The 60948-nt window shown below is 59.2% G+C and overlaps 1 protein-coding gene across 2 annotated transcripts; it reads left to right on the top strand.

The window, feature by feature from the left end:
- Positions 1-3084: 3084 nt before the first annotated feature.
- Positions 3085-24464, top strand: SDC1 (syndecan 1). 2 transcript variants are annotated; one of them, XM_054728149.1, is made up of 5 exons: positions 3085-3424; positions 19609-19690; positions 20608-21098; positions 22131-22266; positions 22406-24464. In XM_054728149.1, the coding sequence occupies exons 1-5, from the start codon at positions 3359-3361 to the stop codon at positions 22573-22575; spliced, it is 945 nt and encodes a 314-aa protein (XP_054584124.1). In that variant the 5' UTR covers positions 3085-3358; the 3' UTR covers positions 22576-24464. The 2 variants fall into 2 exon arrangements, with proteins under 2 accessions (XP_054584124.1, XP_054584125.1); XM_054728150.1 differs by lacking the exon at positions 3085-3424 and adding an exon at positions 6624-6671.
- The last annotated feature ends 36484 nt before the right edge of the window (positions 24465-60948 follow it).

The following is a 60948-nucleotide window of genomic DNA, read 5'->3' as shown; positions in this document are numbered from 1 at the left end:
GTGCAAATACCTGTTCATTCCCTGCTTTTAATTCTTTGGGGTATATGCCCAGAAGTGGAATTGCTAGGTCATGTGATAATTCCATTTTTTGTGTGTTTTGTATCATCTTGAAGCAGAATGCCCTCACATGCATCTCATACTCTTTTTTTTTTTTAATACATTTTATTGATTTTTTACAGGGAGGAAGAGAGAGGGATAGAGAGTTAGAAACATCGATGAGAGAGAAACATCGATCAGCTGCCTCCTGCACACCTCCTACTGGGGATGTGCCCACAACCAAGGTACATGCCCTTGACCGGAATCGAACCCAGGACCCTTCAGTCCGCAGGCCGACGCTCTATCCACTGAGCCAAACCGGTCAGGGCACATCTCATACTCTTTAAGAAGTCCAAGTACTGAATGGCCGTGGCAATGGTTTCCCCATATCCAAGAAGGTTAATCTCCACCCACACTGGTACTGAAGATCTGCTTCCTAGCGATGGCTTCATGAAGGCATGGGACCCACTTCAGGCCAGTGAGGTGGGAAAAGAAGTGTGTGTGTGTGTGTGTGTGTGTGTGTGTGTGTGTGTATGGGGGTGACCTTCAGGGAACTATTTCCTTATTCCTAAGGAAAACACTAGGAGAAGGTGGCCTTGTTTGTGGACATGACTCTGCTAGCTGCGATGCCTGGAAACAATGCCCCATCTTGCCACCACTCTGAGGATGGAGCAACACGGGGGGGCAGAGCTGAAGGGTGGCAGGGCCTTCCGTCCAGTGCTGAGGCGGTTTGGGTTGTACAGTGGATAATGCAGGGACAGGTACATGCAATGATTGTCCTATTTTTAACAATGTGTGTTTTTATTGATTTTAGAGAGAGGAAGGGAGAGGGATACAGACACAGAAACACTGACGAGAGAGAATCATTGATCACTGCATGCCCCCCACTGGGGATGGAGCCCTCAACCGGGGCATATGCCCTGACTGGGAATCAAACCATGACCTCCTGGTTTAATGGGTCAATGCTCAACCACTGAGCCACACTGGCCGGGCGCAATAACTGCCCTATTACTCAAACAGTTTGAATGGGAGCTGTTCCTTGAGGTTGAAAGCATCTTCACTGATTCAGAAAATAACTTCCAATTTAAAACATTAGATAAGGTATATGTTCTCATAAGCATTTAGGAATACATAATAAACTTAAATGCTCTCCTCGCTGCCCCACCCCGTTTTCCTCCCCTAGGAAAATGTCCTTTTATAGCACATTCATGTAGTCTGTGCACACGACACGTAGGATTTTAAGACAGTGTTGTGCTGCCCGCACTGAGGGCGGCGGGGGGCGCGTGGCTTCCGCGCGATGTGTTGGATGATCACAGCAGGCCAGGGGTCAGCTGGGTCCAGGCGAGCCCTGACCCTCTGCTTCCCGTCTCTGTATATGTGTCATTCTTGGGGCCCCGCCTCTTCCTAATTGGCCCAAAGGAATACACATGGATCTGGGGCAAATCTATTCTGAAAGAAACAATAAACTGGTCATTTCTACAATACAAAAAACACGCCATCACACCCTCCTGACTCCAGTTTTGTTTATTTTGTGCGGTCGAGAAAGACCAGATTCCAAACTGACCAATATTTCCTCCACATTGGGTTAAAAAGACAAGAGAGCTAACCAGACTGGAGCGGGCCCCTGGGGACACTCAGAGCTTTCTGTCAATAGGACTTTCTCCCCCAGCAGGACTCCCCGAGCTGCGGAGGGGCCCAGCCTGCTGCCGCCCTGATGCCGGATGACCTGAGAAACGGAGGCACCTGGGACTCGCATCAGGTCCCAAGAACCCTGATGAGGATCTATCATCCCCCATGGACACAGAGGGGAAGCTGAGACCCCAAAAGGGAGAGCTGCCTGAGGCCCAACAGGTTTTCAGGAGCAGGGGCAAAACAGGGCGGAGTGCTGTTTGGGGGGCCTGGCTGTTAGTGCTCAGATGGAGGAGCCTGGCTTGAGAGGGGGATGCAGGACGCTGCTGGGAGGGTGGGGAGAATCCAGGGACTCCGGCCAGTTGTCCCCAACCGCATAACCCAGAACCCAGGAATGTTTACTCCTAAAGAGAAACACTGGAGAGAGACTGCCTGAGCGGCCCAGAAGCCTCAGGAGCCGGCGGTTCCCAGTCCGGGCTGCAGAGGCTGCCTGGAGGGCTGGGTGGGGAAGATACCGTCTGTGGCCTCCAGGTTCAGGTCCGGAGGTCATTTGGCACCACTTCTCCTCACAGATTGCAGGCAGGGCGGCTCTGCCGCTTCTCTCCAGGCCCTTTGCCCTCCGCCCGCAGGCCTTCCCTGGCCTTCTGCACGGAGGTGCCGGAGGGGTGATGCAAACTCTCTGCCCAGCTCAGGGAACCAGGAAGGCCAGGAGCTCCACAGGTGCCTCTGCAGCAGGCCAGAGGCGATCCCCTGGACACCAAGCCGTTTATTTCTCCTTTTAGCTCCGAGGAGCACGAGAGAGGGCACTGTCTTCATAGAAAGAGATGAAAACTCCTTTTTTCCCCCCTTTCTCACTACCCCTCCTGAGCTTCCAACGTGTTCAGTGCAGGCAGAACGCAAGCACCTGCGGGAACTGCGCTGGGGAGGGAGGGCGCGGGGAGCCCCCCGGCGGTCGGAGAGGTGCGGGAGGGACCCCTCGGTTGAAGGCCCCCCTCACTCGGGATCCAGCACCGCGGCCCGAAGTGCTCCCTCCGGGACCTGGGGGCCCAGCACACCTGGAGGGCGCTCCGTGTCCGCCCAGAGGGCGCTGCAGACCGGCGCCCGCAGTCGCGGTCCAACTAGCTCCCTCCCGCCCCCTCCCGGACGGCGCCCCAGTGCCCTGGGCCGGGGCGGAAGGGGGTGAGCTCGGGTCCCCGCCACCCGAGAGCAGCGGAGCTGAGACGCCGGAACCACTGCCCGCTGGGCCCACGCGTGGCTCGGGAGCCCGGCAAAGGCTCTACCCCAGCGGTGCGGGAGGGGGCGGGGCCCGGCTCCGGGGGTGGGGCGGTCCAAGGGGCCGGGCTGGGTGGCTCAGGGGGCGGGGTCCGGGGGTGGGGACTGGGGCTGGCCCGGAGACCTGGCGAGCTGGGGGTGGGGGTCTAGTTTTCTGCAGCGGCTCCGGGCCTGTGGGTTTATTCTAAGGCGGAGCTCGGCGGGAGAGGGGCGGGCGCGAGCCGAGCTGAGTCGGGAGGAATCCGAGCCGAGAGAGCGGACTGCAGCCGGCGGCCCCGCACGCCTCGCCCCGGACAGCCGCACGCGGGGCATCGCCCGAGGGAGCCGAGCGCAGCGCACTCGGCGGAGCCGGCCCGAGCCCCGCGCAGCCCGCGCCGCCCCGACCCGCGCAGCCCGCCGCGCCCCCGCCGGCCCGGGCAGCATGAGGCGCGCGGCGCTCTGGCTCTCGCTGTGCGCGCTGGCGCTGCGCCTGCAGCCGGTCCTCCCGGTGAGTGCGGCCGCGGCCGGGCTGGGGGGCGGCGGGAAGCCGGGCTGGCAGACCCGCCGAGGCCGGCGGCGGCACGTGGAGGGGGAGGGGAACCTTGGACTTAGCTTCTTCCCGCGCTAGCCCGGCGACGGTGAACCCCGAGACCCGGGCTCCCGCCCCAGTCGCCTCCGCCGTCGGTGGGCGCCGGGTGGGTTCCGCCGCTCCGGGTTCGGGGCTGGAGCGCCCCGCGGAACGCAGCCTGCACCGGCCCCCCGGCCCCCGCTCCGTTTGTAAAACAGGCGCCGGAGCCCGCCAGCCCGCGGCGGCACCCGGGGTCACCGGCTCCCAGCCCGTCCCCCCAGGCGCCGCGGTGGCCGGGCAGCCCACCGGTGACCCGGGAGGATGCAGGGACCGCGGCCACACGCCCCTCCCGCAGACCCTAATTCAAACCGGACCCGCCGAGACCGGGCGCCGGCCCCCTGGGCGGAGGCAAGTTCGGGCGCAGCGGAGCCCCGCGGGAGCCGGCGGGCGCGTTGGCCCAGGAGCGGGGGCCGGGCTGCGGGCCGCTTGCCGTCGGCCGTCGGCGGGGAGCCGGGCCGAGCCGGCCGCCGAGGTTCCGGGAAGTTGGCCCCGAAGCGCCGGGGAGCCGCGGGGACCAACTTCTGGGCCGAAGTTGTGCCGCCCGCGAGGGGCGCGCGCCCGCGCTGGGGACGGCGGGGTGGCGCACGGCTTCCGAGCGAGGGGACCCGGCGCGGCCCTTCCCCTCCCCCGGCCCGGCTTTGTGCTGGGGCCGCGCGCTGGGAGGGAAGGCGGGTCCCTCGGCCCGCCCCGTGGAGCTGGGCAAAGAGGGACGGATGTGGAGCCCGAGGCTGGGGAGGCCTTCGGCTAGGACTCCAGCATCCACCCTTGACGAGGGGTGGGTCTCCCCGAGAGAGGAGCCTGGCCGACAAAGAGGATCCCGAGGGTCCCCAGAAAGTGGTCTCCCGCCCTGGCCGCCGGCCGCTCGCCCGCCTTCCCCAATCGGGGGCGCTTTGTTCTCGGCCCCTGAATCCCTTTCCTGGGAACCGCCCCGCAGCGCCGGCCCTGCCGGGGGCTGGGACCCCGGCCGCCGCCAAGGTGTCAGCGCCGGCTGCCTCTGCCCGCGGCCACCCCCAGCCCGCACCGGGGGCGCCGGGCCGGGCCGGCCATCCCTCCGGGATGCAGAGGGCGGGGAGGTGCGGAGCGAGGGGCGCTTCCCCTTCCGGAAGTGGCCGCCTCTCGCCACCACATCTGGATGGCTCGACTTCCCGGCTCGGGCGCAGGGAGGCACGTGGGCTGGGAAGGAGCATCGGCGGGGGTGGGCCCGTCACTTGGGGAACGTGGGATCTGGACTCGTCCCGGCCACGCTGCCCTCTGTAAGGTCCTGGCCCCGAGAGTCACAGCCCCCAGTTAGGGAGAGCTTTGGGCATGTTCCGGGGCCTGGTCCAGGTGAGGTGCTCTCCGGGCGCATTTGGGCAGTGCCCTCCTGCTTCCCAGGTGACTGTTGTGCTTGGGAGCATTTGGAACTCCAGGCGAAGGTCCCTGATGCCTCCTGACTTACTGATGGGCTGTGTGTGTGTGTGTGTGTGTGTGTGTGTGGTGGTGGGGGGGTACCCTATTTGGGGAGCCATGGCGACAGATAGGATTTCTGCGCAGGGTCTTCAGTGCTGCCCCGGCTTTCAGGTTTAAGAATTTGACGTCTGTCTTCTCCTTGGCCGGCCTCTGTGGGCCTCAGTTTTCCTCCTGAATCGCAGTGGCCATTCTGGAGGAGAGAGTGGGGGTGCTGGGCTGACCTCCCGGGCCCACCTGGCCTTACCTGGCTGCTCCACTGTCTCCAGGCCCGAGGTGGGGCCTCAGCAGGGATGCTGAGGTGGGGTTCTCCACCTTTTTTTTCAGCCAGAATGGGGGGGCGGAGGCCGTGGTGGCTTTGACTGCCTTGGGCGAGGCTGGTGTGTCTGGGCGCTTGGATCCCAGAGTGACCGTTAACAGGGAAGCAGGTGGGGTTTGAGATTCTCTGGGGACCACGGTGCTCAGAGTTCTCCTGTGTGGGGAAGGGGCAGAGACTGCAGTGTGGGGCTTTTTTTTTTTTTTTTTCTTGCCTAGAAACGTTGACACATTATGGAGACACAGGGCCCAGGGGCTAGTTGAGTCTCAAGGGGGAAAGGAGGGAGGGAGGGAGGCCCCTTAGAGCTGAGGTGGTGGAACTGAGACCTGAGACTGAAAGCCCTAAGCTTTGAGGGAAGGCTGTGGCTTGGAGCTCAGGTCTTTCTCTCTCTTTTAACTAAAGTTTAGTTTGTGATCTCTTGCCCAGCCCTGCCCTCTTCCTCTCCAGGTTTGGGTAAAAGGGGGTGTCTAAGCTGCCATGAAACGCCTTCGCAGAGCTCACCTCTCCCCGTTTCCTGAGAGAAATGAGGCGGCGGGGTTTGCCTAACAGGGGAGACGATGTCCATAGGTCACACAGATAGATCTGTGTCTCGGGGTTCACTTGGGTCCCCGTGGGAAGCAGGTCAGAACTCCCCTGGGGCCTGGTGAGGCAGGGTGCGCTGCCTGGGCACCTGCCTTTGAATGGGCCAGGGGAGGCTGCTCCGAGCCACTCCCGAGAGAAGGGAACAGGTTTGTCTCAAAAGGTTTCTGTGGTCTTTTGTTTCTGCCACGCAAGGAAAATGGCTTGTTCTGGAATGGTTATTTGCTGTTTTTTCTCTCGTTCCCTCTTCTCTTTCTTGAAAGGCATAAAATTCCTTTTTGCCTTAATTATGGGGGCTAGTAGAGACACTTCCCCACGGCCGGGCCGAGTGGGTGGGGTGGGGGCGGTGCTCACAGCTTCTGCCAGGCTCGCAGCCTTCCAGAGGTGATGTCACTCCTGGCTTCGGCTCCAGGGCGAGGGTGGAGCCGGTGTAAGTCTCTACCTGTGGCTCATGGTGGGTTCCAATAAAACCTCATTAACCCAGATCGGCGGGGAGGGGGTGGGAGGGGAGAGGGGCCTGGAAAGAATTAGTGAGAAGCTTGAATTTTGGAGTCTTTCATAGAGGAATCTTTTTCTCTTGCAGCAGAATTTGGGGTTCTGAAATCCCTTGGGACTGAAGTATACAGGGCTTTCTCGGGGAGCTAAGAAGCCATGGGACCTTCAAGAGTGTTCTTGCTTTGAGCAGGGCTTCCTGGACTATTTACTTCCCTTCCTCTGCTAACAGAAGAACGCTAGCCATCATGGACCCTCTGGATGCTAGGGTCCTCACTGTTGCCACTGCATCAGGTGATCTTACGTCTCCTGGGCTCATGGAGCTCCGAAGAAGAGTGCTTGGCCCCTGTGCCCGGGTGCCCCCAGGTTGCCACATTTTGTCCCCCAACTCTTCCATCTCTATCTGGGAGCAGCCGAAAATGACATGGGTGTGTTTAAGTGTAGTTAGCCACTCTTTCGTTCCGTTCTGATTGGCACTTTTCTCCATTCTGAGAAACGAGTCTGCTGGGTTAAGAGTTAATTCTAAGACCAGAGTTTTCAGCTGGGAGTAAGGGTTTCACCTCTGAGTGATGTTCATGATCTGAGACACGTGGGCCTTGTGCCTTCGGGGACCTCCGCTGGGACCTCTGCCGTGTTCCTGCTAGTGCCCAGAATGACAGAGAGGCTGTCAAGGGAGTCTTTCTTTCTTTCTCTTATATATATATATATATTTTTTTTTTATTGATTTTTAGAGAGGAAGGGAGAAGGAGAGAGAGAGAAACATCAATGATGGGAGAGAATCATTGATCGGCTGCCTCCTGCACACCCTACCGGTGATCAAGCCCACAACCCGGGCATGTGCCCTTGACTGGAATCGAACCCGGGACCCTTCAGTCCGAAGGCCAATGCTCTATCCACTGAGTCAAACCAGCTAGGGCTGAAGGGAGTTTGTCCAGGGCTCCCTGGTGAGCAGATAGGAATGGCCTCTGGGTGGGAGCACCTAATGACCCATGCTCCTCTGCCTGGCTTGCGTTGTAAGTGACTTGCCAGTGACAGGTAGCCTGGACCCAGCGAGGCTCACTGGCCGTAAACCCTGACTGGCCAAGGCCTCGTTCGTAGCGTGGGCCCCGGCTCCCTCCGCTCAGCGTGTTGGTCTGGACTGTCGTGCGCCGTCTTTGCACACCTTACTGTTTGGCAGGCCACACACAGCTTTGGGCAGAGCGGAGCCCCAGGACCGAGTCTCAACTCTGCCCCTAATTTACCACGTAATCTTGGGTGAGTCACTTCTCTTCCAAATCTTGATGTCCCGTGAAAAGCGGGTAACATACCTGTTCTCCCTGTCCTCATTCTGTCATTTGCGTGTTCATTTCATAATGGATTCGTGAAAGCGTTTGGTAATGAAAGTGCCCGGGGAAAGTTAGCTGTCGATATAGTTATCCTTAACTGAGTACCTGCCATAGAGTGCTCAGGGCTTTCCCGACCTTATTTCATCTTCACCCCAAACCTTCATACTCTCTGTCATTGCCCCATTTTGTGGGTGAAGCCCGTAGAGCCGAGCCCCTCCAAGGGGCAGAACCAGGATTGTGTGTGTGTGTGTGTGTGTGTGTGTGTGTGTGTGTGTGTACACGTGAATGTGCATGGCATGAATAAATTGATGGGCTGTCAAGTCTTCCCCACGGAGCCCACTGCATCCTGCACAGCCCTCATGGGTGTTTGCGGTTCCATCCTGAAGAACCATATGTGTGCGTGTTTTGAATGGAGGGGTCGTTGCAGTGGCCTGAACAGTGCTGTGGGCAATCCTAGGATTTAGGTAATTTACTGGGTTTGGGTTGGGTTCCTTTGATGGTCACTTAGGGACAGGCAAGAGCTCCTCCCAGGAAGTTTAGGTCAGGAGACAGGGGGACCCATGAGAGGCGGGTGGGGAGTGTGCACCCGAGGCCCAGTGGGTTGGGGGGCATACAGTTCCCTTGTTCGGATGGTACCCTCAGTCTTGAACCCAGACAGCAGCCAGCCTGCACTGTCTTTCCTCTTGGGCAGGGGGGTGGGGGCACATTTGCAGAATAAGCCCGAGAGCCACGCACCATGGCACAGCTGGGTTACCAGAATCCAGGGCTCCTGGCTCCGGTGCGGGCGTCCCCCGCCTGCCCCCCTGCACTCCAGGTCCCCCGGCTGGAGCAGCCACACACACGAGGACTTGGCCATTAATGACGTCTAGCCCCAGAACCCTGGTCCTTTTACAGAACAAACTATTTTCTGATTTCCTCCTTCTTTTCAACAACCAATTTTGGAGTCTTGGGTTGAAAGTCCCCCCCCCCCCCCCCACTCTCCCCCAGGGCCTGCCTACGTGTGTCTAGAGAGAAGGCATGGGATTAGGGAGTCTGGAAAGAGAGCTTTTGGCGCCGGCTCCTGCACCTGGAACAGGCTCAGCGCCCTGTCATTTCCCTCCAGCTGATCCAGCAGGGGCTGGGCTCCGGGCGGAGTGCGCACCCTGGAACCTCTCTTCGGAGTGGCCTTGCGAAGGGAGGGCAGGCGTGAAGCTGTCCCTTGACGCAGGAGGCTCGTTTGGGGCGCAGGCTGTAGAGCTTGAGGTCGCAAGTCACTTAAGCAACTGTACCTTCCAGCTCTGAGGGACCAGCGAGCCTCCCCTTGGCCCCAGGAAGGGCTAGCTGTGCCTGCGCTGTTCCCGCCGCCTCCTGTCCTCAGGAAGCTCCGTGGGGTGGGAGCTGGCACTACAAGGTCTGCTGCATTCCCAGGCCCGAGCCAGGGGCCCCGGATCCGCTCCTCTGGGCTCGGTGCTGTGGGGTCCAGAGCCAGGGTGGTGTGGGGGGGGGGGCCTAGGCTTCCTCTGGGAGGTGTCCTGCTGCCTGCCAGGCTGTGCAGGTTTGGGGACCGAAAGTGTTGGGACACCGGCCCTCCGAGGAAGAAGAGTGCAGTCGGCAGGCGCGGGCTTGGGCCCGGCGGGTCCGGAGAGGGGGGGCTGGTGGCAGGACCTTCTCCTGGACTCGCTTGTCTGCCCAGCCATGCTTCCTGTTGACCCGGGAACTCCTAGGCTTTCCGAGGCCCCCCTCTCCTGCCTCGGGAACCCCGTGAGGATCTCTCCTGGCGTTTATGGCTCTGTGGGCTGCCTAATTATATGTAGAGGCTGCTCTTCCGCTGGCCTTCAGCCCTGGGAAAAACGCTTCCCACTGACTCACCTGGGGGTGCAGCCCCACGGGGCCCTCGTGTGTGTGTGTGGGGGGGGGGGTGTCTGTGTGTGCACTCAGGGGTGGGATGGTGGGGCAGGCCCGCAGCACGGGTTGCAGCTAAGGCTGGGCTTGGCCTGGACAGTCCTGACTCGGTTTCCCCCCAGGCTCTCCTGATGATAGGCTGCCGTCCAGAGCTTTTCGGGAAACCTGGTTGTCACCCACCTGCCTGCCACTTCCTCCTCAGAAGCCAGGAGGCTGTGTTCCTCGCCCCCTCCCTTTCTGGCCGCCGTCTCCCTTTGGAGCGGCAGCTCGGACCCTCCTCCACCCCTGGCTGTAGGAGTCTGCGGCATTATTCCCGCCGGAAAGGGCAGCCAGGGCTCCTGGCCGTCCTCGTCCCAGGTTGGCCCTGGCCGTGTGCCTCAGTTTCCCCACCTGCTCAAGGGGCCTCCCTTCCCTTCGCCCGCTCTGACAGCCCTGTGGCTGCAGAGAGACCTTGTTCTGGGAAGGAGGAGGTGGCCCTGGGGGACGGGGGTGGGCTCAGGGGAGCACCAGCTACCTGAGGGGCGCCTGTGGGGTGCAGTGAGGGCAAGCTGCGTGGAAGAGGTGGACTTGGCGCTCAGTGTGGGAACCTCGGGTGGACGAGGCCCTGGGCGAGGTCAGGCTGGGGGTGGGGGTCAGGGAGTATTATCTGCACACACCCAGGCACCCTGGCCGCTGCCCCAGGGCCACTCATTAGCAGGAACGGAAGCCACGGTGGGCAGGTTGGGGCAGTGGGGAAGGCAGGTCTGTTTATCGCTCCGCTCATCAGCTGAGTCACGGTGCCAGGCCCACGGGCCTTTTGCAGAGACTCACCCAGCCAGCCTTGACCATGAGCCCATTGTGTGCTGGCCATGGGGTGGGGGCACCACAGGAAGGCAGACGAGGGCTTGGGGGCCTGGCTTCCAGCCCCGGCCCTCTTTACTGCTGAGTGACTTTGTGCATGGGCCTCAGTGAGCCCGTCTGTGAAATGGGGAGAGGGGGCTGAGAGGTGAGGTCATGCATTGAGTGTTCATAAGTCTCGTGGCCATGTGACAGGACTGGGGGGTGTCTGGGCAAAGCCTGCCTGCTGTCCCGGAGAGTTCTGTCTCGAGCGTGGGGGTCGTGAGCCCTACCTGGCCTGACCAGATCTAAAAGCCCTGGGCAGATGTTGGAGGGGTCCTTGCCTGGTCCAGGCGTCCATGTAAGAGAGGGTGGCTATTATGGGGACCAGACAGGAGCGTCGGTCTGTGCAGATAGGCCAGCCCTGCTCTGGGACCACGCGGTGTGGGGAACTGTCCCCCCGCAGTGATGTTGAATTCACCACCTTTCCTACTGAGGAGACCGGGTTCTGGGACCTGGCCAGGGTGGATGGGACCTGGGGACATGGGGAGGGACCTCTGGAGGGCCGAGGGGAGCTGGGCCACCCCAGCATCTGGCCTGTGCTGGGCACCAGGGGGCCTCGGGGGCTGGAGGACCTGGACTTCCGTTTCCACGCCCCGGCACCTCAGGGCCGCGGAAGCCGGGGGCCTCGCCTGACCCGTTTGGGGACTTGGCTGTGTCAGTGCCATGGTGGGTGCACAGGGCGGCACCGGCTCTTCCCTCCCGCAGCTTCTCCGCATCCCTGCTGCCCGGGAAACTACTCGGGGCCTTGGTGTCCCGTCTCCAGGGAGTGTCCTGGACGGATGTGTGGTCAGGTTTGGGCTCGCGGGGCCCCGGGCTGCGGGGGTTTGAGGAGCCTCTGACGTCACTTCAAAGAGAACCGCTGGGGTGCGGTGCTGCCGGCCCTGGTGACCGCATCGCCTCAGGATGGGGCATGGGGAGGGTCTGGGCAGCAAGGCCTGCTGGGCTGAGGGCCAGGCTAGGAGGTCCGGCCACTTGGCTGAGCGAGGTCTTCGGCACTGCCCCCCGCCTCCCCTTCCCATCCCCCGCAGGCACCCTGGGGTGGGGGGACGGGGGCTCGGGGGATGGGTCTAGGTGCCGTTCTCCTGGGATAGGCCTGGTTGTTATAAAGTCCTGGGAAGGCTTAAGCCAGGAAGCCGGCCCGAGGCCTGGCAGCACTGGCTGAGGCATCCTGGGCTCCGGGAATTGTGTGAGGAGCAGAGAGCCCCTTCCTGCCCTTTCCCTCTGCCCCCTGAGGAACAGGAACCTTCTGCTAGACCCCCATCTAGGGGTCTGCCTTCCTCTGGGGTAGGGCCTGGGGTCCTGAAGCCTTGGGGCTGGGCAGGCAGGATGGGACCCAGAACTGGCTGGCTAGTCGGCCTTGATTAGTCCCACCTGGTGGTGCTGGGAGCGGGGTGCGGGGAAGGCTGGGGAGAGCACAGGGCATGGGGTCTGGCCCACCCAGATCGAGGTGCTGGGAGCGGGGTGCGGGGAAGGCTGGGGAGAGCACAGGGCATGGGGTCTGGCCCACCCAGGTCAATAGCAGGCTCCATCACTTCCTCCCTGTGTAACCAGGCATGTGTCTGCATCTGCCACTAAGCCTCGGTTTCCTCATCTGTACGCTGGGGTTTCTCATGTTCTGTGTGACTCAGAGGGGCTTTTGAAAGGACTCAGTGAAATAACATACGTGGCATGATTTGTAGTCCCTTCCTGGGCTCAGAAGGGCAAGTCTGGGGGAGAGCTTTGGGGCTAAGGCTCCCTGGAGAGAGCCCCCCACCCAGTGGCCATGACCTGGGCCTGTAGTCACCCCGTGTGAATGGCCGCCTGGTCTTACCCCGTGTGCTGACGTCACAGGGCCTGCAAACCTGGCTCCTGGCAGGCAGACTTTGCTCCCCTCTGTCTGACCTCTGCCAGGGGCTGGCTCCTGACCCGGGGAGGGGTGCGTGGGCTGGCAGGTGGTGGGAGGAGGCCCGTGGAACCCAGACAGCAGGGCACCTGGGTGGGGGGGGGGGGTCAGGCCTGCTGAGCAGGGCGCCCGGCTGTGCGGGACAGTGGCTGGTGCCCAGAACTGCAGACTGAGGGTTTCCCCACCCTTCGGACCCCCCTTCCTTCGGCACTTTTCTAGGAAATTCTGCCTTCTGTCACTCAGGCCAGAGAGCACCAGCTCCGCTCTGCCATGGGACCCCCTCAAGGACACGCTGCCCTTCCTGTGTGCCTGTCAGGGCTCCCAGCAGCCTCCGTGTGCTGACCGCTCTGAACTGCGCCTTATGCCAGAGGCAGGTCCCAGACTAGCCCGTCACTGGTCCGTGTGCGGGAGACACGCCAAGGACGTCTGCGGCCCAGCGCCGGGGCGAAGGGAATTCACTGAGCCCTTCTTTTCTGGGTATGGAGCTGGCTGGCGCGCATTCTGACCCAGGTTGGAAAACGTGCTCTTGGCTCCTCCCGCTTCCCTTTAGCAGTCCTTTCCCACCCTCCACAGTCCTGCTCACCCCCAGCACCCCCGTTCCAGAACAGCCCCCTCCCCCCAAAAGCTGGTTTCCGCTCTCCCGTGGGTGACTGGCACCCCTTAGCCTTCCCAGCGGCGTTTTTACTCTAAAGGGGACACGGTGGGGACATCTGGGTGACAGAGCGCGCCTCCCTCCCCCGTGCGCACAGCTGGGGCGCTGCTGGCTGCAGGTGTGTCAGAAGCTGCACGTTCCTGCCTCCAGTGAAACCGAAGAACGCTTTATTTAGCCAGCGCAGGGGAGGCTGTCTCTACAAGCCCCTGTGCCCGAGGTGACAGGCCCCCCGGGCCTGGAGGAGTCTGGAAATTAATCAGCTGGGGAGCAGTTTCAGGGGCCCTCATGGGGGGGAGGTGGGGTGTGCGTCTGGAGGATCCTGCACTGAGCTTCCGGCCTTGGCTGTCTCGTTAGGACAGCCAGCGCCGGGGAGGGCCGAGGCTCCGGAGGCCTGGTGCTCCCTCTGTCCGTCCTCGTGGGCCGCCAATTCCCATCGCCGGGGTCACCTTGAGTTGGGACCTCTCCAGCAATCTGCCTGGGCCATAGCCCCCTTTGGGGAGCTGAGATCGATGACTCCGAGTCACTGTGATCAAGAGCCCCCCCATCCCCGCATCCCCCACCTCACCCTCCTGAGCGACCATGTTTGTGGTGTGCCACCCTCGGGTGCCCCTCGAGGGCAAGCCAGCCTTGGTTCCCCAGACACAGGCTCGGGACGAGTTGCCCCCTAGACACCCCTCGGCTGAGCACCTGGTCCAGTGGGCAGCCCGGCAGGGTCTTTCCCAGGTCAGCCCGTACGTTGGGAGCAGGGCCCAGGCGAGAGCCCGGTTTTCCCGGAACGTGGGCCGGTCACTTTCCCTGCCCCTCCTTGTCTGGCTCGCAGGGCAGCCCCCGCCTGGGCCGGGCCGGGCGGCCTTGCTCAACACCGAGCGGAATCTTTCCAAGCGGCCCGGGCTCTGGCAGGCGGGGAAAGCAGAGGAACTGGTCTCCCGGCTCCGGCCCCGCACGCAGCCCTCAGCGGGGCCTGTTCTCAGACAAGTCCCTTCATGAGGGCCGGAGGCTGCACCCTTCCTGTGGAGGGGGGCCTGGGGTGCTGGCGGCAGCTCTGACCTGGTTTGGGCATCAGGGCTGGCCCTGGCTGCCAGGATCCCCTCTCAGCACATCCCTGGCCTCTCGGGGTGCCCCAGGCCAGCTGCCTGAGGCAGGGGAAAGGGCTCTGCGACCTTGACCTTGGGTTTCCCGTCTGTAAACCCTGGCATTCCGTGCCACGAGAAGCGTTACTGCAGAGGGGTCTCTAAAGCTAAAGATGGATGCAGCCCTGCGCCCCTGCCCTGCCCTGGAATTCCCCAGAGCATCGAGGTCTGTGTCCAGGTGGCAGTGTGGGGACCGTGGAGGTGGGGTTGTGTGTGTGTGTGGGGGGTAGGGGTAGGAATAGGGGTCCGTGCTCCCCAGCTCCACGGTGAGGGCAGCTATGGCCAACAGACCCCTGAGCCCCCGTAAGACACTCCTCCCAGTGGAAGTGCTCAGGGGGGTTGGGGGCTTTTGGGGGCCCTAGGGAAGCGCTGTCTCAGGGTGAAGGTGGGAGCCTGCCTGCTCCCCAGACCCCTCCCACCCGGGCCAGTCCCATCACCCCCTCTGCAGGCCCCAGCTTGACTTGGTTCTGGTGGAGAGACACCGAGCTGATAAATAACTGCCTGTCAGGCCAGAAATGCCGGCGCTGCCCTGAGGCACGGCGCCCCCCCCCTCCTAGGAGTGTGGGCAGGGGCAGGTTTAAGGGTCTGGAGGCCACAGCCAGACCTCTGTGCCCCCTCAGTGGCCTGGCTTGCCTCCTGGCAGCTCCCAAGTCAGGAAAGAAGCCTTGGGAGAGGAAGCGATGGACCCACTCCCATCGGGCCGTCCTGGGCCCTGGGCCCCGGGCCTGTCCCGCCCTCTCCCACCTACCCCGGCCTGGCTCTTTGTGACCAACTGGTCACCCACAGCTCTCTGGCCTCAAGGACAGGATTTGGGGCCCCTGCGCCCAGATGCCAGCCTGTCAGAGCCCTAGGGCAGTTTAGGGTTTTCCAACCAGGGTCCAAAGCGAGGGAGGGAGCCGCTGAGGTCACCCAGCAAAGCAGCCGAGAGCTGGCCTCAGCCTGGGGCAGCCGCGGGTGAGGGCCCTGTCCCCGCTGGCGGCCCTGGCTCTGGTCCTGTCCCAGAGGCCCTTGCTCCCCTTCCCAGCCCTGTTCACCGCCTGGAACACCTGAGGGGGGACGGGGAGAAGAGAAGGGAGGAGGAGGCAGAGGAAGAAGAAAAGGTGGCCGGGTTCGGCCCAGCCCAGCAGCATGGAGGCCCGGCCTGGCATCAGGACCGAGGCTTCTTCGTTTCCTGCTTCTTGAGCTGCTGGGAATAGGGGTCGGTGCCCCCCAGCTCCACAGCGAGGGCAGCTACGGCCAACAGACCCCTGAGCCCTCGTCCACTGGGTGCTGCCGAGGCTGCCTGTGTTTGTGACACGGGCTGAGCGGGTCTTATCCTCGCCCGCCTGCCTGGGGGTTTCAAGGCCTGGCCCTGGCGTCCCCTGTAGGGTGGCTCTCTGTGCCCAGCCTCTGCAGCCCCCTTTTCCGGAGGCCGCCTGGCTCTGGGCCCTGGGAGATCACCAGGACCCGGCCATCTCTCACCCGCCTTTCTCCCCAAAGCCCCTGGGTGATGCTCCCACAGGTGTGGAATTTGAGGGCCCGTGACATCTCAAAGCCAGACCTCCTCACACAGCATCGGAAGGCTGAGAAGCAACTCGGTCGTATGGGCTCGGTGGTGCTTTTTAAAGGGCCTGTGGTTTATCCACCACTGAGTCAAGCAGCAGGTGACACGTTAGTGACTCAGGGTGTGGGCTGGAAACCACAGGGCTTGGGACCTGATGGCTGCAGTTGATAGGGTGGTGTGGGGGTCGGGGAGCGGTCACCCCAGAGTTAGAAGCGCCTTACTTGAACCTCTGAGATGCCCACTTGGTGCCCTGCCTTGCGACCCTGCCAAGGAGCTTTCATGCCCAGGGTGCTCTGGAGGAGAACCCAGCCCCAGGGCCCCTCGGCTGGCCTGGGCAAGGGCTCCCCTCGGCTGGAGGTCCCCCGGGAGGGTGGCCCTCTGTGTGGCTGGTGTGGGTGAGCACTGCCAGGACTTGGCCTGCAGCTGCCTCTCGAAGCTTCTTTGCCAGCCTTCTAGCCACAGACTCGCGACTTGCTCTCGGGAGCGGCTGGCCGCTGAGTGACGAAGACTCAGCCCTTGGCAGCCGTGACCCCGTGCTTGTCCATGCCATCCCTCTCCGCCCCTGGGATTTGGGCTGGCACCTTTGTCACCCCCCTGCCTCTGGGGCAGGGGCAGGGGCAGGGATTCTTACTCAGTGACGCTCTCTGGAGCCAACGGCCGTGTTGAAAAGCTTAGGCAAGTTTCTCTTCAGACAGATGGGCCAGCTGGGCAGGTGCTTCCTGGGGCCGGGGAGGGGCAGGGATGGCAGGTGCGGAGGAGAGCAGGTGCTCCGGAGACGGCAGCCTCGGACACGGCCTGCTTTCAGACCCTTTCCTGTCTCCGCGACCCCCAGCCCCACCGCAGCCAAGCCTGGCCTCGCCCTCTCTGGCGGGTGGGCCTCCGGGGGTCTGTGCTGAGGGTGGGGAAGGAGCAAACTGAGTACCGTATTTTCCGGCGTATAAGACGACTGGGCGTATAGAAGATTTTCCTGGGTTAAAAAGTCGTCTTATACGCCGGAAAATACGGTATGTGGCGGTTCCGACCTTGATTTACCACCAGGGTTTGATTTTTGTATGAAAAGCTGAATTTCCTGGGATTTAGAGATGTGCAAGGGCCCCATGAAAGGTATGGCTGGCCTGCCTTCCTTCCCGTCCCAGGTGGGTGCCAAGCTGGGCCAACCTGTCCCCGAGGAGCCCCAGGTCCCGGCCAAGCGGTCTCTTGGGAGGACCAGTGTCAGAGGCAGGGTCCCACACGAGGCCACACATTCTTAGCACAGAGGATTGCTGAGTGAAACCAAAGTCTCACCCCAGGCAGCTGGCAGCTGGCAGCTGGCGATCCAAGTTCAAACTCAGCAGTTTCTGCTGATTTCCTCCCCGGGGAGCTGAGGCCATCCCGGAGGCGGCATCAAGGGGCAGGGGACTGAGGAGGCCACATAGCCCTTCCCCGCTGAGGGCTGGGAGACCCGGCCCTGCAGGGAGAGGCTGCCCTGGGGCCTGGGAGCTGGTTTCAGTGGAGAAAGTGTTTGCTTAAGAGCTTGTTGTGTAAACAAGATCCACGGAGGGATAAGCTGAGCCGAGCTGAGGAGACAAATTGTTTTCAGGGACGGGGCAGATCCGAAGTCTTATCTGGTCATGAGAGGCCCTCTTGGGAAACTGCGAACCTGTTGTGGCTTCTCTGTGTAGGTGAGAGGCTGCGCCTCCCTGGCATTTGCCTGGGTCCCGGGTGGTGCCTCCAAGGCGGGCAGGGTAGGGTGCCCAGGGTGTTGAGTTCTCTGCAGGCCTAGTTCCGACATCTGTGAACTGGGGCCTGGCCCACGGCTTCTGCGGGAAGACTCGGTCTCTTTACAGCGTGGGGGAGGCTGGTCTGGACGGAGCCCCGGCCCTGTCCCACGTCCAGCTTCCTCTCCGAGGGAGGGAGGCGGGTTCTGGGCATTGGCTCATCCCCAGGGCCTTCTCAGGACAGCGGAGGGCCTGCGGGTGGGCAGAGGCCTTGGGCAAAGGTGAACAGGGTCTCAGTGGGTGGGTCCCCTGAATGCTTGCCTCCCACCCCCAGCTGCCCAGTAGGGAGCAGTCTGCCCTGGGCCTGGATGGGAGTTTGTTGGGGTGGGGGGTCCTCACTCTGGACAGGCTTACGGGGACAGGCTTGGGGGGAGGGGCTCTGCGGAGGCGGGACCGGTGTTGGAAGCCTCACTGGGGACAGTAGAGACTGGAGATGGGGTCGGGGGTGCAGGGGGCGGTCAGGGACGCTGCTCATTGTAGATGGGCTGTGACAGCTCAGGTCTTTCTGGGGCCAGAGCCCTTGTCTTGGGAGGGTTGGGGAGGGACAGTGTGGGTCTTGCACTTTCAAAGGAAGCGCCGTGGTATTTCTAGCCCAGCGGTTTCTACACGTGTCTGACGCTTCCCCTGATGGGAAGCCCCCGCCTGGTCCAGCTCCGCCCCAGGCAGCCTGAGGAGGCCGCACGGCTTGTCTGTCCCTCCCTGCTCGGCTCCACTCAAGAGTGAGGCCGTGAGGCCATGTGGCTGTGTGGCCGTGTGGCCGTGGCCAGGACCTGGCGAGCAGGCCAGTTAGTTCCCTGGAGCCCAGCCTCGGTGGTGGCTGCCTTCTGACAAATCTGCACAGAACCTCCTGTGAACCGGCGCCCTCCTGCCCCCTCTTCTCCTGAAACGCTACCCCCCTCCATCTCACCTCTTCCCAGACAGGCCCCCCGGCCCCCCGCCCCGAGCTGGGTTCCGGCAGCCACCCTGGTTGGCAGGGCGCCTGCAGCCGGCCAGGCTCTGTGAGGTTCTTCACGGGCATAGCCTCACTGGATTTCTGCGATAATCCTGGAATGGAGATATGACTCTCGCCCCGTTTTACAGATGGGGAGACTGAGGCTGTACGAGGGGTTAGTCATGTCCCCAGGGCCACCCCGCCAGCAGTGGCAAAGGCCAAGGGTTCTCTCAACCCGACCTGTGTTGCCCCTTTTGGGTTCTGGCTCGGATGCTGGGTCCTTTCAAAACAGACTGCACGGCAGGGTTGTTTGGGTCAAAGTCTGGCCCTCCCTTCCCCACCTGCTCTCCTGGAGCCCGCGTTACTGCACATGCCCCCTCGGCCGTGCGTGGAGCGTCCCGCCTCCATCTGGCCTGCTCCCCGGTCCTGCTGTGGGGCCCCTGCCTCAGGACCACTGACACCTACAGCCTCTGGGCCCGGCGGGCAGCATGCCTGGGACGGCTGTTCCCCCACAGGCCCATTCCCGGTGCCTCCTGAGAGCAGGGCCCCTCTAGATCAGCCTCCCCTGCTCCCAAGAGGGCCTCGACCCAGGCCTGCCTGTGGCTGGGACGGCAGCTCAGCTGTGGGAAGGAGCATCGCGGCCACACCTGCCTCGGCACAGACAACTCAGCCCGTGCCCTCTCTGCCCCCCGCCCGCCACGTGGGGCCCTCCGTGTCCGTATCCTGGTCCCCAGCACGCCGGGGGCTGCCTTTCTGGAGCCAGGGCATTGTGTCCTTGTTCCTGGGGGGTCCCTGAAAGCCCCCGTCTTGGACCCCGAAGCTTCCTGGCCAGTGGCCCCAAGAGCTGTTCTCAGTGTGGGCTGGGCCGGTGGGATCCCGTGGGAGCCACAGCCCGTGTTCCAGGAACAGCGTCCTCTGTCTGCTCTCTGAGGCTTGGCTCTTTCACCAGACAGAGCTTCGTGGACCGAGGGCCTGGTCCCCTCTCGTGTGCTTCTGCACCCCCAACACCTGACACAGGACGGTGTTGTCCTAGCATTAGGAGGTGTGTGTGTCGGGGGGTGCAAAGCCTGCCCAGCGCTGAGAGTCCAGAGACACCCTCCAAGGCTCCTCCCTGTGCTGTGTGTGAGCAGCCCAGGGCCTGGATGGGCGATGGTTGGGGTGGGGGGTCAGGCCTTGTGGGGACAGGCTAGGGGCGACGGGCTCAGCACCCGGGCAAGCCTCCACTCAGACTCTTTTCTGATCCCTTTCCAGCAAATTGTGGCTACAAATGTGCCCCCCGAAGATCAGGATGGCTCTGGCGACGACTCTGACAACTTCTCCGGCTCGGGTGCAGGTGAGCAGCAGGAGGCCCTCACTCCAAGGCGGCAGCAGGCTGTGGGCCAGGACGGTGGCCAGGCAGCCCCCCTGGCTGGGCCCGAGTGGGGATGCCGGGGAAGAAGGATGGGGCTCGAGTTGCCAGGAGAAAACGTGTATTGGCGAGGAGGGACGGTGGTGGGTTCTGGAGACAGACGTGGGCTCCTCCTCTCCTCTCGACTCACTGGGCAACCTTTGGAAGCTTGTTTGACGTCTCCGAGCCTCTGTTTCCTTATCTGTCAAATGGGAAGAATGTCTGGACTCCATAAGGCCGTTGGGAACTAGCTGTGAGGCAGCACAGAGCCTGGTGGGGTGTGTATCTTTATAAACGTTCCCCTGCCTCCCCACGTCCCCTCTCCCTGGGGAAATGGAGTCCCTGAGCTAGAGGGGGTCAGGGAGGCCTCCCAGAGGAGGTGCTTTTGAGCTGGACCTCAGAAGAGAGCTGAGGCCATCCGTGGGGCAAGTGGCCTGGGCGGGGGCCCGGGGCTGGGAGATAGGGCAGAAGCCTCTGCTCTGCGGGAGCTGGGCCTTTCTGCGGAGAGAGCAGGTGTAACGGAGGGGCCTGCACGGGGACCCAGGGCCCTGGGACACCCCAGCCAGGGAGCGGGCTGCGGCCAGTGCGGGAAGGTTTCTGCCCAGGTGGCCTTAGTGTCTCTTGGCTCCGAGACCAGGCCGTCCCGAGGCACAGGCAGCAGACAGAGGCAGCTCTTTTCACTCCCCAGAGTCAAGTGCAGCGTCAGCTCGCTCGACCCCAGGGGCAGAGCTCCTCGGGAGGAAGAGCTGGCTGTGCTAGCCGGGGCCCCGGACCCACCCCGGGGGTCCTCACAGCCGGAGCTTGGCCGGCTTGGATGTACTGCGGCCTCCCCCACCCCAACCAGCTCTGCTTTGGCCCTGCAGGCGCTCTGCCAGATTTCACCGTGTCACAGACGACCTCCTTCACCTGGAAGGACATGGGGCTCCTGACGGTCATGCCCACGGCTCCAGAGCCCACCGGCGCCGATACCATGGCCGCCTCCACCTCCATCCTGCCCGTCGGAGCGGGAGACCAGGAGCGAGACACAGCGCTCCTGGCCAACCTGGAACCTGGCTTTCCCAACCAGGAAAAGACCACGCACCCACCCAGCGAGACCACCCCACACCCCACCACCCACCGGGCATCGACAACCAGAGCCACCACTGCCCAGGCACCTGTCACCTTGCATTCCTTCAGGGACATGCAGCCCGACCACCATAAGACCTCGGCCCCCGAAGGCCTGGGCCCGCTCGACCCTCACCCTGCCGACCCTCACACGACCGTCACGGAGGAGAGAGGTCCTTCGGTCACCGAGAGGACTGCCGAGGCTGGGACTGCCACCCAGTTCCCAAAAGGAGAGGGCTCTGGGGAGGAGGTGAGTGCCGGCCCCTGCGGGCTCTGTGCTTCCCGGGACGGTGGGTGCCCAGTGGGCTTGGCGGCCCCTTTTGACTGGTTGAGCACAGGGCTTGGGGCGGGGACAGTGGTTGGTTGCCTGGCATACCCAGCACCCTGTGCCCTGAGCACGTCCCATTCCCCACCGTGAAGGCAAGGTCATGAGGTCCCACCTTCCCTCGCCCCACGGCTGGACCCGGAGCGGGACAGACTAAAGCAATGAGACCAGAGTGGCAGAGCCCTCCCAGACCACCAGGCTCCCCAGGCTCACACAAGGCCCCTGCTGCGGTGCGCCCTTCTACCGGGGTTTATGCTGGGCCGTCGGGGGCGTGGCGATTTTACACGAACGCAGTGGTTCTCAACCTTCCCAATGCCGCGACCCTTTAATACGGTTCCTCATGTGGTGGTGACCCCCAACCATAAAGTTATTTTCGTTGCTACTTCATAACTGTCATGTTGCTACTGTTAATGAAGCGTGATGTAATTATCTGTGTTTTCCGATGGTCTTAGACTCTACAGCAGCGGTCTTAGACTCTACAGCAGCGGTCCGATGGTCTTAGGCTCTACAGCAGCAGTTCTCAACCTGTGGGTCCCGACCCACAGGTTGAGAACCGCTAGCAGGGTCGCCTAAGACCATCAGAAAACACAGATATTTACATTACGATTCATTAACAGTAGCAACATGACAGTTATGAAGTAGCAACGAAAATAATTTTATGGTTGGGGGTCACCACAACATGAGGAACTGTGTTAAAGGGTCGTGGCATTAGGAAGGTTGAGGACCACTGCCCTAAAGCGAGCCTATTTATTTTCATATTTATATCCGTGCACATATCTCCGCCACAGTCCAGCGCGATGTGGCGGGAGGGGCCTGGCTTGGAGGTCCCAGAAGTCCGGGGTCGGGTGTTGTCTGAGTGGGTGGCAGCTGTGACCGGGGAGGCCTGATCCGCTGCTGGCTTCGGACATGGGCCTGGATGCGGCCACCCAGCCTGATCCTGTCCCTGCCCTCCCGTAGGACTTCACCTTTGACACGACCGCCGAGAGCGCAACGGGGACTCCTGAGAAAGGAGAGGAGCGAAAGGAATCCCCAGTGGATCTCGGGGCCACCGGGGCCTCACAGGGCCTCCTGGACAGGAAGGAAGTGCTGGGAGGTGAGTTTTCTCTCGGGTGGGTGGGACGGGGGGCGGACTGCTGTTTTTGGGGCACGGGGTTGTCTTTAGCCTTGGTGTGGGGGCGGCCCGCTTAGCCCGGGAGCAGCTGCGCTGAGCTGGCCTCTGTCCGCCTCCCCAGGGGTCATCGCCGGCGGCCTGGTGGGGCTCCTCTGCGCCGTGTGCCTGGTGGGCTTCATGCTGTACCGGATGAAGAAGAAGGACGAGGGCAGCTACTCCTTGGAGGAGCCGAAACAAGCCAACGGCGGCGCCTACCAGAAACCCAGCAAGCAGGAGGAGTTCTACGCCTGACAGGAGCCGCCTCCCCTCCCTCTGCCGCTCGCGCGCTAGGCCCCCATCTGCCTCTTCCGTGAAGAACTGCAGGCCGGCCTCCCCGGGCCCCGGGCCGCCTCCCCACGCTCCCAGCCCCTCCGGCCCCCTCCCCGCGGAGTCCTGGGCAGGCTGGGGGCTCTCCCCTGCTTCTCTGACTTCCGCCCGGAGCCTGGGGCGCGAGGGCTTCCCGCATCTGACCTTTCCACCCCGGCCAGCACCTGGCATCTCACCGCCCGACTCGGTTTCTCCAGCCTGGAACAGCTCTGGAGCGGGGGGGCACCCCACGGCTGTGGACCTGGATGGCCCGCTGGGGCTGAGGGGCTGGCGCTCCTGTAGCACTTACTGGGAGAGACCCACCGTCTTGGGGGGCGTCGTCGGCTGAGTGGCGGGGAGAGGAGTTCGGGGCTCCCTGCGCGCTCGCTCGGTTTTGTGGGGAGGGCTGACGTAGGTATCAACTTGTTTTTGCACATGTCTCCTCTAGTCTTTGTTCCTAGCCCAGTAGACGTTATTACTTCTGATGTAAGTTAAGCTGAGTTGGTTACTCCCCCATCTTGCTTCCCTCCTCTACCGTCAGGACGCAGCATCAGGGTTAAGAAGACTTTTTTTTTTTTTTAAAACTAGGAGAACCAAATCTGGGAGCCGGCATCGAGGCCGAGCGTACGTGCGGTCTCTGCGTTTGCCACTCACGTGCGCAACAGGGTAGGGACGTGTGGCTGGCCCCGTCGGGGGCCGGCCGGCCTCGGCTGCCGCGGGCCGTCACTGCTTTGGGGCAGCCGGCCCGTGCCCAGGAGCTCGGCCACGGGGAGGAGCCCGCGGGAGAACCGCGTCCTGGAGCCGCTGGCTGGGACCAGGGAGGACGGTGGGGTCCGAGGTGGCGGTGGGCCCGGGAATCTCCCGCGGACCCAGCTCTTCCTCTGACACCACCTCTGGGGACGCTTTCTCCTGGGGGGTGACCAGAGGCATCCCGGGCACCCCTGGCACCGAGCCCCTCCCGAGGACCGGGCTCACCTTCGATGAGCTCCGGCGGCCCTGGCCCGGCTGGGATCCGGAATGTTCCAAAGAGGGATAGCCTTTTGCTTCTGGCAAAACTCTTACTTAATCCCATGGGTTTTCCCCTGTACAGTGGCTTCTCCCGGTGTGATAGACTGTAATGTCGGTAGTCACGTGAGCGCGGCGGCCTGTGCCTCTTCTCTGCTGGCCAGCGGATGTGACCACTCTTTTCTCTAACCACGACGATGCTGGGAAACTGAGGGCTCCGTGCCTTCGCCCCCATCCCCCACCCATGCCACCCCCAGCCGCCCCAGGGTGGGATTCCGGGGCCAGAGTCGCTCTGGTTTTGTTCGTTTGTTTGCTGATATTCTTCTGGAGGTCGGTCGGCTCAGCCAAGGTCATGTACGTTCGGACGTCCATGTACGCGTAGCCAAGCTCAAAGCATCGTCTCCTCAGCGGCTAACGAAGCTGCAGCGCCCCCACCACAGCTTGACCCGAGGTCACGGCCACACAGGCCCGGAGCCAAGGCCGGCCTCGCAGACACCTGGGACGGGCCCCCCTCACACCTCTGCGGGAGCGGAGGCCCCCACGGGCTTCTGGGAACCCCTGTACTTGCTTATTTAATCTGACGGCCTTCCAGCTGCTCGGTCGGCGGCTCCGAGAGGGGTGACTCAGAGAGACGGAACCGCCCGAGGAGGGGCGCCCGTGCCCTGTGTTCAATGCTGGGACCTTCCGCCCTGGAACGTGGGACTGGGCGCGGCTCGGGGGGTGGGGAAGGGGTCTGCGACCGAGCTCGTCTCTGCGGGTCCCTGGGACAGCGCCGAGCCTGTGGCTGGGCCCGTTCATGTAACTCGAATAAACGGTACTTGTCATCCTGGGCTGCCGTGTGGTCGCGTGTCTTCTTGGGCCGGCGATGTCCCTCCCGGTCGCCGTCGGGGAGGCGTAGCCCGGCTCCGGGCTGTGCGCTGGGCCTGGTGACGAAGCACCGGTCCCTCCTGCTCCCACTGCGTCAGCCCTCACCATCCTCCCTCCCAGGGCTCTCTGCCTTACTCTCCTTCTAGATCATTCCCTCCCACAGGACACAAGGCCCCCAATGACTCAAGTGTGCTGGCCCCTCTGTTTGCTCCTTGTCCTGGGACCCCTGATGAGAACTCACCAGCGGACCGTCTGAAGCGCCAACGGTCTACAAATAACTGCCTGCACGCAGTTTGCGGCCATGCTGCCTGACGTTGCAGTGGGGATTTGGGGGGTTGAAAAGGCTCGGCACTGCAGGAGCCCCGTGTTCTCAGGGCACCTGGCGGCCCAGCCTGACCCAGAGTCTCCTGTAGGCTGTGGACGCCCACCCAGCCCCTCAGCTGCCCCTCCTGGCAGATCTCCCTGCAGCCTGGCCCTGGGTGCAGGCCTGCCCCTCACGCCAGACCCCAGGTGTGTCCTAGGGACACGGGAAGGACCATTCCTGGGGCCTGTGCCTGTGGGTGGGGCAGGGACGGCAGGCTCCGGGCGGCTTCACAGCGTGGAGGATGCTGCCCTCCCGACATGGCTCCTAAGGTCTGGAGGCTGGGACCATCCTCAGATCATTCAAACACTGACTGTACCAAGTGCCTGCTTTCTGCCCGTCCCTGGCCCGACAGCGAGGGCACAGTTGTGGGAGAGGCCACCTGGACTTAATGTTTTTACTGGACATCCTGTGGGCCAGACGCCGCTGGACAGGGCACCCGGCTTATTCCATTCCCCACGGAAAACTCCTAACCGGGCGGAGATGGCACTGCGGTTCATGGGCCTCACCCCACAGACAAAAGCTGACCCAGAGCAAGGCATGCAGGTGAGCGGTGGAGCTGGGGTTTGGACGGGCCTGGGTCCTGAGGCCACATGGGCCGTGCACACACAGAAGGTGGCAGTAGAGTGTGTGTGTGGGGGGGAGGGGATTCCCCTCCACCAGCAAGTTTTCAAGACCCCAGCCTCCTGGGCCACCTGCTCCTGTCACGTCCCAATGGGTTAAACTGCCCAGTGCCACCCCCCCTCCTCTCTGCTAAATCCTCGGGCTCCCTGCTCCTCCTGGGTCACACCCCTCTCCCTTCCCCAGGGCGCTGCCCGGATGGTGGTGCCATCACAGGGTTTACTGAATGTTGGAGGCTAACAGTAAAGACGCTCACGTGTGAAGGGGTTTAAACACCATCTTCAAGTCCCTGGGGTACCCTGGCCTCGGGAATTTCTCTCTGCCCATCTCTCTCAGGCCTTAGCTTGCTGCCCCCCTTCCCTCGACCTTGGCCCCTTCTCTCCTCTTCTGCGTTCCCGGCTCCCTCCTCGCCACGCTTGGAACCGAGCAACTGAGCACCATTTCAAGTCCCCTCACCTTTGGGTCACGTCCATGGGGCGTGGGTGTGTGCGTTCCACAGTGCATAGGGGATGAGGGACTCACTGGATCTCCCACTAAAAGTTCATTCCAGTTATTTCCTAAACGAATGAGCCATTCCCTCCGTGAGCTTTCTCACTCTGCGGCCATTCTGCCTGAAGTTGCGTTCTGCCTGGCTTGTCTCCGGGGCTTTGCGCGGGATAGCGCTGGGTTTTCACACCCAAAGCGAAGCTGCTCAGCCCGCGGGCCGGGCGATGGCGGTCCGGGGGAGACCGGAGGGGGAGAGCGGTCTCAGTGACAGGGTCCCTGTGGGCTGGCGGCGTCTGGGTCACGGACGCGGTGCCTCTGCTGGGTCTTGAAGGGCATTCCCATTGGCCTCCCGAGCGAGGGCGAGAAGGCATTCCCGGCAGAGGGCCCAGCTTGGGCAAGAACAGGGGCTCCGTGCTGATGTGGACGGAAAGCAGGTGCGGGAAGAGACGAGGCTGGTCGTGGTGAGAAGGCGGCAGGCCATTCGCCTGGAACCTCTGAGGGCCTCTGGAGGGCCAGAAGAATTAGGACTTGCAGAGGGTTGGGGGGACCGAGTCCCAGCGACAGCGGAGAGGCTGGGGATGGGGCGGGGGGGGGGGGGCTCGGTTTGAGAGCTTGTTAGGAGGTAAAACTGGCAGGACCTAGGAGGCTTGTCCCACCTCACTGGGTGGCACCATGAGCCTCCCACAGGTGCCCTAAGTGGAGCCTGAGGGAGAAGGGGCCTATGACGAGGCTGTCCTCTGCGCTGGCCCTCAGGGGTGGGGCTGGGAGGCAGTCACCCCAGAGCTGGGCCCCCAGGGGGTGTCTGAGGCCCCCTCTCAGGTTAGGCAGCCTCTGGGAGAGAAGTCCTTTCCCTGGGCCTGCAGGGGACTGCTCCTCAGAGAGGGCCTGGGCTGTCACGTCCTCTCCAGCGGGCAGCAGAGAAAGGTGGGCCTCGGTGAGCTCAGGGTTCCTGGCCCAGGAGCTGGGGGCGGGCCCTGGGCGGGGAGCCTGGGGGCGGGGGGGGGGGGCTTGGGGTTCTGCTGGCTCTGCCTGGCAGTGGACACAGCCCTGCCTGGTTCCCTCCCTCCCTCCCTCCCTCCCTCCCACTCCCTAGCCCCACTGCGCCCCCACCCAGTGCCTATCCTCCGGCCGCGCACGCCAGCTTTGCACCCACTCGGGGGTATGGGTGAGAGTGTGGCTGCGCCCCCTCGTCAGTGCTGTGTCCCACGCCTGCTCAGCTTCCAGGATGGGCTCCAAGCGTCTCCAGGGAGAGGCCCTGAGTCCTCTGTGCCACTGTAACTTCCGGGCCACACGCAAGAGCCCACGTTGCACAATTCCACTTACATAAAGTTCAGGAACAGGCGCAATGAACTGGTGGTCATTGCAGCCGGTGGAACCTCGGCGGGGGGCGTGGCATCGTCCAGGCAGGCCCTCGAAGGCACCTTCTCTGAAAGGTGCTCTGGAATGTTCTCAGGCTTGATGGAGGCGGTGATTACCAGGGTGTATGTATATGTAAATAAATCATCAAGTTATACACGTACGATGAGTGTACCCTGTATGTTATTCTGTAATAAGAAAGTTAAAGTGGGGGGGGGGGAAGCTTATAAAAGGCCTTCTGAGATCCTAATTAGTTCCTTTAAACGCCACTGCAGCGTTTTCAGCAGGAATGAGGAGGCCCACGTGGCCTACGTTTGCTTCAGGGTCCCAGGGGATTCTAATTTATGGGCAGAGAGGCCCAGGGCAGAGCCCCGCGCACTGTGTGCCGAGCGGAGCCGCCGCGGCTTCCCGGGCCTGGCGGGTGGAGGAGCAGGCCCCTCCTCAGCCAGGAGGAGGGCACAGCCGGCGGGCAGCCCTAATGACCCTCCTCCTCCAGCTGCAGCCAGACCCCGTCTCCCTCCGGTTCCTGGAACCTGCCCGACCCCGCGGTGTTTCCAGCACTTAAGGCGGGAGCTAAGCCGCTCCTCCACTCCAGGAAAATATTTGTTCAGGGACTTGGCACCCGCAGAAGAGGAAATAAAAGCCACCTTGGAGCCGCGCGGGCGGCGCGGCCGCGTTGTCTGTCTGCCCCTCCAGATTGCCTCCGAGGCCCGAGGCCTGCCGTCTGGGGCCGGGCCCAGGAATCCCACCCCACCACACACAGGCCAGCTTTGGGGCTGAGCCTGGGGTGCCAGCTGTCTGTGCCTCCGGGTCAGGAGTCATTGTCAGTTCAAAAGCGGATGGAGCCTCCCGTGAGCCAGGCACGGCGCTGGGCCCTGGATGCCGTCGGTGACCCGGGCCCTGGCTTTACCTTCAAGGCTGTCGTGAGGTAGTGAGGGGGACCGGCCAGTGGAAAGGCCATTGACGGCATCTAGGAGCACCGGCCAGGGTGCCGGGAGCCAGCCTGGCAGGGCAGGATGGCCACTGGGGGGAGATGGGGCTGGCCCCTGGAGCTGGCTGAAGGACGAATGGAGCAAAGTGAAGGGGTGATGGGGCGGAGTATTTCAGGTAAAGGGAACAGCATGGAACTGCATGGAACTGCAAAGGCCCAGAGGCACGAGCGAGCACGGGGCTTTGGGGTGTGGAAGGTGGGTGGGGTCGGCTGTGGGAGACCCAGGAGTCGGGACAGGACACCCGAGGGGAGCCAGCGGCTGGCTGGCGCCACGAGACCTCAGCGTGAGTTCAGGAACATGGACTTTCCCCCGAGGCAGCGAAAGTTTTTGTTTTGCAACATTTGAACCCGTGGATTTGGATTCTTTTGATATAGAAAGGTATAAACAAGAAAACAAAATCAGTCTCGAACCCCTCCACCCGGTGCCATTTGAAACACGAAAATTCTCTGGGCACGTGATGAGAAACCCACGCGGGGCAGGAACGGGTGGGTGAAGAGTTTTCCACCCGTGTCTCCGGCCAAAGGCGATTCCACTGGGCAGGCCTTCGTTGTGTGCGTCCAGAAGTTCTTCCCACGCGTGTACGTCTGAGGATAAGGCTGTGCTTTTAAATAGTCACACCAGAGGGATGGTTGCCTTCAGCACGGGTGGTCAGTCCTACCCCCCCCTTCCTAGTGTCCGCGGGGCGTTCAGTGTGTGGATGGAGGCCACTGACTTGTCCCACCCGTGGGGTGGCGTCTATCTCCAGGCCTTGCTGTTGCCAACGTGTTGGACTAACAGCCACCACGCAGAATCAGAATCGTCTGACTCAGACACGGGACTGTCCCGAGGCTACACCGGACGCCTTCCTAGGGATCAGTTCCAATCACAGGGCTGCTCCTGACCATCACCCTGCAGACGTCTCTCCTGCTGGCCACCCCGTCACCACACTCCGCCTGCGGGAGTCCCAGGGACCCCCCCTCACCGGTCACCACAGGGGTCACCAAATGGCTCCATTTTCTTTTTCCCACGGGGGTGGGAGGAGGAGTGGGGATGATGTCACACGGTTACTTTGATGTTTATTTATTTAGGAGACAAGGAGGTGAGGAATCTGTTCGTAAGCTTTTGGCACCTGCATTTCTTTTTTCCAGAGGGGAACTGCTTTGCATATTTTGGGGCCCGTTTTTTCTTTCTTTAAAAAAAAACACATATATATATATATTTTTTCTTAATATATTTTATTTATTTTTTACAGAGAGGAAGGGAGAGGGATAGAGAGTTAGAAACTTTGATGAGATGAGAGAGAAACATCGATCAGCTGCCCCCTGCACACCTCCCACTGGGGATGTGCCCACAACCAAGGTACACGCCCTTGACCGGAATCGAACCTGGGACCCTTCAGTCCGCAGGCCGACGCTCTATCCACTGAGCCAAACCGGTTTCGGCTATTTTTATTATTGATTTCAGAGAGGAAGGGAGAGGGAGAGAGAGATGGAAACATCAATGATGAGAAAGAATCATTGATCAGCTGCTTCCTGCACGCCCCACACTGGGGATCGAGCCCACGACCCTGGGCATGTGTCCTGACCGGGAATCGAACAGTGACCTCCTGGTTCATACGTAAGTCGACGCTCAACCACGGAGCCACGCCGGCCGGGAGGGGCCCATTTTCCTAACGGGCCTTTTGTCTGTTCCTCATGGATTGGCGTGGGTGCCTCGTGGGCAAATGGTTTTGAGGGAGGGGCTTTGGTCTCTGAAGGATGGCTCTGGCTGTGGTGTGAGGGGACCGGCAGGGCCCCTGGAGAGGCACAGGCTTGGAGCAAGCGGTGGCCATGGGGAGGGACGCCGTCACGGCCTTCAGGAAGGAAGCCGGGCAGGCCCAGCTGGCGGATTGACGTTTTGCACAACCCTTGGGTCAATGAAAAAACGCAACAGTCCCGACTGCCCTCCCCAAAAACTGTGACCCCGGGTTCATGCTCAGAAACCACAGAGTTGGGCCTGTGCCCCCGGGGGCCACCTGCTTGGCTTGCGCCCCTCCCTCCCCTGCCTGTGTGGGGCATGAGAGGGAGGGGTGACAAGGAGGAGGGAGGCGTCAAGGACGGTTCCCAGGTTCCCACCTCAAATATTATGGCCCCATAAACCGTGGAAACATCTCAGAAATTCCAGTATTTCAGCACATAGTTGCCGAATGACCCGCATCAGTCAGCACGAGGCTGAAGCGATCCAGAGTCCTCCTGAGAGAGAAATGGGGGCGCACTGGCCCGAGCACGCACGGTGGGAGGTGGGGGAGGGGGGCGTGGCTGAGGACAGCGTGGCGGAGGGTCCCTGAGTGAGCGAGGACCTGGAACTCAGGCGGCGGCGCTTTAGAAACACCCAGGAAGTGAAATGTGTTAATATTCAAGTGTATGCTAAGGTCAGTAAGGGGCAGACTTTGAAAGAGGGTTTTGAAAATTCCATCTCCTGATACTTGTCCGACATTAGGGTTCCGAGTAATTACTAATAATAGCTACCATCTACTCCATGCTTCAATGTGCCAGGCCCTACACACACCTACCCTCTGACGCTGGGGTCACAGAATAGCATGGTGGCAGACATTTGGAGTTAGACCCCACTTTACTTGCTGCGTGACTATAAACTCCCCAGAACCTCAGTGTTCTCATCTGTGAAATTGGGCTAACAGCTCTTATTTCGCAGGGCCGAGGGGAGGCTATGTAAGATAATACGAATAAACTGTCATTTTGCCGGGGGCACTTTGCAAGCACTCCATACATAGTGGCTGTTACTCTCATGTTCCCCAGCCCCCTGAGAAGCAGGTATTACTACCCCATTTTACAGGTGGAAAAGTAAAGGCCCTAAGCTGGTCCTTTGTACAGCTACCGAGTGGCCATGCTGACATGCAAACCCGGGTCTTTGTCACTCGGAAGCCCCGGGCGCTCCCCTGGACCATGGCTGTTTCCTGTCTCACCTGTTCTGCCCACAGAGGACCACCTGGGCGGAAAGTGGGGGAGGCTCTCTTAGGCCCAGGCCGCCCGGCAAGCCCCGAGGCTATTCCCAGCCCTGGGAAACGGTGGCCTCCCTGCTGCCTGGGTGCTGGTGCCAAAGTCAATAACGATAACCTGCCCTGCAGGAAACCATGGTCACGAGGATACAAACAGCCGGGAGAGGGTGGGGCTCGTCCCCCTCCCCCCGCCCAGCCCCAGCCGGCTCTGTGCCCCTCTGTGCTAGAGGGCAAGCTGGGGAGACACGAGTGAGCCCAGATCCAGTAGGGAGGTGCCGGGGCAGCGCCCCAGTTCCTGTCCTGCAGCTCTCCTAGGAAGCTGGCCAAGGAGGTGGCACTGGGCTCTGCCAGGAAAGGCCCCGAGAGCAACTGGGGCCCCTGGGTAGCTCTCCTCCTGGAGCCCTGGGCCCTGGTCCCTGAGCTCACCACCCCATGCACCTCACCTTCAACACAATCACTGAGGCCTCTTCTGGGTCAGGGGCTGGACCCGGAGACCCCAGAACAGAGCCCTGGCTCTGCAGAGCTTAGGGCAAGAACAGACACGCATGATTATTTTTAAAATATGTTTTTATTGATTTCAGACAGGAAGAGAGAGATAGAAACATCAACGTTGAGAGAGAATCATTGATTGGCTGCCTCCTGCACGCCCCCCACTGAGGATCAAGCCCACAGCCTGGGCATGTGCCCTGACCGGGAATCAAACCGAGACCTCCTGGTTCATAGGTTGATGCTCAGCCACTGAGCCACCAATTGGGTGAGACGCATTATTTATTTTATTTTTTTAAGCCTACAGCACCTGGTATTCCCAGGTGGTCTCCCATCCAAGTACTAACCAGGCCCGACCCCGACACGCACTATTAAATAACACAGATGTCAGATAGATACAGAGGCAGAGAAGCATCGAACAGACTGTCAAATTACAGCGGGAAGCCTGGGGAGGAGGGGGGAGGTAAGAGATCAACCGGAGGACTTGTATGCATGCATATAAGCATAACCAATGGACGCAAGACACTGGGGGGTGAGGGCATGTATGGGAGTGGTGGGGGGGGGGCAGTAGGGGGATATGGACACATATGTAATAATCAATTTAAAAAAATAACACAGATGTACTAGAGACACAGGTGAAGGGCACTGACCCAGCTTGGGGAGCTAGGGAGGCGGCCTGGAGGAGGAGACATCTGAACGGAGTGTTATCAAAGGAGCTGCCCAGGCGAGGACAGGAGACGGGTGTTTGGGGCAAGTACCCGTGCACAGAGGTGCCATTCAGAGCTCAGTGTCTGTGCTGCGGTGGGAAAGCGGTGAGAAATGAGCCTGGAGGGACAACTGGGGCCAGTAAAACAGGGCTTTGTAGGTCAAGGTCAAGGGTGAAGGGAATAGGTGGTGGTGAGCTAGAGCCATTCTCCCAGCTGTGAGAGCTGGTTGTGCACTGAGTCCCATGACCTCACGCTGGTAGTTTGGAACTGGCCATGGTGGGAGTATTTACACCACGGGCACTGGCAAGCGCTACAAATCAGCGCCAGTTTTTGTTTGGGCGGAGAGAGGGAGGGAGAGAGAGAGAGAGAGAGAGAGAGAGAGAGAGAGAGAGAGAGAACAAAAACAAAGAGGGCAGCCTTTGGTGGATTTTAAAGAAGGCATGCAATAATTAGCTTTATTTCTCAGAAGGATGCTCTGGCTGTTACAGTGTGAATGAGGAGTGGGAGGAGTGGGCGTGGAGCCTGGAGCTGGGCCCTGGGTGACCTCCTGAGAGGCGGCCTGAGAAGGGCTGGTAGTGGGAGAGGAGGACAGGCCCCTTGATCACCTGACCTCGGTGCCGGCTCAGCCTGGGGGAGGGGTGGAGGATTAGGTAGCTCCTGCAGCCTCAGCCAGAGCCTGAGAATCCGCAATAAAACCCTTAATGAAAAACACCTGGGCCCTGCCCCGCCAGGCTGGAGCTGGGGACGGGGGATCAGGGCATGGGAAGGGAGGCTGGAGGAGGAAGGACCTTGCACTCCAGCCGTTCATTTGCTCGCTCATCAGCTCGTCCACGTGTTTCACTCAGCGCCCTGGGCCTGGGCCTGGGCCTGGGCCGGGTGAGAACAGGCGCTGAAGGCAGAGGGCTGAAGAGGACACAGCGAGGGGATCCCCTTGGGGATCGGCGAGCCAAAGCGCTGATTGGGTGAGGGCTCAATCTGGGAGCGCTCTGGTCAAGGTCACGGAATGCCAGAGCCATAACTAGGTTAGGTCCTGGGTCTCCAGGTCCCAGAGTCCTGTGTGTGTGTGTGTGTGTGGGTGTGGATGGATTGGTGAGTGTGCAGGAAGGATGAAGGCTGAGTCCTCCCCCGAAGGCTGAGTCCTCTCCTACTGCACCCCCCGCCCAGGACGCCTGGGTGAGGGAGGGTCTGAGACCCCAAAGGGGAGACTCAGCTGCTCCCAGCGTGCACTGGGGCTGGGCCTGGCCCAGCCTGGCTCTCAGATCAGCACTGACCCATAGGCTTCCGTGCCTGGAGGCCTGGAGTGGCCATGGTGGTGGCTGGGCTCCAGGCCCTCCTTCAAACAGATGCAGCCCTTGTGCAGTGCCCGGAGCGCACAGAGGCACCCCCTGCCCCAGCGCTCCCTCCAGCAGCCGGCGGAGAGGGCTCCATTGGCGCACAAACTCCCGTTTCCATGACCTGCCTCTCTGCCCTTCCCCCATCGGTGGGCCACTCCAGCCTCATTAGTAAACAGCCGGGGAGGGGCGGCGGGCACGTGGAGGCGGGAGGGGAGCCGTGGAGGCAGGAAGCCTCACGCACTGCAAGGGCTGTGGGAGGTGCAGCTCCCTGTGAACCCCACTGCGAACCCCTCTAACTGCCCACCTCCTGCTGACAGTTCTGCAGGGCCCAGGCAGGGGGGGGGGGGAGGCCCACACTCCTTCTGGGCTCCATGTGGGAGGGAGGCCCAGGCATCTGGACATGAAAGGCCCAGCTGTCCCTCCGGGGATTCCCTCTGGTGCCGAGTGGTCCCATCCGGCCCCACCCCACCTCCATGCACGCGGAGTGCCCAGTGCGGACGCCCTAGGTAGGGGACTTGGCCACCTTCATCTCAGCCCTTGGAAGCTGCACCCCCTCCCCAGCACCCTGGCCCTCCTCTGACCATCACCCCGTTATGGTGAGTCCTCTGGGGAAGGAGGGGTGAGCACTGAGCTAGAGCCCTCAGGCCCAGGGACTCTGCCTAGAGCGTGGGTGCATTCCTTCCCCCGGGCCCAGGTCACCCCAACAGTAGAACAGGCCAGAAAGCTACATAACGTCCCAGTGAGAGGCAGCGCTGGAACCAACCGGACTCAGGGCTGCTTGGCTTCAAAGCTTCCTCCCAGAGCTCAGGGTCCCTGCACCAGCCGGGGCAGCGGGGCACCTTGGGGTCCCTGCGCCAGCCGGGAACACGCTGCTCAAGGGACCCTTTAGGCCAGGGGTGAGGAACCTTGTCTCTGCCAAGGGCCATTGGGTGTTTAAAACGTCATTCGCAGGCCACACAGAATTCTCAGCCTAGTAATGAGCCTGCTACAGTTGGTCAAACATTTAATTAACTCGCCCCCAATGCCTTGGCAGGGCCAGACCCAATGATCTCACCCGCCTTATACAGCCCGGCCCTCGGGCTGGATGCTCCCCACCCCTCCTCAGGACATGGCCAGCCCCTCGGCCCTTCTCTACATACAGGGATTCTGGAAATCACAAAACTGGGGGGGATTCTTAGGGTTCTGATGCCACACCCTTGACACTGAATTTCAGAGGAGTGATCTGCCAGTCACAGGGGGAGCCAAGCCCTCCCAGTCTCCTTGCTCCCAGCCCAGCGTCTCTCCGTCTCTCCGCTGCGAGGCAGGCTGTCAGGAACCCATTGCAGGTCCATGGACCCCGTATCGTGACCGGGACCGCCTCTCCACGCAAGGAGCATGCCCCGGAGAAGCAGATGCGCCTCCCTCCGTGACTGTAGCCGTCACATGAGGCCACCCTGTCCTTTGTCCCATTACTGACTCACGGCGCAGTTAGCTCCTCGGAGGGGAAGGAGCATGGCCAGGGACCGCCAGGCAGCGAGAGCGCCCCGGAGGGGCAGCTGCAAGGCCAGGCCCCAGGTGTGTGCAGCCTGGAGGAGGCGGAGGGCTGCCTGGGGAGCCCGGGGCAGGGCTGAGCCCACAGCAGGACTCCCCGTGGCTCTGAGGGGGCCGGCTCCCCAGGCCAGCAGAGTGGGGAGTGGAGAGAGGGTGGCCAACAGAGGGGCTGCGCTGAGCTGAGGAACCGGCCCTCCACTGGGTCCCCACTGATCACCCGGCCAGGGCTCCCCTCTGCAATAGCTACTCTGCGCCTAGGGCTCCCCCATCCCCAATCCCACCTCAGATTCCCTGCCCTTGGCGCTGAGCGGCTCTCAGCCTGGAGGAGTGAGGGGAGGAGGGCTGTGGGCGTCAGAGAGGGCTCTTAGGCTGGCCTAGAGTTCCCCATGGGAAAAGGCTAGAGCTATATAAGGAAAAAGGAAGTGAGGAAACCGAGGTCCCGTGGGAAGTGAGTTGGTGGCGGGTGGGGGTGGGCCGGACTCTGGCCTCCGGCTGGTGCTGATGTGGGTGCTGGCTCCCCAGGCGCGGTTTCCCTGTAGCAGCTGGCTCAGTGGCCAGAGCAGTGACCCCCCCAACCCCCTGCCTGTTGCAGGGCATGATGGGCCCAGGGGACTGTGATGCATGGGCTTGGTGCGTCCTGATTCCCGGCACACCCTCCCTGTTTGGAGGTGACCTCCTGGGAGGGTTAGTCAGCTCTCCGGGTGCCCCTAGGCAGGGGGCTCAGAGAGTATAGTTAATGTGCCTCCCCCCCCCCCCCCCCCCCCGACCCAGCGCCCCCTCTCCGGGGTGGGGTCGCTTCCCTTGGGCCTTTTGGATGCTCCCTTTGTCCTGTTCAGGAAGGCCTTCCCTCTCCCCGCTGCCTCTCCCCGCAGCTCCCCATGTGCCTCAGGATTTGGGGCCACACACCAGTGAGCCAGCCTCTTGGGGAGCCAGAGCCCCAGGACGGACCTTGTGGCTTCTCCTCCCTCCCCCTCCTCACCCCGCTGTTCCTGTGCTATTCGGGCTTCTGCTTTTCCTAATTACTTTCTCAGCAGGGGATTCTCAGGCTGTCAGCACTCACGGGGGCTTCCCGGAGGAGGTGGTCACTGAGCTGGATCCCGGAGTGCACGAGGCTCTGCCTGTGACTCTAGAAACTTCCAGGAGTTTCTAGGAGCTTCCAGGGGAGACCGAGGCTGTGAGTGGAAGCAGCTTGGCCCCTCATTCCCTGCCGTCACGCTGACCCACAGATGCTCTTCGGGCAAGTGGGAGTGGGGCTGGGTTTGAGCAGCGGGAGGAGGAGTTCTGTGTCTGTGGGACGAAGAAGGATTTTGTCTCTCTGGTGGGATCTTCAGGGCTGGCCACTGCCTGGGGTCACAGGGAGAGGATTTAGGGGAGAGGGAGATAGAGAGAGATGGGCACAGAAAGAGAAAGGGGTGAGGCCCGTCCTGAACACAGGAGCCCTCCTGGCCCTCACAGCAGTGTTATGGTGTCTCTGTTGCCAGGCACCCCCCTTCTCTTTTTCCTGGGGAGCCCTGGTGATTTTAGGGTCAGTGGTGCCCACCCCCAAGGGGCCTGCTCCCCACGCTGAGCTGCTGTGGGGGCTGCTTCGGGAACCCAGCTGCTGGGGCCTTGGCCAGGGCACCAGCCGGAGGGACCGCTGGCTGCCACAGGCTTGTGACAGTTACAATGCCATGTCCCCCTCCCCCCCCCCCCCCCCGCCTCCCCTCCCTCCCGCCAGTGAGGCGGATGACTTCCTGAAAAGGGGCTAAATGGGGGGTTTGTGACATGGAACATCTGATGTGACCTGAGGACTTCCTGTTCCGATGACCCCTAGGGCTCCTGACCTTTGAGAGTGTGTCCCGGGCATGGTCAGAGTGGCCCTGGGAGTCACACTTCTTAAGCAGAGCTGTTTTGGGGCTGGGCCCACCCTGGGGCACAGAATCCAGGCTCCCCCTCTCCCTCAGTCATGAGTAAGTTGCTGCCACAGAGGCTGCCTGGCGGCCTGAGGCTCAGGAGGTCAGCAGGGAAATCTCAACAGAGAGGGATCTTCCCAGGAGAAGGCGGTTTGGGTGCCCCTCCCCCCCCTCAGGGCACTTAGGACAATGGATCCCAGCAGAGCCTGGGAACCAGGCAAGGAACCCCCAGGCCCTGAAGGCCCCCACGTGTGAAACTGCCCAGGGCCCTGTCAGGGCTTGTTGGGGGCCTCGGAGGGTTCCTGAGCATGCCTGAGACAGCCCACGCGCTAGGGGGACCCCGTGTCACCCTTCCTCCTGTTGGCTGCGTGACCACCTGATGTGACCGACCAGTTAGTTGGTCAGGCCTGAGCTGCCTACAGCATCAGCTGTCTGCCCACTGGGCTGCCTGGGAAGCAAGTGGCTGAAGCAGGCCTTGGCTAGATGTTAATGAATGCCAGGCCCGTGGACTGGGGCTGGAGGGGTGCGGTGGGGAGGGGTGCAGTGGGAGGGGTGGGGTGAGGGACTTGAAGGCAGGCCAGCTTCCCGGGAGGAGGAGATGTGGTAATGCACTGTGGGCAGCTGGAGAGCAAACGCCTGCCCCTTACAGGCAGTGAGTGCAGGGCTAACTGTCCCGTGCTCCGTGGGTGTGAGAGGGAAGGCCCGGCTGTGGTCAGAACGGCGAGGAGGCAGAACCGGAGTGTTTGATTTCCTGGGAGAAGGCAAACCAAACGGTGACTCAGGTGAAAACCATTCCATCAAGTGTTTCTTTCTGGAAGGGCAGTGCGATCGCTGGAAGGAGATGAAGACCCGGGGAGGGATTTCTCCTCTCGGGCCCCACACGTGGCTTTGCCCTGACACCAGGACAAAGGAAAGCCTGGCTCTGACCCCTGCCTCCTGCGAGCCACAGAGACGGGTGGTTAAAAGGAAGATGTGAAGTGACTGTCCCCCACATGGAGGTACCTTATTATGATCAGCCTCCCTGGCTGAGGGGCCAAAGCATCCACTGTCAACGTCATTGGCTGGCTGCTCTGGCTTTATTAACGCATGGCCCCTCTGAGGATAGGGTCCTCCCAGAAGTTGGGGGTGGGGGCAGCATGCAGCATGTCCCCATCACTCCCCCCAAGCCAAGTTAATACCTTCTGAGAGCCTTCTCCAAGCACCTGACAGGGAAGAAAAAGGCCAGCAATCCTTTACGCATGGACCACTTTGCATGGCTCCCAGGCCGCTCCTGACATCCGGGCTCACCTGGGGAAAGCGGGCGAGTAGAAAACCAAGGCCGCAGGTACACCTGTGCCTTGAGCCACCTGGATAGCCTTCACCACCTGAACTCATCATTTCCACTCCAAACACCTGCCTCTGCCCCGGGCCTCTCCCTCCTCCCAGCTACCCAAGCCAGGACTGCACCCCATCGGAGAGTCCTCCCTCCTGCTCCTCAGTCCCCAGGTTCGCTTCTGAATCTGCCGCGGTTGCAGCTCCTCCTTCCCAGTCACCAGCTGTCCTTTCTCCACGACGACAGCAACGGTCTCCTCACCGGCTTCTCTCTCCAGCTCAGGCTCTTTGAATCCGTCAGCCAGCCAGGTGGTACCCAAGTCAGGGTAAGTTGAGAAGCGTTTGTGACGACGTGGGCAAGGGGTAGGAAGACGCCTAGAACTAGAGACGTAAGTCTGTAAGTCTGCCCTAGGGCAGTGGTCGGCAAACTGTGGCTCGCGAGCCACATGCGGCTCTTTGGCCCCTTGAGTGTGGCTCTTCCACAAAATACCACGGCCTGGGCAAGTCTATGTTGAAGAAGTGGCGTTAGAAGAAGTTTAAGTTTAAAAAATGTGGCTCTCAAAAGAAATTTCAATCGCTGTACTGTTGATATTTGGCTCTGTTGACTAATGAGTTTGCCGACCACTGGCCTAAGGGATTCAGCCAGCTTGTGGGCACTCTGCTGCCGGGAGGGAAGGAACAGGAGTTAACGCCTTGACCCTCACTGTTCTACGCTCCCCCCCCCTGCACCTCCTGCTGGGTCTCCCTTTGGGGAAGGGGAGGGGCAGCCCAGTTAGGCTGACTGACCCCTCAGATGACCTAAGACCCCTCCTCAGACCAGCTGGGATATTGAGTGATGGAGGTGGGGTGGGCAGAGGGTCGGCCCCGTCTGTGGCACCCGCCACCCCTCAGCCTTCAGAGACCATTGTCTTTCCCTCCCCCGCGCCCCCTCTCACGCACACACCCCAAGCTGCTCCAGACCGGAGCCTGGAGCAGACCTGGTGTGGGCGCGGAGCTCATGTAGGACAAAGGGCTGGAGGGCTCCATTCAAGGAGCAGGTGGAGTGGGACAGGGGCGAGTCTGGAGGCGGGTCTGCCCAGTCCGCACGTGAGCTCCTACCTCCACTCCAGCAGCTGGGGTGCTCCTGGGGAAGGGGGCCGGGGGCTGGCGGGTCGGGGAGCACCCCTGCGGGGAACCTGCAGGGACCAGGGCGAGAGGCACAGAGAAGCCGGCTCTCGGAGCTTGGGGGGCTCCCAAGGGCCAGCTCCTGCCTCCTCCGGTGCCATCTGGGGGTGCGGTTTTGTGGCTGAAGCAGAGGGTAGGCTCCAGGGACACTGGTGGAGAGAAACCTCCAGTCAGGCCGGTCCCACTGAGCACTGAGGCTGGAGCCTGCCCGGGGCGCACAGGAGCCCCCAGAGGAGGCTCCATGAGATGGGGAGCCGCGGAGGGGGACAGGAGGTGAACGTGGTGGCGATCAGGTCTCCACAGCCAGCAGGCTGTCCCCGTCCTTCCCGGGGACATTGTCCCAGCTGCTGGGAGCCTGCCTGGCCCTGCCCCACTGAGCCGCCCGGAGCCGGGCCGGCAGGCGGGTGTGGCAGCCGTTGTGCAAGGGGTGAGCTCACCTGCTGCGCCGCCCCAGCCTGCACCGGCCTGTCGGCCGCGGTTAATCATTGTTCAAATGTCCTGCCAGGCGAGTGGGCTGTGGTGGAGGACGTGACAGGCAAGGCCACCTCTGCCAGGTCCCAGCACAGCTCCCAGCAGGCCCGGGGCCGGAGCCGCTCCCAGACCCTCCGGTGCGGCTGGAGCCACCTCTTCCAATCCTTTCCTGGGAGCTTAGCAAACATTTTCTTAAAAAAATATATTTTTATTGATTTCAGAGAGGAAGGGAGAGGGAGAGAGAAACATCAATGCTGAGAGAGAATCATTGATCAGCTGCCTCCTGCACGCCCCACACTGGGGATCGAGCCTGCAACCTGGGCACGTGCCCTGACCGGGAATAGAACCGTGACCTCCTGGTTCACAGGTCAACACTCAACCTCTGAGCCAAGCCGGCCGGGCACAGTTTTTTATTGCATCAAGGAACGTTTCCTTGTCCACTTCCTCTCTTAGCGCGAGCTCCAGGCAGCCCCGTGGCAAAGCTAGGGGGGCCGGCGCCCACGCCCAGATGCCTTGGTTGGAGCAGCAGCTCTGCCACTTGCCAGCTGGGTGATCTTGCCAGCTGGGTGATCTTGGCCGAGCCTCACACCCCCTGTCTTATTTCCTGGGCTAAGAGAAGGCGCTGTTGATGATGACGATGATACCTTCCTCCCAGGACCCTGTGGAGAGTAGGCTATACGTCAAGTGCTTACTATGCCCAGGATACAGAAACCGGGGTGCCCGGAACCAGGACTGCACCCCTCTCCGCCGGGCGCAGCTGACCCTCCCCCCGCCCCCGGAGGAAGCCTGTGGCCCCCAGGCGCTGGGCTGGGCTGCTTGTGCTGGTTGTGTAATCAGCCCGCACACGGTCCCTGTGGGTCAGGGACAGCGGCCGTCGCATTTCCCAGGAGACGCCAGGCTCAGGGGAGTGAGGCAACTGTCCGAGGTCACACGGTGTAAGTGACAAGCCCAGGTCCCTCTGCGCCAGAATCCCGAGTTCTCTCCACTACCCAGCTCTGCCAGTTTCGCAGATCAAAGATGCGGATCTGAACTTGTCAGGCAATTAAATTCTGCCCACACTCATTGACGTCCTGGGAGCACGGGGGTGGGGTTGGGGCTGGGGGGGGGGGGGCGGTGCTGGGCTGAGTTCCGCTGTGAGACGGAGATCAACAGTGCTCGACCCAGTCCGAGGGCTCGGAGAAGCCCAGACGGAGGAGCAGACAGGAAGACCTGTGCTCATGCCACTGTGGGCTGGGCTGGGGGTGGGGGCTAGGACCCCTAGACAGGCCAGGCTGGGGTGGGAGCTGGTGGGAAAAGGGCCCTAACGGCCCACACCGGAGTTGTGGCAGGATATGTTTCTTTGTCGTGGTTTGGGGAAGAGGAACTGGAGGGACTGCCAGAGGCTGGGACCCCTCTTCCTTCCTACCCCAAGCCTCCCATGGCGCAGGTACCAGCTGGGATGCAGGCAAAGGCAGCCACAGCCGGGCTGTGCGAGAGACCCCCCTGAAGAACCCTGGCGCAGGCCTCTGCCCTCTGCCTCAGTCTCTTTCAGGGGTGCACCAGGGAGAGTCCTGGGAGGCCGGGAGCTTGCCCCTGGGCTGGTGGGAGGATTTGGGGGACCCCATGGGAGTCAGCACACCCTGGGATTAGCAGCTAGGAAGAATCCATGTCATCCTTGTCGGACAAGTAATCTGAGACCTGGTGAAAGAAAAGGCCACGAGGCCACCTCATGCAGCCCAGGGACCTGAGCGTGTGTGTGTGTGTGTGTGTGTGTGTGTGTGTGTGTGTACCCACATGTGCAAGGTGTTTAGGACTGACCAGGGGCAGCAACGGTATAGTTTGTGAGTTCATCACACGGCAGCTCTAGAAGTCCCCCCCGGGTCCTCCTGCCTCCCTTGGGTGCTGGCATTCTCCCTGACCCCCCCCCCCCCCCCCCGCCGCATGCCCACCCTCCCCCCACTTCAAAGCACAGTGCTCCCACCATCCACCGCCCTCCAGCCAAACAGGCTCCTGGAAGACGCTCTGACACGCTCACCTCCCCTGAGCTGCTGCTGACCGGACATAAGGCTGCTTCCGTGGCCCCTCCCAGCCGCTCATGCTGTTCTCCGACGGTCCCCTGCCCCCAAGTGCATGGCCATGGCCGGTGGCCAGGGAGCCCCGCTCTGGGCAGGAAGTGTGGTGCTGAGCTGCCAGGCCCCCTAGCGCTCTGGGACACACCGGCGGCCTGTCCCCGCCTGGCTGCCGCTGGAGACGGAGGAGAGGAAGCGGGAAACCAGTCTTGACCACCCGGACCAATTTCAGCCCCAAAGGCCGGGCTCACAGCCCTTCTGCGTGTTTACTGTCCGGCCTTGGACACACACGGACCTTTCCTGGCCGTGGTCGAAGCCACAGGTGCAGGTGGTAGGAGCCATGGATGAGACCCTGGTAAGGCGGGATGAGGTGGGGTTCACGGTGGTGGTGCCAGGAGGTACGAGGAAGACACTGGGAAGGTCCTGAAGGAGGTGAGAGAGGTCGGATCGCTCTAATCTTCCCTCCCCACACACCACCAGCATTCTCTCCTGGTCTCCGCCAACTTGGCCGCTTCAGTGACGCTCGGGTTGTTAGGGAACCATTGGTGTCCCCGAGGATTAGGTGGGGGCTGTGAGTCTTCAGGAGGAGGTAAGTTACAACGCAAGCAACTTTCAGACCAGATTCGGCAACAGTGGCATGTTTTGAATAACAAGGAGGCACCAAAACAGTCATTTGACCCCCCTCTCCACTAAGCTTGGGGACATCCCCTTCCTTTGTCCCTAGGAATGCCAGCCCGCACTTGCATCCGAGGTTGGTGCCCCAAAGATAAGCCTGTGTTCTGTCCGCAGGACCAGCCCATGAGAAGTACACAGATTCTGTAAAGACTAGGTTTTAAAAAATATATATTTTTATTGATTTCAGAGAGGAAGGGGCAGAGAGGGAGAGAGATAGAAACATCAATGATGAGAGAGAATCATCGATCGGCTGCCTCCCACACCCCCCCACACCCCCCAATGGGGATTGAGCCAGCAACCCAGGCATGCGCCCCTGATTGGAATCGAACCTGGGACTCTTCAGTCCCCAGGCCGACGCTCCATCCGCTGAGCCAAACCAGCCAGGGCTGTACAGACTAGATTTTTAACGTGTCTGCGCACCAAATCCTCGCCGTGTGAGGTGGATGCATGGGACTTTGCTCTCAGCGGTACCCCGCCAGCCACACACAGGCTCTGGCCTCCCCTGCCCTCTACACTGTAGGACCATTTCTTTTCCGCTGGGTCACTCAGTTTTGCGTTTTACAGAACCAATGGAACGACACGCATTTAAACATAAATAAACGCAAAACCCCAGAGCAAACAGCACAAGGCCAGCTGTTACAGCGTGGCCAGGGACATCCTCCAACATCAAAGTCTCTGAGGTGCAGCAAAGATTCAGAGAAACACACCCGCGGTGCCCGCCCCTCCCCGGGCCACAGAACCGCGTCCGGCCCCAGCCAGCTCCCTTCCGGAGCTTAGGTTTCTGTCCTCCCAGCGCTTTGGGATTCAGGCAGGTGGGAGGTGCTCCTGTGGGCTCCACCTCGCTGGGCTGCCGTCACTGGCGGCCTGAGGAGGCTCAGCTGCTCCCGCAACTGCTGGCTCCTGGTCAGCTCCTTGCAAGTCCCCACAAGCTCCATTCTCCACCCCCTGGCTGATGGGCAGGGCTGCAGACAGGCCTCCGGTCAGGGCGGGCAGCCTGAGAACAAGTTCAGGCCTGAGGCTGGGGCTGGGGCTGGGAGGGTGAAGGAGGGAGGCCTGGGCCTGGGGTGGGGCCCTGTTTCCCTCCCAGAACCCCTCTTCCGCATGGTCTCTGACTTCCTTCCAGGCCCGGGGCTCTCAGTAGAACCGTCTGGGATGACGGAAATGTTCTATATTTGCTCCATCCAGTACCATCACCCCAACCAGATGTGCCCATTGAACGCTTGCAACGAAGGAACTGAATGTTAAGTTCCTTCAGGCCATTTTAAGAAAGAGCAAAGTTTTAACATATGCCTTTGTTGTTTTACTTTTGTTTTATTCATCAACATAAAGAAAAATATCCACTAACATTCATGTTGGAACTGCCCGTGGAGAACTGGTTTGTAAACATTTGCTGGCACCCTCACTGCGTAAGTCCTGGCTTGGCCAGGTGCTGGGAGGTGACTCTGTTTCACATGCGTCTCTTTCTACACCCCAGTGTCACCACCTGTAAAAGGCGGACTTAACGTGTCAGGTTTGCTGACAGTTTGATAGACCGGGAGCATCCATGTCCTCTTTCTAATGGGCCTTCCCCTTGACGAGAGGTGAGAAATGTAGAAACTCCATTACAGACTCCCTTGCAGCTAGAGCTCTGGGGTGAATTCCATTCTGCCTAGTAAACAAGAGACCGGAAAGCAGGAGTGAGGCAGAGCCAGGGTCCTGCTGCTTTTGGCAAGGCGGTGAGACATGAGGTTGCCTGGCACAGTGTCTCGGTGCCTTGGCACCGATTCTTGGGTATCATGAGGAAGGCGTGGTAAGCTTTACTCTGGCTCTTCTCAGAAGCAGCGTTAGGCTGAGATGCCCAGGCTCTCCTGGAACCCCAAGGGAGAACCCAGGGTCACAAACACACGGAAGACAGGTGCACAGGGATGCACGGGGGGGGGGGGCTCCCAACGCTCGAACCTGCTCACAGGGCTCCCATGTCAGCCCCGCCACTTCCAGTCTGACATGGAGCCCACTGTCCCCTCAGGGCTGTAACGCCCTCCCAGGCCCCTGGTCTGTCTCCCATGGGCAGGTGTCCCCCCTTGGCCCCTCAGTCCAGGCCAAGGCTGACTCCCCTTCTGCCTACCGGACCCTCCCTGGGCCATTGCTGGGTCTGAGGACAAATGGTCCCCCATCTCTTATGCCAGGAATAAAGCCACACTTCAGAGGATGTCTATGCCAGGCCTTAGGGACATTTTCTACCCTCAGGAGAAGGCCTGCCGTAATCAGCACCCTGACCCGACAGTAATGCCACCGTGACGCCTACAGCAACCCCAGAGAGCCCCCCAAGGTGTCCTTTCAGAGTCTTGTACTATGTCTGTGGGAACCTTAGCGTTTTCATGGCCACAAGTCAGGTGTTTCCTTTACCCGGCGTGTCCTGACTTCCGTCCATCTCCGTGTGTCAGCCCTGCTGGTCCTTCAGTGTCACTTTCCCAACTGAAGGTGAGGTTTTACCATCTTGCTCTTTCCACCTGCACTTGAGCTTTGCATATCTCTCTATCAAAACTTCAGCCACCGGCCTGGAGTGGCTCAGTGGTTGAATGTCGACCTATGAACCAGGATACAGGAGGTCAGAGTTCGATTCCCAGTCAGGGCACATGCCTGAGTTGTGGGCTCGATCCCCAGTATGGGGAGTGCAGGAGGCAGCTGATCAATGATTCTCTCTCATCATTGATGTTTCTATCTCTGTAAAAACGTATTAAACCATATTAATGTTAAATAAATAAAACTCCAGCCAATGTCACCAGTGAGACGAGAGTTCTCAGCTCCCACCGCGCTGGGCACACACAAGGCCATGTGAGCATGACCACTCGCCACCCCCTGCCACACCTCTGTAGGACATCAGTGCCGTTCAGGGTCATCCTCACCCCCTGTGTCGCAGGTGTGTTCAAGAATGAGCCACACCTGCTGGCACCCTTGTCACCTGCTCCTTCCTTCCACTTCTGCTATCTTGCATTCCAAAGCAACAAAACACTTGAGGCTCTGGCCCAGGGCAGACCTCGCCTTCAGACCCCACTGGGTTGCGCCCCCATCATTGGAAGGTCCTTTCTCCTTCCAATCTGTATCACTTTTCACCAACTGGGCCTTAAGGGAAGTAAGCTAGAAATGTGAAGTCTCTCATAAAGCTGTTTATGTCAAGACTAGTGGCCCGGTGCACGAATTTGGGCACATTGAAAGGAAATTAATAAGAAGAAATATTTTAATATCTCTATTCATCCTTTCTCTGTAACAGAAGTGTCAACCAAATTCACGATCAACAATGACAGATGAGCGAGAGCTTTATGTGTATCGCGCATGCATGAGTCAACTTAGCCTTTTATGGATATAGAATAAACTTGCTTAATTAGACCTGCTTTCTGACTTAGCTAAATGTTTTCCAGCCCAGTGAAACACCCAACTTCTCTTTCAGGTAACTGTCAGCAACACAGCAGTAAATATCAACATGAAGCAGATTATTATTGTAGATCACGCAGGGAGAACAAAGGGTGAAATATTTAACTGCAGCAGTGTTTGACTATATTCTGTGCAGTGAGAAAACCTGAAGTCATTTTCAAGGTCCACCATTTCTTACTTCTTTTCAGTCGGGTCAAGTTTCTAAGCTTTCTAAATCTCCATTTTCTGGCTAATGAAAAGAAAATAGGATTTCACCGAGTCTCCTATCTACCTACTCCAGGACTTCTGTGAGGATCAAATGAGATGAGGCATGGGAAAATGCTTCACAGACATTTGGTCAAAGTGTAAAATGTTTCCTGCTGGGGATCAAGCCCACAACCCGGGCATGTGTCCTGACTAGGAATCAAACCTTGACCTCCTGGGTCATAGGTCAGCGCTCAACCACTGAGCCGCACCAGCTGGGCAGGTCTCCTCTTTCAGTGAGCTGTACCTCTGAACTGTGAACGTCACACGTGCTTCCCAGTATCCCCCCCCCCCCGCTTGGTGGGACAGGATGGCTGGAGCAGGCTAAGTCACCCGGCTGCTTGCATTCTCCCAGTGCAGGGAGGCCCTGGTTAACCTGTTCCCTGAGGGCAGGCCTTGGTAAGGACAGAGGGCCCTGGGTATTTGAAAACGGTTCCTTTCCCCTCCCTGCCAGAAGCACGAGGGGTTCTCCTCTACTATTTACTCTGGAACCTGGTGAGCTCTTAGAGGAAAAACTCACAAAAATGTGGGAACCCCCGGTGACTGGGTCCCCAGCCCCTGGAAGTTTTTCTCTCTCAGCCATGTCCTCACGGAGCCTCCAGCAATTCGTCAATTACAGTTCCGGCCCTGGCTCCCCCCGAGGTTTGTGCTGCTGGGGTTCTGCTCTGGCAAACTGAGGTTATCCTCTGCCTTCACCTGTTGGCCTCTCTCACTGGGGGTGCGGGCAGGGGTTTGCCCGGTGACCCCACCTCACTGACCGATCCGAGAAGAGTTGTTGATTTTTCCGTTTGTCCAGCTCTTTGCTTGTTAGGACGAAGTAGCGCCTTGTGGCTTCTTACATACTGGGCCAGAAACAGAAAGTGCCCCATAGATTTACAGACACACTTTCATGTATGCTTTCTTTTTTTCCCCTGGGAAAATTCACTATACATTTTATCAGATGCTCCGAGGGACTCTGAGCCCTTTGTCACCGAGCCAGGGGGTGGGTTGGAGGAGGGCCTGGGCTCAGAGCCGGAAGACGCGGCCACGAGTCCTCACCTGGTTCTGAGTGACTGACAGGCCACTTCATTCCGGGCCCCGTGCAAAAACGGGGCGATGACCTTTGTCTTGTGCGGTGAGTTTATCGCAAGTTCACACTCCTGTTCGCACATTGTTTGACACGCTTCCCAACGTGAGGTTGTCCCCTCCTTATATGGGCCAGCTTTGGTGAGATGCTTGCAATCAGCGGAGGCAGCAATGTCGCTGCGTGACCCCAGGTTCTACGTTGGGAAAGGGGATACAGCGTTTGTCTGGCTTTCTCTCGCCCGGGCACATGCCCAGGGGCCCTGGGGCCAGATGTCAGCCTGGCCACCCAGAAGCTGTGTGCTGGAGAGGCAGGGGTCCGAGGGGCCCAGCTGATCCTGCCCTCAGCTGTTGGCTCTTCCCAGCCGGGAGTCAGGCATGGGAGTGAGCACCTTCAGACGACTGCTTACTGCTCCGAGCCTTCGAGCTGCCCAGCTGAGGCCAAGCAGACCCAGTGGCCCTGCTGGGTCCTGATCATGAGCAAAATAAATGTGGCTGTGGCTTTAAGGCACTAAGTTTTGGGTGGTTAGTTACCCAGCATGCGATAATAACCCAACACCCTGCCTACCTTCAGGGAAGGGTGAGCCTCACCTAGCCTGAGACCTTCCACATGGCAGGCACTCAATAGCATGGGTGTGTGACCTGAATATCGGGCCCCTGTGAGCGACCGATGGTCACATGACAGGGAACCCGGCCACTCCGCGGAGTTCTATTAGTCACTCTGGGCTTTCTGAGGTGCAGAGGGTTAGTCACCCGGCCCAGCTAATGGGCTGGGTCTTCGGAGAGGGGTGTGTGTCCTCAGCCCAAAACAAGCGCTGGGGGAAGCACCCGGGGGAGGGTGCTTCTTTTCCTGTTGGCTGTCGGCCACCCTAGGGAAGGGTGGGAGAGCCGGGAGGGCCTGGGAGCAGTGGGCCGAGGCTGGGCCGGGCTGGGCGGCGGTGGTCCCTGCAGGATGCACAGCCTGCCCTCCTGCCACCTGTGCCCTGTGCTCTCACCCCAACGCGGGGCCTCCCCTCGGGGCCCCCAGGACCGGCTATGCATCCCCTTATCCTTGCACAATTGTGCCGCCTATTCGCCGCTCCTGCTCCCTCCCCACGAGGAAGTCCTTCAGGGAAGGACCTGCATGGCATTTGTTTGTAACATCAGAGCTTAATGCGCGCTGGTGTGAGCTAGGTTCCCGGCAGGTGAGTTAGGTTCCCGGCAGGTGAGTTAGGTTCCCGGCAGGTGAGTTAGGGTCCCGGCAGGTGAGCTAGGTTCCCGGCAGGTGAGTTAGGTTCCGGCAGGTGAGTTAGGTTCCTGCAGGTGAGCTAGGTTCCCGGCAGGTGAGTTAGGGTCCCGGCAGGCGTGTGCATTGAGGGCCTCTGAGCACCTCCGGAGGAGCCCAGCACAAGGCGGAAGGTGGCCAGAGGGTGAAGTGGCCCCACCCAAGCTTGGGGTGCTGCGGGTAAAGGGCCAGGCTGGGAGCCACTCCCCGCTGCCCACGGGGGCAGGAGTCTAGAGAGGCAGCACTCTCACCTCGGGCCTCTTTGGAGGGCCCTGTCCTGCTTTGTGCCCCCTAGTCCATGACCGATCCCCTGGCAGTAACCTGCCCAGCACCACCAGTCCTGTGGGGTGGGGGTCCCATGGCTGTGCTCCCATGACCTCCCTGCCCACGACCAGGACCCCTGCTGCCTGCTGGGCCAGTCCCCTGCATCCCCGCCCCGTCTCCGTCTCTCTCCGCTGGCCGTGAGGTCCCTCGTCTGCCTGCCTGGCTGGAGTGTAAGCCGCCTCTGATATCAGCTCTGACGCTGCTTTCCCAGCAGGGGGTTTGCCCAGACCCCGAACTCAGGATCCACGAGAAAATGCTACTGAAGAAAAGGCTGAGTTGCCAGAGGCTCTTAGACCAGAAAGGAAGGACAGCTGTCTCCCCCGCCCCCCCCGCCCCAACTCCCCCAATTTCCTGTCAGACACAGAGCTTTACGGCAGGAAGGCCTGCCCGGGGCCTGGAGTCTGCCCGGGGCCTGGAGTCTGCCCGGGGCCTGGAGTCTGCCCGGGGCCTGGAGTCTGCCGGGGCCTGGAGTCTGCCCAGCAGATGGATTTCACCTGCTGCAGGAGGAACTCTACACAACGGTAACCATCAACACATCCAGCCTGTCAGCCCCGGCTGGGCTGCTGGAGGGGCACCCAGCGGCTGGGTCAGGCCCCTGTGGCCCCTACACCCACAGCCTTCCTCATCCTCCAACCCCGGCACAGGAAGCGGTGTTGGCCCTGCTAGCACGGAGCGACCCTGATGGAAAGGCAGGTAGGCCTTGTGCTGTGTGTCATGGTCGTGCCTCCGTGTCCACGCCCAGCCTCTGTGTCCAGCCCCAACCTCAGTGTCCATGCCCAGCCTCCGTGTCCACGCCCAGCCTCAGTGTCCACGCCCAGCCTCCGTGTCCACGCCCAGCCTCCGTGTCCACGCCCAGCCTCCGTGTCCACGCCCAGCCTCAGTGTCCACGCCCAGCCTCCGTGTCCACGCCCAGCCTCCGTGTCCACGCCCAGCCTCCGTGTCCACGCCCAGCCTCCATGTCCACACCCAGCCTTCGTGTCCACGCCCAGCCTCCGTGTCCACGCCCCAGCCTCCATGTCCACGCCCAGCCTCCGTGTCCACACCCAGCCTCCGTGTCCAGCCCCAGCCTCTGTGTCCACGCCCAGCCTCAGTGTCCACGCCCAGCCTCCGTGTCCATGCCCAGCCTCAGTGTCCACACCCAGCCTCTGTGTCCAGCCCCTGCGCCAGGGGCCACCCCCATGCGGAAAGGGCCAGGAAGCCCCGTGCTGCTGAGACAGGAACCACGTCTATGGGAATGGGGTGCGATCTGCAGCTGGTGTAGCCAAAGTAACAAGCTGATTGATGGAACCTGGGGTTCCTCTGGGCCTCTTGGTGGGAATGGAAACGAGGGAGCAAGGAGGATGGCGCTCCCTGGCCGTGCGGCTGACGGCCGTCTCAGGCCCCTCCTCACACAGCTGTGCCCAGAAACAGTGAGCCAGGGCCCGGGGCCTGGACTGGACGGTGGTGGTTGGGGGGCTCTCCTGTTGCTCTGGGCCCGCTGCTCCTGGCTCCCCTGTGCCTGGACCATCTGTCCCCAGAGCTTTCAGGGAGGAGGCGTGGTGGGGGCGGAGCACCGGGGGCTGGGAGGGGCTTTCTCAGCCCCACGCCGGTCCCGCAGTGCTCCCGTCCCGCCTCCTCTGAAGGGCTGGGAACAATCTTCCCGAGCATCGCCCTTCCTTGGAACACGGAACGCGTGCTCAGACCCAGAAGGCCAGGCGAGATGGCTGGGCAGGCTGGGGGTGCCCACCGTGCCCACGCGTGCCCGTGGGGAAGCATTGGGTTTTTCCTTTCTTTCCACATCGCCCACAGCCCACATCTGGGGCCCGGCAAAGCCCCGTGCCCCTGGCAGTACCAATGCCAAGGGGATTCGTGGGGTGCGGACTCAAGGTGAAGAGAGATGGGGACTCTGAGCAGATCCCCACCGTGGGTCTACGCTGACGGGTGGCCGGTCATGGCAAAGGGAGTGAAGCGTTCATCTTGGAGACCCGCATCTGAGGGAAGTCCGCCTCCCTCCCTCTGGGCACGTGCAGACCGAGAGCAGGTAGAGCAGAGCCGCTGCCAACACGCGCCAGGGGCCGGGGCCAAGCGTGAGCGTCCCGCCAGAGGGAGAGGAGCGTGGCCAGAAGAGAGAGGGGGCAGAAGCGAGGGGCCTGAGCCGGAGGGGCTGGACCAGCAGAAGTGGGGGGGAGGGAGGCGTGAGAGAGGAGTGGAGGTACCACAGCAGAACTCCCCTCCCCCGTCCTTCGTGTGGCTGGTGGACATGACCCTGAAGTAGAGGCCAGTTTCAGGGCTGTCTGCATGGGCTGGTGGACAGCTTGGAACGTGTGCAACCATCACAAGGCTGGGGTGTGGGCATTGCACAGGCCCCCCGCCCCATACACACAGGTCCCCTGTTGGAACGGGATGTGCTGGAGACAGGAGCTCTGAGCAGGGCAGGCAGCTCCCACTAGGCACTTGCTGTATCCCCTGGGGCCACAGAGGATGAGGCCCTGTCTCCACAGGGGGCTCCCCATCTGCCTGGGAAGGACACACCGCCACACCCCAGACCCCGAGGGGATAGGCGGTGTGTGAGTAAGCACTCCACCGGCTGTGTCACCCTGGCCTGCGGGGTGAGTAATGGGGCTAGACAACGCCATGGGACAAACGGAAGCCACGCTGGGCCGTGAGTCTCTTTCTTCTCCGGGGTCTGAATCACAGCCGCCTTTTCCCAGACAGGAGCACCCAGAGACTCTCGAGGCCTTTCTCCTGCTGCCTGGGGTGTCTCCTTTAAACCCAGCTCTCCCGCAGGGTAACCGGCAGCCCCGGGGGCCTGGAAGGGTGAGGTGGGAGCTGCTGCAGGAGAGGGGCGGGGAGCAGGGAGCAGGCCTGTGCACTCCCACAACGTCCTGCCCGGAGCTGCGGGGTGTGTTTCTGGGAATGACCATTGAGCTGCTCTGCCATCCCAGAGATGTGGGTGATTGCTTGACACTTGGTTTGAAGATCCCCCTCCCTGCCTCCCCCCAAAGAGCTGAGTCAGCAACGAGAAGTGATGAGGCATGCTTTGCTGGAGTTGACCCAGAGTGTGTGTGTGTGTGTGTGTGTGTGTGTGTGTGTGTGTGTGTGTGTGTGTGAGGATCCTGCTCAGCCTGGCCAGAGGGGGTGGGGAAAGGGGAAGTGACACGCCCAGAGACCCCTGCCATGGACAGAACAGGTTCCCTGGCCTGGCTCAGGGCCGGCAGGGGGAGGGGTGGGAGAGAGGGAGGGGTGGGTTCAGCCCCAACACTCATAAAACCTCTTCGTCTGAGTGTTTACGGGCCCAGGTCCCCGTGGTAAGCCTTTAAAGTAACAGCAGACTCCCGCGTGTTCATAAGATCCTTTCTGTCTGCACATGCGGCCCCGGCCAGCCCCTCTCCCGCCGTGCGGGCCCCTCCCACGTCACGGCCAGTGGGAGACGGAGAAGCAGGGGCTGCAGGGCGCCCTATGGGCACCCCATGCCAAAGGCCAGGTTCCTGCACGATAGCCACCAATCTGAAGACACATGCGGAAAACGCCCTCTTCACAACCCAATGAAAACCCACAAAAAACACTTAAGACCGAGCCCCCAGAAGAATGTCGGAGACTTCTGTGAGGAAAACCATAAGACTTAATAACGAGCACAAAAGAAGACCCAAATAAAGGGGGATATATTACTATATTGGGAAAACGATGTTATGAAGAGATCCATTGTGGAAATTATTTATAAATTCAGTACAATCCCAATAACCGTCTCCCTGGGATTCCTAATTAAAATGGACAAGGCGATGATTAATATTCACATGGGGGAAATTGCACAAGAAAAAGACTGCTTTGCAAAAGAAGAACAATGAAGGGAAACATCCTGCCAGATACAAGGAATATTTTTAACGCTATAGAAATTAAAACAACACAGAAAAAAAGTGCTGCTGGAATAAATAAAGAGATAAGTAAAGGTAAATAAAACAAGAAAAGAATAAAGACCCCCTACCACCATCGGAACAGACAGACAGACCAGTGGAACCGAGCCGTGAGCGCAGAAACAGACCCTCAGGTATATGGGACGTGAGAGCACAATAAAACTGGTATTTCAGATAAGTGAAAAAGCATTCACTTAACAATGCCGGGAGAAATGACTGCAGAAACTGAAAATCAAGCTTGATCCCCCTACTTTGCACCATGCATAATACAAACCTGTAGATTCCTTAAGGAGCAAAATACTTTTTTAAACATACAAAAGAATTAGAAAACATAGATTCTTTGTATGGCTCTGTAATAAGAAAGCTTGCGAAATGATTTCTTTTTCCATAGATAGAGACAACTCATTCTAACATGTATGTGGAAATGTAATGAAACTAGAAGAGCTAAAATAGTTCTGTAAAAGAGGCATTAAGTGAGAATGAATCTACCCAGCTTCCCAGGCATTGCAGTGGCAGTAACTAAGGCTGCGTGGTGTTGGCAGAGGGCCAGGCGCGGAGGTCAATGGAACAGAAAGGAGGACCCGGCGAGAGCCCCACAGAAATGTGCCCAGCTGACAAAGGTGCAACAGCAATTCGGGGGAGGAGGGCAGCCTTCGGAGTAAATGGTGCTGGAACAATGGGACATCCGTAGGCAAAAAAACGAATCTGGGCCTGGACCCCGCACCTTATACAAAGAGTAACTCAAAATGGAGCACAAACTTAAATATGAAACATAACACTTGAAAACGCGGAGAAAAACAAACACAGGCAAAGCGTCTTTGAGACCTTGGGCTAAGCAGACGTTTTAGCCTTGACGCCAAAAGTACGATTGGGCTTCATCCAAGTTGGAAACTTTTGCTTTTTTAAAATCTAATATTTTTATTGATTTCGGGGGCGGGGGGGTAGGAGAAAGAGAGAGAGAGAGAGAGAGAGAGAGAGAGAGAGAGAGAGAGAAACATCAATGATGAGAGAGAATCATTGATCAGCTGCCTCTTGCAAGCCCCACACTGGGGATCGAGCCCCACAACCCAGGCGGAAATCGAACCTTGACCTCCTGGTTCATAGGTTGATGCTCAATCACTGAGCCACACTGGCAGGGCAGAAACTTTTGCTTTGTGAAAGACCCAGTAAAGAGAGCAGAAGATGTGCTAAAGGCGAGGAGAAAGGATTTGTAGGATACTTATCTCACGGAGGGCTGGCATCTAGAATGTAGAGAGTCCCCTCCAGACTGAACAGTAAAAAACCCAAAACAAGTGCATTTGAAAATGGACAAAAGACACGAACAGACATTTTCCTGAAGAGACCGCGTCTGTGGTCAATAAGTGTGTGGCAAGATGGTCAACATCTTTAGCCATTGGGGAAATGCCAACTGAATCCACAGGAGATGCCGCTGCACACCTGTGAAAAGAGCTGACATGAAAATAAGGACAGCATCAGCTGCTCACCAGGATGTGAAGGAACTGGATCACTTACACTTTGCAGGTGAAAATGTAAAATGGTACAGCCATTGGGCGGGGGTGGGGTGGGGGGGGGGGAAGGCAGTTTCTTAAAAAACTTAACATGCACCTAATCATGCCACCTAACAATTGTACTTTTGAACAATCCATACACAAATGTTCATAACAACTTTATGTGCAATAGCCCCAAACCGGAAGCAACCTCAACGTCCTTTAACAGATGAATGGTCAAACAAAGTGGGCTGTATCCGTGCCAGGGAATATTTCTCAGTAATAAAAAGGAACAAACTATGGTTACGCGAACCAACTTACATGCCAAGGGCATCATGCTGAATGAAGAAAGCCAATCCGAAAAGCTTACATACTGCATGATTCCATTAATAGAACATTGTGGAAAAGACAAAATTATGGACGTGGAGACAGATTAGAAGTTGCCAGAGTTAAGGATGGGGTGGCCGAGGGTGGGGACTAGGGCAAAGACAAGTGGATATAGTTGTAAAGAGGCAACAGGGCTCTTTGAGGTGAAGGAACTGCTTTACGTCGTGATTGTATCGATGTCAGTGCACTGGTTGAGATATTTGTGCTATAATTTTGCCAGATGTCACCACTAGGGGAAGGTGGGCAAAGGGTACACAAGATCTCTCTGTATTACTTCATTCACCTACATGTGAATCTACAATTATCTCAGAATAAAAAGTGTAATCAAAACAACCACAAAAGGATTACAAGAAAATACCTTGTTTTTATGGATTTGTGGCAGAGAAAGCCTGTTGAAATAAGACACAACACAAAAGCCATTCAAGAATACCAATAAAGTCAATCACATCAAAAGACACCATAAACAACATTGGAAACTAGCAACCAACTAAGGGAAATATTTGCAACAGTTACAATATACAGATAATTAATATTCCGGATATATAAGTATCTGTTATAAATCAATTAGAGGCCCCGATGCACAAAATTCGTGCAAGAGTAGGCCTTCTTTCTCCTGGCTGCTGGCACCGGCTTCCCTCTGGCACCCAGGACCCAGGCTTCCCTCAGGCTGCCAGCAGGCACCTGGGACCCGGGCTTCCCTCACAGCCCAGACTTCATCCGGAAGGTCGTCCAGAAGGACGTCCGGTCTAATTAGCATATTATGCTTTTATTATTATAGACTAGAGGCCCGATGCACGAAGATTCGTGAAAGAATGGGCCTTCCTTCCCCAGGCTGCCAGCACCGCCTTCACTCTGGCTACTTGGCACCTGCGCATGCAAATTAACCCGCCATCTTTGTTGGGTTATTTTGCATACTCACTCCTGATTGGCTGGCGGGCATCGTGAAGGTATGGTCAATTTGCATCTTACTCTTTTATTAGTGTAGATATGAAAAAGTAAACAATGCAAAAGAAAGCAGGGCAAATGATATGCAAGGACATTTCACAAGAGGAGAGAGAAACCCAAGTGGGCAAGAAAGCTATGAAAAGATGTAGCATCTCTAATAATAAAGGAAGTGTAAATTAAAACAAGGTGAAGACCACTTTTGATTCCCTCAGACAAGCAAAATAGAAAGTCTGATGAGCCTAGGGCTGGTGAAGCTATGGGGGCATTCTCATATTCTGTTGGGGTGAGTGTAAATTGGTAGAGTCACTTTGGAGAGCTATTGAACAATCTATTGAACTTTAAAATGCATTTACCTTATGACCCAGAAAATCTGCTTCTTGGTACATCCCTGGAGAAAGAGTTTTCTGTGCCCAAGGCAGCAGGGGAAGAGTCCTTCCTGCAGCTTCCCTTATCATAGTGAAAAATTGGAAATAACTTAGCTGCCCGTCACTGGAGGAATGGTCACCTAAGCCCTGGTGCCTCAATTCCATGGGATACTGTGTGTACACCCATCGGGAGCAGTCAAAGCAAGTTGCTAAATGGTACATAAAGGATGATAGACCAATCACGTAAACACACACACAATTCCTGGAGGCAATTTTCATTTTAAATTCATAACCACAAACCTCAAATGATCATGCAACACAACCTGGTGATCCTAAAGTGTTTCCCTAGTCAGTTTATATTCTCTTTCTAAAGTGATTATTTTATACTAGAGGCCCAGTGCACGAAATTCATGCACTCAGGGAAGGGGGCCCTCAGCCCGGCCTGCACCCTCTTGCAGTCTGGGAGCCTTGGGAGGGGGGGAGGGGAGTTGGGTCTAAGCTAGCAGTTGGACATCCTTAGTGCTGCCGTGGAGGCGAGAGAGGATCCCGCCACTGCCACTGGGCTCGCCAGCCGTGAACCTGGCTTCTGGAGCGCACTGACCACCAGGGGGGCAGCTCCTGTGTTGAGCGCCTGCCCCTGGTGGTCAGTGGGCATCATAGCAACCGGTCGTTCTGCTGTTTGGTCAATTTGCATATTAGCCTTTTATTATATAGGATCTTTTCTCTCCGTACATCTCCCACGTCCCCTCCCCACTTCACACCCAGCTGGTGACTTTGCTTAGCACCTCATGTTCATGGCAGATCTAATTCTATTTTTTAAAAATAGAATTACAATATGATTCAGGAGCCTCTCTTCTGAGTATACATCCAAAATAATTGGAACTAAGATCTCAAAGGGCTATTCGCACACCATGTCCATAGCAGCATTATTCACAATAGCCAAAGGGTGGAAACAACTCAATGCCACCAACAGATGAATGGATACCCAGCATGTGGTATATCCATACAACGGAATATTTTTTTTTAAATATATTTTATTGATTTTTTTTTTTTTTTTTTTTTTTACAGAGAGGAAGGGAGAGGGATAGAGAGTTAGAAACATCGATGAGAGAGAAATATCGATCAGCTGCCTCCTGCACACCCACTACTGGGGATGTGCCCGTAACCAAGGTACATGCCCTTGACCGGAATCGAACCTGGGACCCTTCAGTCCGCAGACCGACGCTCTATCCACTGAGCCAAACCGGTCAGGGCCATACAACGGAATATTATGCAGCCTTAAACAGGAGTGAGATTCACACGCATGATCCAATCCGGATGGACTTTAAAATATTGTGCCAAATGAAATAAGCCAGACACAAAAGGACAAGGGTTGTGGATGCCACTTACACGAGGCTTAGAGTAGACGATTTCAGAGAGATGGAAAGTAGAATGGAGGTTACCAGGGGCTGGAGCGGGGAGGACTGCGGAGTTATTGTTTAATAGGTTCAGGGTTTCTGTTTGGGATGATTAAAATGATCTGAAATGGTGATAGCTGCATAATATTGTAAATTCACTTAACATCACTGGGTTATAAAATTAAAAAGCGTTAGCATGCTGAATGTTATATTTTGTATATTTTGTCCCCCACCTGCCCCCCCCCCCCACAGACACACACAAAAGAGTGAGGGGCTTTTACTATTGTCTTTCTTGCTGCCAGCAGGACCCACCAGCCTACTAAGGCAGGTAGAAAACCACACCTGCCTGTGTTCAAAGACACCCCCGCCCCAGTGAGCACCAAATAGAGGTGACCAGTAAGACCTCCGGCCCTGGAGCCAGTGTCCGCGTTGGATGACTGGGGGCCCTCTGTGAGCTCAGCCGCCCGCACCTGGATTCTGCCTGCTCTGGCTCCAGTGGCTTCTGCCCGGTTCCGGGAGCTCTGTAGTCCCCAGAGCCACAGAAGACCAGGCCTCCCGTGCCCATCAGCACCCCCACGACTGAGGTTTGTCTCCCGTGGACACAGATGACAAACCTTTTACCAGCAAAGAGGAAGTGGCAGGGTGGTCTGCGGGGGGAGACTTGTCAACTGGTGGCTTGTCCCAGCCCCGTCTCTGGCCTCCACATGTCCCCGCGTTAAGCCTGCCCCATGCAGCTGAGGTTTACGTCGGGGTCTGCCAGGCAGCCCTGCAAACTGAGCCAGGAAAACGAAACGGCCCTTGGCTCCTAGGAAGGTTTTATACCTCCCTCCAGGCGCTCACAGCCCACATCTTCTGCCCGCCACCATGTGCTTCAGGAAATGCGTGAGCAGTAAATCAAATTAATCTCACGAAGGCCCCCGAACTTAATGGGGCACAGGCCCTCCGTCAAGAATGGCTGCCAGGCGATGGACTTTTAAATGAACCTCATTTTCCCACCGATTTTCATTCTAAAACCAGGAATGTGTTCTTCTGGAGAAAAAAATAATTGGCCGTTTAGACATGATTTTTGTTCCCAGCTTTATTGAGGTATAATTAACAAATAACATTGTATATATTTAAAGTGTACAACGTGATGATTTGGCATAAATACACATTGTGAAATGATTACCACAATCAAGTTAATTAACACGTCCATCACCTCAAATTGTTACTTTTTTTTTTTTTTTTGGTGGTGAGAACACTTAAGCCGTACTTTCTTAGCAAATTTCAAGTATACAATACAGTATTGTTAACGATAGCCGCCGTGCTGTACGTTAGGTTCCAGAGTTTATTTATTTTATATCTAAAAGTTTGTTGCCTTACCATGTATCTCTCCATTTCTCCCACTCCCAGCTCCCGGGAACCACCAATCTGTTCCCCGGTTCAATGAGTTCGAGCTTTTCTTTTTTTTAGATTCCACATGCTATATAAGTTATAGCATGCAGTATTTATCTCTGTCTGGCTCATTTCACTTAGCATAATGCTCTCCAGGTGCATCCGTGTTGTTGCAATGTCCTCTTTTTAATGTCAGAATAATATTCCCTTATAAATATACTAGAGGCCCGGTGCACAAAATTGGTGCACAGGTGGGGTCCCTCGGGGTGGCCTGCGGGGATCAGGCCGAAACCCACAGTCCAATGCCACCTGCAGCTCCTACCTGCCCCTTCCGCTCATCCCGGCCCCACTGCGCCTGCCTCGTGCCCGCCTCGCGCCCAATCAGTCCTGATCCAGAGAGGCTCGCGCTGCCACCGCAGTGCATGCCAGCCATGAGCCCTGCATCAGGTGCCCTCCCGAGGGAAGTGGCCTGCGGGATCGGGCCAAAACTGGCTCTCAGACATCCCCTGAGGGGTCCCAGATTGCGAGAGGACACAGGCCAGGCCGAGGGACCCCCACCAGTAACATGATCGGGGCCGGGGAGGGACCATGGAAGGCTCCAGGGCGTGTCCAGCCCCATCTCGCCCAGTCCCAATCGAGGCCGATTTGGGCCGACCGGCAGGTGAGGGACGGGGGAGGTTGGCCAGCTGGGGAGGGACTGTAGGAGGGCTCCAGGGCATGTCCAGCCCATCTTGCTCAGTCCTGATCAGCCGGACCAGTAGCAAGCTAACCTACCGGTCAGAGCGTCTACCCCCTGATGGTCAGTGCACGTCATAGCAAGTGGTTGAATGGCCTTAGCATATCATTAGCATATTATGCTTTGATTGGTTGAACAGTCAACCAGTCACGAGATGACCAGACACTTAGCATATTGGGCTTTTATTATATAGGATATTATGTACTATAAATATATACCTGTCACATTTTCTTGATCCATTCACCTGTCCACAGACACTCAGGTGGACTCCACGTCCTGGCTACTGTGAATAGGGCAACCACAGAGGAAGCAGATATCTCTTCGAGGTCCTGCTTTCATTTTCTCTGAGTGCATCCCCAGCAGTAGGATTGCTGCATCCTATGGTCGTTCTGTTTTTAGTTTTTTGAGGAACCTCCTACTGTTTTCCATAATGGCCGCACCAATTTATATTTCCACCAATACTGTACGGGTTCCTTTTCTCCACATCCTTGAGACATCCCTTCTTTGGTGTTTTTTTATTTTTATTTTTTATTATATAAGAGCCATTCTGATCATCCCTGCGGATCACCCCTGATGATTAGTGATGTTGAGAGCCTTTTCACATACCTGATGGCCTTTTGGATGTCTTCTTCGGAGAAAATATCTATTCAGCTCCTTTGCCCATTCAAAAAAATACTGCTTTTTCCACCTATTGATTCCCAACCTATTTTTTCTTAGTTCCTCTGAGTACTACCTAATAAAAATAGTTCAGAAAGTCTTGACCTCCCTAAGACTTGCTTGGCCGTTTATTCATCCATCACACATTTATGCAACACTATCATACAACCGTCACTGACAGTATCATGGTGAGCAGAACAGGTGTACTCCTTGCCATCATGGAGGTCTTGTGGGAGAGTCATTCATTAGACACATAATCACACAAATGTATGTACACAATAAAGAGAACGGTAGGTCAGACATCAGAGCATGTAACCAGGGGCACGTGACCCAGAGAAAGCCCAACTGAGGCAATAAGGTGGGAGCTGAAGGCTGAAATATTATTTGTTCATCTGTTTATTCATTGGTTCTCTCGACAGGTATTCATTGTGTTGACTATGTTCCAGGCTCTGTTCTAGACTCTGGAGATGCAGTGGTGTAAAAGCCAACCGAAGTCC

This window comes from Eptesicus fuscus, chromosome 16 (genome assembly GCF_027574615.1).
Source record: "Eptesicus fuscus isolate TK198812 chromosome 16, DD_ASM_mEF_20220401, whole genome shotgun sequence".
NCBI classification, from domain to species: domain Eukaryota; kingdom Metazoa; phylum Chordata; class Mammalia; order Chiroptera; family Vespertilionidae; genus Eptesicus; species Eptesicus fuscus.
The sequence above is the reverse complement of the archived record's forward strand: the minus strand, read 5'-3'. Positions and strand labels throughout refer to the sequence as shown.

Coding starts and splice junctions, on each gene's coding strand:
- SDC1 (XM_054728149.1), top strand. CDS start 3,359: ATGAGGCGCGCGGCGCTCTGGCTCTCGCTGTGCGCGCTGGCGCTGCGC. Junction 3,425..19,608: donor GCCTGCAGCCGGTCCTCCCG/GTGAGTGCGGCC, acceptor ATCCCTTTCCAG/CAAATTGTGGCTACAAATGT. Junction 21,099..22,130: donor GAGAGGGCTCTGGGGAGGAG/GTGAGTGCCGGC, acceptor GCCCTCCCGTAG/GACTTCACCTTTGACACGAC.